The sequence below is a fragment of the Pseudorasbora parva genome, chromosome 23 (assembly GCF_024679245.1).
Source record: "Pseudorasbora parva isolate DD20220531a chromosome 23, ASM2467924v1, whole genome shotgun sequence".
In the NCBI taxonomy this organism is placed as follows: Eukaryota; Metazoa; Chordata; class Actinopteri; order Cypriniformes; family Gobionidae; genus Pseudorasbora; species Pseudorasbora parva.
In genome coordinates this window covers 10,248,659-10,320,491 of record NC_090194.1, presented here as the reverse complement: position 1 = coordinate 10,320,491, position 71,833 = coordinate 10,248,659, and the positions used below count along the sequence as shown (strand labels likewise).

General features: G+C 37.6%; 5 protein-coding genes across 11 annotated transcripts in view; 2 read left to right on the top strand and 3 right to left on the bottom strand.

The window, feature by feature from the left end:
• Nucleotides 1–1,986, top strand: part of LOC137062324 (putative uncharacterized protein DDB_G0271606) — a 12,508-nt gene extending 10,522 nt beyond the window's left edge. For 4 of the 7 annotated variants that reach the window (XM_067433194.1, XM_067433198.1, XM_067433197.1 and 1 more), the window contains one exon: nt 929–1,985. In XM_067433194.1, coding sequence (XP_067289295.1) covers nt 929–1,463 — 535 coding nt within the window. In that variant the 3' untranslated portion in view covers nt 1,464–1,985. Of the gene's footprint in view, nt 1–928 lie in introns of all 7 variants that reach the window. The other 3 variants (XM_067433193.1, XM_067433196.1, XM_067433195.1) reach the window with 1 other exon arrangement.
• Nucleotides 1,987–28,414: 26,428 nt separating this feature from the next.
• hrh2b (histamine receptor H2b) lies at nt 28,415–30,026 on the top strand. Its single transcript, XM_067434058.1, has 2 exons — nt 28,415–29,035; nt 29,544–30,026. Exons 1-2 carry the CDS (start codon nt 28,415–28,417, stop codon nt 29,883–29,885), a joined length of 963 nt encoding a protein of 320 aa, XP_067290159.1. The 3' UTR covers nt 29,886–30,026.
• A 1,999-nt stretch (nt 30,027–32,025) lies between these two features.
• On the bottom strand, nt 32,026–42,696 carry LOC137063047 (protein mono-ADP-ribosyltransferase PARP14-like). Its single transcript, XM_067434056.1, has 17 exons — nt 42,480–42,696; nt 41,285–41,403; nt 41,025–41,055; nt 39,457–39,660; nt 38,962–39,195; nt 36,449–38,853; nt 36,100–36,330; nt 35,733–35,942; nt 35,085–35,184; nt 34,716–34,865; nt 34,547–34,609; nt 34,264–34,446; nt 33,956–34,162; nt 33,254–33,865; nt 33,015–33,160; nt 32,737–32,911; nt 32,026–32,645 (listed from the first exon to the last, which is right to left on the bottom strand). The coding sequence occupies exons 1-17, from the start codon at nt 42,655–42,657 to the stop codon at nt 32,365–32,367; spliced, it is 5,529 nt and encodes a 1,842-aa protein (XP_067290157.1). The 5' UTR covers nt 42,658–42,696; the 3' UTR covers nt 32,026–32,364.
• Nucleotides 42,697–43,985: 1,289 nt separating this feature from the next.
• LOC137063048 (protein mono-ADP-ribosyltransferase PARP14-like) lies at nt 43,986–55,286 on the bottom strand. The gene is made up of 15 exons (XM_067434057.1): nt 55,077–55,286; nt 54,432–54,550; nt 53,903–53,933; nt 53,453–53,656; nt 52,227–52,460; nt 49,648–52,118; nt 48,953–49,183; nt 48,583–48,792; nt 48,356–48,458; nt 48,040–48,189; nt 47,862–47,924; nt 47,558–47,740; nt 45,576–45,779; nt 44,901–45,482; nt 43,986–44,817 (listed from the first exon to the last, which is right to left on the bottom strand). The coding sequence occupies exons 1-14, from the start codon at nt 55,249–55,251 to the stop codon at nt 44,902–44,904; spliced, it is 4,959 nt and encodes a 1,652-aa protein (XP_067290158.1). The 5' UTR covers nt 55,252–55,286; the 3' UTR covers nt 43,986–44,817; nt 44,901.
• Nucleotides 55,287–59,184: 3,898 nt separating this feature from the next.
• On the bottom strand, nt 59,185–70,802 carry parp14rs4 (poly(ADP-ribose) polymerase family member 14-related sequence 4). Its single transcript, XM_067433688.1, has 17 exons — nt 70,615–70,802; nt 70,316–70,434; nt 69,798–69,828; nt 69,415–69,618; nt 66,471–66,704; nt 63,903–66,346; nt 63,078–63,305; nt 62,706–62,915; nt 62,366–62,468; nt 62,050–62,199; nt 61,876–61,938; nt 61,612–61,794; nt 61,281–61,487; nt 60,588–61,190; nt 60,351–60,502; nt 60,082–60,256; nt 59,185–59,999 (listed from the first exon to the last, which is right to left on the bottom strand). Exons 1-17 carry the CDS (start codon nt 70,784–70,786, stop codon nt 59,719–59,721), a joined length of 5,559 nt encoding a protein of 1,852 aa, XP_067289789.1. The 5' UTR covers nt 70,787–70,802; the 3' UTR covers nt 59,185–59,718.
• Between the last annotated feature and the right edge of the window lie 1,031 nt (nt 70,803–71,833).

Genomic DNA, 71,833 nt, shown 5'->3' with positions numbered 1-71,833 from the left:
GGTGTTTTTGCACACAAAAACTATTCTCGTTGCTTTATAAAATGATTGCAGAACCACTGTAGTGAGATGACTTTGTAGCAACGTCTTTAGTGTCTTTTATGGGTCTTGAGAGAGGAAATGTCACTGCGGCCAATGGAGGCCTTTCTGAGCCATTGGATTTCAAAAAAAATATCTTAATTTGTGTTCCAAAGATGAACAAAGGTATTATGGAACGACATGAGGGTGAGTAATTAATGACAGAATTTTCATTTTTGGGTGAACTAACCCTTGAAGCATGAACTTTTGATTGTCTTCTAGTTCAATTCAATTAACATTATATTTCTTCCCATAGATACCATTTTGTTAACACTATATTCTACAGTGTTCTTGTTACATTTGTTAAATGTTTTGCCGTCCTTCGGATGAGATGTTAAACTGAGGTCCTGATACTCTGTGGTCTTTAAAAAAATCTAAATAAAAAAATCTAAATAAAAATTATATATATATATATATATAGATATTATATATATATAATATCATTATTTATAATTTTATTATTTTTATTATGTTATATTAAATGTCAGTTTCCTCAAAAAGAATGAGGCAGCGCAACTTTTATCATTGATAATAATATGAAATTTTACCTGAGCACCATATCTGACGACTGGAGTAATGATGCTGAAAATTCGGCTTTGCTATTATAGGAATAAATTACATTTTGAAGAAAACCGATTTTAAATATCATTTCACAATATTACTGTTTTTACTTGATTTTTGATCAAAATAATTCGATACTTCTGTCAAAAACATCATACTTATTAACAAACTTTTGAACAGAAGTGTGAATTTATCTGATTCTGAGGGAAACAATAAATACGAACCATGAACTATTTCTGTTGCCCTACCTTTTCTCTTCTCTCTTTCCCACTGTTTTTACTCTTTGGGCTAGTGTGGAGTATGACTTCCGGCAACAGGAGAGAAGATTCAAGGAGCTCTTCCAGAGTCTGTGTCCACCAACACCAGAGAAGAGAGAAGGATATGAAGAATCTCTTTCTTTACTCGCCTTACTCATTCAGAATCACAAATTACACCAGCTAAATGCTAACATTATGTCCCAAAATCAGTCTGAGAGTCAAAATCAAAGTCAGCCTCAGATTATTTCTCAGATTCAGTGCCAAATCCAGGCTCAGTCTCAAATTCAAACTCATTCGCAGTCAGAGATTCAGTCACAGCCTCAGGCTCAGCCACAGATTATAACTCAAATTCAGCCTCCCTCACAGATTCGGTTTCAGCCTCAGATTCGGCCTCAGATTCGATCTCAGAATCCGATTATATCTCAGATTCAATCTCAGACTGAGATTATGCCTCCGATTCAGTCTCAGGCTCACCCCGAGAATCAGTGCCTGTTCAAGGCCAAAATCAAAAGGAAGAAATTATGCAGGAAGCTGTTTGGCTGGCTGCCACACAAAGTCCAAAGGAAATGATTACATCATGCCAAGTATCTGACTTTCATGCATGACTCTCAACCCTCTGGTATGCGGAGTCACAACTCCTTTTGTTCGTAATGCATTCTGAAGTCTGGCATATTCTGTGGAATGGAGCAATATTACATGGCATTCTGTGAACTACCAAGGACTTTAAATTATGAAACTAGTTTTCCTTGTCAAATGCAATTGTACAAGATTTACTTTAAAAATTCATTCTAAATTTCCTACAGTTGCAATGAACATTATGCTTGCCTTGACTTGATATGAAGGGTTTTGCACTTAAGATGCTTTTTTAGGACATGACATGATGAGGATGCACATCACTTCCTTTTTGATCTTCCAGATGGATATCATCTGTTAAAGCCAGAGGACTGTGATGGGACTGACATATGGAGTTTCAATGGCTGAATTTTAGCTAAATAAACCACAGAATCAAGGTTATGCAACAAAGATGAGTGTTTTGTCTCTTTTCTTGTAAATCAAGCCTCTCTTCCTACCCGCACATGCTCAAGCATACATAGGTGACTTTCACATGAAAGAACACAGTTGTTAACAGTGTTAATTGACTGTTTTTGTTTTAGCAAGAGTGTTTGCGGTAGCATGAATTTCCAGAAACTTATTTGAAGATACCCCACAAATCATTTATGATAATTTAGAGATTCATTTTTGAGTGGAATAAAAAACTTGATGTTTTTGTGCATGTCTCTTTAAATGCAAATTAGCTGCTGCTCTCCACCCAGTGGCTGCTCTTTGCGAAAGAGGGCGGATGCTTTAAATCTCATACCTCGGATACTCTGCCAAAGACGAACAAAAAATCGCTATACGCTCATGTCATTGCAGTTCTTTGTCATCATGAAAGAGTTTATTTGCATGTGTTTTAAAGCCATATCAGTCTAAACTTCTGATTTATGGTTTTCTGAGTGCACACATCCAAAGCTGGCTGTCATCTTAGCTCGTTCAGCTAAGCTAACAGGGCAGATTTGTGGCAGTTGTGGGCTGGGCCTGTCCAATGGACATCACATTGGAGCACATTCCTGAATGGCTCATTTTGAGACACTGTTTCAGATTTATGGGGAAAATGTTTTAGGATTTATGGATTTATTTATTTTTTCACAATAGGGTGGTTGTGTACACAGCAGACACATAAACACTGTATGTTCACAATATAAGCAAAATAAAACAGAATTTTGCATAATAGGTCCCTCTTAAAGTTTCGACATGTCATATTTTACTGGCATCTAATTTCAGTCTTATGACATATACAAAATTTAACCAAATCTTCAAACATTTTATAGATTAATTCAGACATAAATACAACTGTAATTTCATATGAGAAATTGTTTGAATAGAGAGTTACAGTCATTTTTTTAGCACTGATGCTGGTGGTCTAATATGATTCAATGATATATGCTAAGTTATGCTAAAAGTGCTGCCGCCAGGAACAGAGATTGGCTGAATGGATTAAAAAAACTTACAAAATTAAAAAAAAAAAAATTAACTCCAAGGGACTGAGAAAATGGGGAAAATGGGAAAATGAGCCTATTTTCAAAACAAAAAAAAAGTGGAGTGTGCCTTTAAGAATTCCTTTCACTGGAACTAAGGGCCCAAGCCCAACCCCTGGAAGACAACCCCCACACCATAATCCCCCTCCACCAAACTTTACACTTGGCACGATGGAAACAAGTACTGTTTTCCTGGCAACTGCCAAACCCAGACTCGTCCATCGGATTGCCAGATAGAGACGCGTTATTCATCACTCCAGTTTTGTGGAGTTTTTCTTCACTGCTCTAGAGTCCAGTGGCGGCGTGCTTTACACCACTCCATCTGACATTTTGCATTGCACTTGGTGATGTAAGGCTTGGTGATGTAACCCATTCCATGAAGCTCTCTATGCACTATTCTTAAACTAATCTGAAGGCCACACAAAGTTTGGAGGTCTACCAAATGGGAATGGGTTTCCCATTAGTATTACTTTTGGCATTATTTTGTGTGAGTGTGTATACAAGAATATATGAACAATAACATTGATGTAAACATAATAATATTGTTTTATAATCTATATTATACTAACAAAATATATATATAGTTTATGTTTTAGTTTTTCCTTGTCATTTAGTTTAATCATTCTTTTTAATATTATGCTATGCATATTACATTTTGTCTTTCTTTTCTTTGACTAAATAAAAACCTGTCATTAACAAATATATTGACTATATGTTTCAAATGAGAAAATGTTGTTAGCATACAGTGTTACAAATGTATATCCAATCGACTGTCCTGATACACAATGAGGGGAGACAGGCGGTTGGTCTGAAAGCAATCAGCTCCACTCCTGGCACTCCCAAAGGGAAGTGAACGCATGCTTCAGGTCTCCAAAGCCCAAAACAATCTGTGGCCTAACAGGCTTTCTTAAAAGACTTTGAATGTCAAACAATGTAGGAAGAGCGTGGCGAAGCATGAAGAACCTATGATGAATTAAAAGTTTGGCTGCCTGACACACTCATGGCTTTATATGTAGAAGCACACTCTTAAACACAAATCCACTCCAGAGCTATTCATGCCCTGGTAGCTTCCTTTGATTAATAAGCTGTTGCCAGGGGCTATGCTCTATTTTGGACTAGATTCTTCCTTAACTTAGTATCTAAAAAATTTGAATCTCTGCAGTGCGTGTAAAGTGACAGGAGCCCGAAATGTCAGCATCTCTCCACTGCACTGGAGGGGTTGGGTTCTCTCTCCATGCCAAAGAGCAAGTGGACCTCACAGCCAGCCCTCGTCCAAGAGAGTGAGCGCCATTGTGATACACTCCTACAGGCCAGTGGCTCTGGAACAAAACAAACAAAGAAAGGGCACCATTACTAAGCAATGTTGGGATCAGCATGTTTGTCAGCAAGATTAGGTCACTTTCATAATGCTGTATGATTCTAGTGAAGTTAAATCTATTCAATTTGCATGTATAATGTATCTTTTAGTTTAAAAAAAATAATGAATAATTTACTGTCTACTTTCACCCTGTGGTGTCATTAAAGGCCATAGCTGAGTGTGAATGCAAAACCTGACATATTTGAGACTAAAAAGTGTTTAAGTGAGATCATTCTAAATATAATTGCAAGGTAACTCTAAGGAAGGAATTCCTATAGGATTTTTAGTCTTCAAGGTATTCTACAGCATGGGTTCTCTGTTACGGAAGCTTGTTTCTACCACAAAAATGATAATTGCAGCTTTAATTCACAAAACTTCAGCTTGTGATTGTTATTAAGTGGGGGTCATTTTTTGGGATTTACCTAAAGCGGGGTACACGCGATTTATTATAGTCCTTTACAATAGTTTCTTGTCAGACTGTACGAACATGATCTTCTCTGTAAGCCATGTCACACTGTAAGATCTAAGCTGTGATTAATGTCAGACTGATAGTTGAGGCACGCTAAAATGGACACATGCAAGAAAACTTGTCCGGAGTTTTATATCATCAATGAATGACGTGTTCGGTGACACTGAACTGCATACGTGGGACTGAAATGTGGCTACAAAGAAATCTCTTAGCACCCATTTTGGTCATAGTTTGTCTTGAAAAACGAAGATAATTTGACGGTTGTCGTAGGAGAAGTCACACTGAAGGATTGTGATAGGTAAGTACAGGCTATTTTCTACACTGGTTTTGAGGCTGTCTTTGATGGGTGTGCCGCACTGGAGACTTGGAAGTAAACGCTCACGGTTAGGATTGGAGAATATTTGCATATTTAAAGAGCTTCTGCTCCCCTGTCAGTTCAGTTCACATGAAGGAGGGATTGTTTTGAAAGCAGCAACCTGAATGATTCTCTCGATCACAGGGCTCATAAACTAGCCTAGAAATCTAGACGCACCCTAGCGGCAGCAAATCTAATCTGCCCGCGAGTGTCGTCTAGGAACTCTCAATACCCTTCTGAGCTGTATTCCCCTAACTCTTGCCGGGCCAGTCACTTCATGTATAGAGTCGGCGGGCGGGGCCATAATGACGACGGCCGAGTTGGGTTTGCGTGCTTCTAGTAAACACAGAAACTGGCGAACGGCGGTCTTTCGAAAATCAGCTTTGACCGCGACTCTGGAAGACTAGGAGTTAAGCTTTTCTCTGAGAAAAGAACAAAGAACGGCACTGAAGTCATTCTTAAAAAGGGAAGATGTGTTCTGAGTTTTGCCGAACGGATACGGCAAATGTTTAATCTGTCAACAAGCTCTGTTTCACCTTCGTTGCTCTGGTTGGTTGTAGCGCTATCCTATCGCGTGCAGAGGAAGTTTGAAAGACAACCGTTTATCCCGCCCCTCAGATAAAGCCCTGTCTATGGTGAGTTTCCAGACCAAACATCTTGATGTGGGTCTGGCTTGTCAGGCTACTCATCGGTGGATATAAGCATGAACTGCGCACGCACACACACACACACACAGCCCTGTGAAGAAGGAATATTAAAATTCCAAAATATCAAGAAAGGAATATTATTTCACTATTTTAGATTCACTGGCCTGCCGACTGGCGTACGTTTTGGTAACGCATCTGAAAAACACATAGCCCTGGGATTACTATTACATATAAAAAAGACGTTTTACTCACATAAGTTTGTTGCACCATTCCTGTCAGATCCAAAATAGAACACGCGTACATGTCTTCCCCATGTGAGCTGGAACTTCATTAAAAATGAATGAAGTATCACACATTCCTAATATTAGGATCCGAAGGAAGCTTAGACAATATCTTGCTATCTTCTTCGGTGTGTTTATTGCTGCTGGCTAGCGTGATCCGAACAGATCGATGGGTCGGTGGGCAGGGCTACTGAATTAGACATGCTGTAGAGGCAGATTTCGTCGTGCGATGACGTAAAGATGCGCACACGATCGTTTTCTGGGCCTGCTGTCTATGAAAGATTTTCTTTGCCTAACAATGAAGTTTTCAGCTCTGAAACTTACAGGATAATCTTATATTACCATGACCTTAATATATTTTAAAAGCTCAAGGGAAAGTTGATTTCTCAATTCATCACCCCTTTAACTGCAATTTCTAGTATTGTATTAGTATTGTATCCTTTTCATGGGCATTTAATCATTTTTGACTTTTCAAGCCAAAATAAATCTCTTTTTTGGCTCATTTTATCTGTAAAAGAAAAACTAATAATTATTATTAATGCCTAATAATTCTGCACACCTGTGTTTTTCATTTCCAGCCTTCATGAGCAATTGTATATCACATATAAATGATTAAAAAATTAAATTAATAGTAGTTATTAAGAATAGATTAATGTAGTTTGGAATTGGTAAAATGTTCCTGAAAAATAATATGATCAGAAAATCAACGTGCCTAATTCAAAATATGTAAGGATGAATCATGGAAATTTTTCTGAAAAAGAACTCAACAACTCAGCATATAAATCATTATTATAGGCCTACCATATACATTACAACATAAAAATATTGTAACATTGCATTTTTGTAAAATATTGTACAGTACATGGAGAAAAAATATGAACATCAAGTCTGCCTTTCTTCAGTTTTACTGTCTTCTTCTTTCTCACCCCCTCTCCTTTGCTTTCTCTCTCTCTCTCTCTCTCTCTCTCTCTCTCTCTCTCTCTCTCTCTCTCTCTGCTAATCTCAAAAGTAGAACAGCCCCTTCCTATCATTTCTCCTAAAAAAGGAAGCAAACGAAAGAAGGCTGGAGAGACAATGTGTCACAGGCTGCGTTCTCTCTGACCCCTCCCAGGGGAGCTTGTGTTTTAGTTGGGTTGGGACATAAGGGTGCACTAACGCCCTCCATCCTTCTCCCGGTGGGGTTCTCCAGAGGCGGGGTGCAGATCAGAGCAGCATGTGTCTCAGGAGATATAAGGTCGGTGTTTCATGAGAATTTGATATGACAGATTGCATTGAAGGGCCACAGCACTTAGAGCTACATGCACAGATACTGACATGCTATAATGTGCGCACACACAAAAAATTATAAAACGCAATCACAAAAAAATAGTCATCTCGATAAAGGGGCTGACCTGGAATCAGTCGGCTCACTAATTTTGCTGCTCTAAATATCTTGACATATTCAAGGAGAGATCCTGACAGGCAGAGGGGATGATGATAGCTTAGTGCTCACGGCTCCAAGCTGTTTCCGGAGAGGTTGTACTTTTGGTGCCAAAGTTGCTAAGACGTAAGAATGAACCAACAGTTGAAGAGCCAATGAAATCACAGTCCTGCTGTATCACCGTTTTGCCCCTGAACAAGACATTTAACCTCATGCTGCTTCAGGGGAATGTGTCAGACCAGCATAGGTCGCTTTGGATAAAACCATCTGTTTAGATTCCAAAATGAATTTCCCTTGTTACTATTTTTAGGCTGAGTTGACATTTGATTCAGAAAGAAGGAAAAAAGTAATATCCATGATTCTAATTATTGAACTGGCCTTTTAATGTGGCCTTGTTTTTCAGATCTTGTAAGAAAATAGTAATTTAGCTCTTTTTTTGAAAGAAAGAAATTAATACTTTTATTTAGCAAGGTTGTATTAAATTGATCAAAAGGACAGTAAAGACATTTTTAATTTTAACAAAGATTTATATTTTAAATATAAGCTCACAAGCAAACTTAGGTTCTATTTTGGGGATTTCCACCTGGATTTGGTCTACACATACAGTGGTACAGTGCAAGCCCTAGAAGTTACATAAATCACTGCTAAAAGTAATAAACATGTTGTCTGATCTGTAATAACCCCCCGCTTTTTGATTTGGGGGTTATAAATAATTTTTTGAAAGTGTATAACTCAGGCCCTGTGTGCTCTAGCACCCTGCATTTTGTCTGTATCATGTTGTATGCAAGATTTATTCAAATGGATTTTATGTGATTTAAATGCAATATCCTAGTGTCATTAAATTCTTTTTTTTTTCCAGTGTTTGCTGACATATACTGGAAACAATCACAACTTTCTGCAGGCGGAAATTACATAAAAAGGTAATATTCCTCCATTCAGATTTATTTGAATAAATCTTGCATACATGCATACAAACATTTATTTATTTATTTTGGAATCTAATGGAAACATCCAAAACTGTCTGGAGGATGCTAGAGCACACAAGGCCCGAGTTATACACTTTTAACAATTAATTTGTAACTAAAAAATAAAAAAGTGCCTCTTTTTGGGGGGGAGGGGGTGTTACAGCTCAGTCACCATATGTTTAAATGTTTATCACTTTCAGCAGTGTTTTATGACATGAAAATGTTGTATTTAGACCACTGTATGTGGGTATAAGAAGCTTTTCAATTTGGGTAGGCCAAATCCAAGCAGAAATGGTGCCAGAGCAATTTAGTGTAAATAAGTTACTTTATTAGCCTGCCGTGGTCATATTCAATTCTAGTCAGAATATGAGTCATACGGCTCCATTGGGCTGTGATTATGGGGCGTGTTTCAACCGAACCAGGAAAGACATCAATTGGATAGACCAACAACCAATCAGAGCAATGAAGTGACGCATTACATTAGCTCCCCACTCCTCTATGGATCGAGTCCAGACCAAACCACCCAAGCTCAAATGTTGTGGGCGGGGCTGAGTTCGGCTGGCATCCAGGCTATGAGTTTGTGTAAAACAAATGCCAAAGTGATGCATATCTCCAGAAAGTAGAGAAGCTCTGAAACGGTACCACATATAAGTTCAGAGCTCCTCCACAGACATTTAAAATGTACTTGATGATGTCATTCTGGACCATGTGCAGGGTCTGCAGAGTTCAAGAGGTTAACAAAAATGGATACATCTCTTCAAAAATATGAAGCAATAGTAAATGTTTTGCTGAAAATTATCATCAACTTCCTCCAAAACATTTTTTTTTTTTTTTGTCTAACCTTGATGTTAAGCCTGTTAAATTTATAAGTGTTTATATTTTAGACCTAGAAGGGATGGCTTTCATGATAAATCGCGTACATATGTCATTTGCCGTGCGTGTCTCGTCATATCTGTAAATAGAGAAAAGCTGCTCTGGCTGCTTTGAGAGTGACTATGTGGTGGGCAATATACTTGTAGACACAATTAATCAGCATAAATTTGTCAACCAGTAGAGATTTTGGACGATCTTCTCTATCACAATTACGCTCGTCACGTTGCTGTGCTACGCAGTCACAAAAGCTTGTCATTTGTATGTGTTTTTAAGCTTTGCAGTTCAAAAACAGATTATTTTAACCAACTTTTTTATTATTTTTTTATTTTTTATTGAAAAAATGTATTAACTATTTTATAAAAGCAATGTTTTTTTTTTGGCAGACAGGAGAGTCTGCTGGCAGTAAAAGAATGCGGCAAAGCTTGAAATAAAACCAGAATCAACATTGGCTTGGATTTTATAAAAGTGATGCGAAGATATCATTTTTATTACTCAATAGGTGAGCAAAGTATTTTATGGAACAGATAAATTGACAAATGTAGCTCTCTAACAGTTCATTGTTAAAGCATTATCTATTGTGAAAGGTAATTTCATTATGGTTGTTGTAGCGCTGTGTTGGAATTTATTAATGAGTATAACTACAGTAACATCTTCAGATAGTCAACTTGAGATCTTTCCCATCCAAACTGATTATATATCTTAAGCCTAGTAGTGAATGTTATAAGCAGTAGGGCAACCATATTCATCCAGTTACACAGAGCCAAAGCACAACTGAAACAATGTTCTGCAAAATGCATGCAGTTTGTTTTTTGTTTTTTGTTTTTTTTTGCATGGGCCAAAAGTTAAACAGTGTATCTTTAACAGTTTTCAACAACTACAATAATGATACATGTTATTTGAGCAGCAAAAAAAGGCCTTCTTGAGCATAATATACTTGTTTCAAAAACATTTCTTAAAGAAAAGTCTTAAAGACCCTAAACTTTTGAATGACTTTTAGGGCTGTCAAAGTTAACATGTATTTATTAGATATTAAATATACAAAATTTAGTAATTTTCTACATGCACCTTTTACATGTAACTTATTTCCTTCTGCTTTCTGAAAACTAAAGCTTAATTGCAATTATTTTATTCTATAGCCTAAGTGTCTTACAGTACAGACATTTTCTCTGTAAAGTGTGTTATTTTTTTGCATTATTAGCGACATCAAACGGAATTTTTGATTGAAATTGAATCAAAAAGAGATTTTAGACTCTCTTCCACGTTTTTCAGACATTGTTTGGACAGCATTAGTTGAGAAATGTTGCTGTGTCGGGCCTGCACAAACAAGTGAGAAATGCAGAAAGAACCACAGAACCGCAGTTTTTACATTTTTTGAGGAAATCAACTTACAAACCGCTTACGTAAATTTGTCTCTGCGCATTAAGCCGGAATGGGAGAAACTATTTTAACTTCAAAAAAATTACATGCATCACCTCCAAGGAACAATTTCTTTGACAGAAGCTTTACAAAGAGAAACTTTGGTTCTCTTTAACAAGGCATCGGATAAAGAAGAATGGGTCTCGAGCTTTAATCAAGTTAAACAAGCGCCAAAGTCTCCAGATGCATAAGCCTGGAGAAAACCTCTCTCACTTTTGTTAAAAGCCTTTAATTTATTTACATGGAATATTCCATCATGATGGAACAACAAACAACAGCCAGGATAGACTTGCTATTGAGTCGACTACCTCGTTTCAATGTTTGCTCTCTGTCTTAATATCATCTTGATTCGGCTGTTCATCTTTGCAGTCCATTCTTTGAGCAGTACAAGGGGTCGTGGAGGTCTGGAGTTGCTAGGTGACTCTAGACAGGAAGATCAGTGAACAGACGTGACTGTAGACCCTTGACATCAAGCTTAGTGCTGAGACGTCACTGGTCGTGTTTGGGCTGGTTAATGACAAACAAAGAGTAGAGGCTCCTTCTGGCCTGTTTGCGCACACACACACGCACGCTCAGATGAGAATGATATACATAGACAGGGTCTAAGCACCAGAAGATATTTTGAATCCCTGTTAATTGGCCCAGAAGAGGCATGGAGCGAAAATAATCCTGCTGACAGGAAACGTCCTTCAAACAAACACAAACCCCTATGACATAGATGCTGAAATTCGAATCATTAGACACAAACACAGTAATTTGTAGAGTTTCATAGCTATTCAGATGGTGTACAAAGTTGTTTTTTGCACTCTCACATACTGTCAGGAAGTTGATTGAACGTCTTTTGCAACTTGATGAAAGTTGATGTGTTTTCTATAAATCTATAAGTACGAGTCAGCCTGACTGACAGTATCAAAAAGACATCAAAAATTCTTCCACTATTATTCATCCAAAGGATTTGGTATAATTCATTTTCCGCTGTGTCTCACGCACAGTTGCAAGCTTTTAAAGTATTCTCAATAAGGACATTTGCTCAGAAGGATAGAAGAAGAAAAGTAGCATATTCGCCATTGCATGCAAAGTTTAGAAGAAGAACCAAAACAAAAACGCTGGAGAATGATATGCTGCTTTGAAAAATTTGCATTCTTTGAATAGTGTGTTGTTTTGTATCGCACTTGTAGAATTTATTAAACGAGTGAGCACCTAGTGGACTTTGATTTCAGGTGTTCAAGTCACTTGCACATGCAGCATGTTTTAAGCATTGGGCTGCAGGCGGACCCTCCTGACGATGAAAATTATTTCACACACAGGCTGAAGTTTACTTTTGGTATTTACTTATTGTAAAGTTAATGAAAGTTATCATGGGCATTGAAATGTTAGAAGCGGATGTCATTGCAAATGTCAGTAGACCAGGAAGATTTTAAAACGATCAGTTCTTTATAAAACCGTAAGATCTTACCTTCATGCTGTGAAAATAAAAAACGGAAGACAGAACACAATGAACGCAGCACTGAAAAGGGGTGGGGCTACACAAGGTCTATATTTTAGGCTTTATATTATTATATTTATATTAAAATTACCCAAATTGATAATTAACACTGCAGATTAAGTTTGACACCTGTTAAAGTGTCACTTAGTGGTAAATTGTAGAAAAAAAAGCAAAATAATATATTATATATAATTATAAACACACACACACACACACACACACCAACACTACACAGATTAGGCATAACCTATGACCACTGACAGGTGAAGTGAATAACACTGGTTTTCTCTTGATCACGTCACCTGTTAGTGGGTGGGATATATTAGGCAGCAAGTGAAAATTGTCCTAAAATTTTGACAAGGGCCAAATTATGATGGCTAGACGTGTTCCCAGCCTGCAGTGATCAGTATCTATTAAAAGTGGTCCAAGGAAGGAACAGTTTTCAACCGGGCACAGGGTCATGGGTGGCCAAGGCTCATTGAGGCATGTTAGGAACGAAGGCTGGTCCTTGTGCCTAGTTAAAATTGCTCAAGAAGTTAATGCTTGTTCTGTTAGAAAAGAGGTCAGAATACACAGTGCATCACAGATTGTTGCGTATAGGGCTGCATAGTCGCTGACCAGTCAGGGTGACCATGCTGACCCTTGTCCACTGCTGAAACCGGCAACAGTGTGCATGTGAGCATCAGAACTGGACCACAGAGCAATGGAAGAAGGTGGCCTGGTCTGATTAATCACTTTTTCTTTTACACTCACCTAAAGGATTATTAGGAACACCTGATCAATTTCTCATTAATGCAATTATCTAATCTATCAATCACATGGCAGTTGCTTCAATGCATTTAGGGGTGTGGTCAAGACAATCTCCTGAACTCCAAACTGAATGTCAGAATGGGAAAGAAAGGGGATTTAAGCAATTTTGAGCGCGGCATGGTTGTTGGTGCCAGACGGGCCGGTCTGAGAATTTCACAATCTGCTCAGTTACTGGGATTTTCACACACAACCATTTCAAGGGTTTACAAAAAATGGTGGGAAAAGGGAAAAACATCCAGTATGCAGGAGTCCTGTGGGCGAAGATACCTTTTTGATGCTAGAGGTCAGAGAAGAATGGGACTTCTATGCAGAGGAGAAAAGCAACTTTGACTGAAATAACCACTCATTACAACCGAGGTATGCAGGAATGCATTTGTGAAGCCACAACACGCACAACCTTGAGGCGGATGGGCTACAACAGCAGAAGACCCCACCGGGTACCACTCATCTCCACTATAAATAGGAAAAAGAGGCTACAATTTGCATGAGCTCACCAAAATTGGACAGTTGAAGACTGGAAAAATGTTGCCTGGTCTGATGAGTCTCAATTTCTGCTGAGACATTCAGATGGTAGAGTCAGAATTTGGCATAAACAGAATGAGAACATGGATCCATCATGCCTTTTTACCACTGTGCAGACTGGTGGTGGTGGTGTAATGGTGTGGGGGATGTTTTCTTGGCACACTTGAGCATTGTTGAGCAACTACCTGAGCATTGTTTCTGACCATGTCCATCCCTTTATGACCACCATGTACCCATCCCCTGATGGCTACTTCCAGCAGGATAATGCACCATGTCACAAAGCTTGAATCATTTCAAATTGGTTTCTTAAACATGAAAATTAGTTCAGTGTACTAAAATGGCTCCCACAGTCCCCACAGTCACCAATAGAGCATCTTTGTGATGTGGTGGAACGGGAGCTTCGTGCCCTGGATGTGCATCTCACAAATCTCCATCAACTGCAAGATGCTATCCATTCAAAATGGGCCAACATTTCTAAAGAATGTTTTCAGCACCTTGTTGAATCAGTGCCACGTAGAATTAAGGCAGTTCTGAAGGCAAAAGGGGGTCAAACACAGTATTAGTATGGTGTTCCTAATAATCCTTTAGGTGAGTGTATATAAAGTGGATAGCTGGGTGTGTCACTTACATGGGGAACACATGGCACCAGGATGCACTATGGGAAGAAGGCAAGCCGGCGTAGGCAGTGTGATGCTTTGGGCAATGTTCTGCTGGGAAACCTTGGGTCCTGCCATCCATGTTGCAGACCATGTTCATGGAAAAGGTATTCCCTTCCAACAGGAAAATGCACCCTGCCTCAAATAATAATAACAATTTGTTACATTTATATAGCGTTTTCCTGGTCCTCATACATGGGAAGGATCTCCTCAACCACCACCAATGTGCAGCATCCACCTGGATAATGCAACGGCAGCCATATTGCGCCAGAACACCCACCACACACCAGCTGATTGGGAGTGTTGAAGCCAAAGTGACCAAAAAATGGTACAGGAAGGGTTTGAGGAGCACAACAACGAGTTTGAGTTGTGACTTGGCCTCCAAATTCCCCAGGATCTCAATCCAATCGAGCATCTGTGGGATGTCCTGAACAAACAATTCATGAAGACCCCACCACGCATCTTACAGGACATAAAGGATCTGCTAAAATGTAAAACTATTTGACATAATAGAGGAGGCTTGTGTGTGTGTGTGTGTGTGTGTGTGTGTGTGTGTGTGTGTGTGTGTGTGTGTGTGTGTGTGTGTGTGTGTGTGTGTGTGTGTGTGTGTGTGTGTGTGTGTGTGTGTGTGTGTTTAAAGTTTAAATGTGTGCAAATTCTTCAATACCGTTACTCCCGTTCTACTCACATCAGTAGATCTGACTTAATAAAGTGTCATGATAATAATCTCTCTCTAGTCAAGTGTCATCAACACCTGCTACACCTGTACTTTAGATTTCATCGTTTATTTAAGGCTGGAAAATTATCAGTGCATCCATGGTTTTAATAACGGACCACATATTGTATGTCCTTATCAGTCCACACTGCATGCTCCCTAATAAAACTAAAGCACACGGCAACAAATAACTTATCAGGCAGTTAATCAGTTAGGGTCATGTCAAACACCTTATCAACTAATAATTAATAAATTAGAATCTGTCCTGGAATCCTTATCACTTTGATTAAAAGTACACTATGTGCGTAAGCAGTGAGTAAGTGTAAACAGTGTAAATGCAACAGCAGGTCTAAATTGTGCTTTCACAACACCAATGTGAAATGCATAAAAGAGCTGCAGTTCTAGAAAACAAACACTGTAAACCCTAATTCTCAAAGTAGCTAATTGGTTTGAGTAGGACAAACGTAAATAAAACAAATTAGTTCAGTCAAATTAACTTTTTTATTTAGCACTTTCTTTTTCTTTCAAGTTCACAGAACTGATATATTTTAAGTAAACTAAACTTTTAGTTTACTTTTTTCATTGTTTTGAGTTTTAGATGAATAATTAGACGAACTTGAAGGGATTGTTTACAAAAAAATGAAAATTAGCCCGTGATTTACTCACACTAAAGTCATCTTAGGTTTTAATGACGTTCTTCTTTATGTAAAAAAAAAAAAAAAAACTCAGAAACTTCTGTTTTTGAGTCCATGAAAGTGCATCTATTTAAGAGCTCCACACGGCTCCAGTGGTTAATAAAGGCCTTCTGAAGCGAAGCGATGAGAAATATCCACAATTTACAAATCTCTAACTTTCCATTTTCTGTCTGTTCCAGCGTATGACGTAGGACTCTCCGTGAGAATGTCCTAGTTCTTGTGAGAACCAAGTTTTGTTTTGCTCTATCATCTGCACTTCCGCATTCGGCACCGAAGCTTACGCTATGCCTGCGTCCTACGTCATACGCTGCGGTTTTTCATAGGTTTTTCTTGTTTTGAGAGCAAGTTTGTTAAATGTTTTATATTGGTGCACTCATTTAGCAAGTGCTTACCATGCTACTGTTAACATGTTAGCCAATTAAAAAGTTAGCATTTTCTGAATTAGCTTGTTATGGTTAATACCTAATATAATAACAAAGTTTATACAAATAAAATGTTCACACTGAGGTTAAATGAAAATGTCAAGTTAAATGTATGTATTAGTGTACTAGTTCAAGTTAAAGGTGCACTATGTAGGATTTTTGAAGTAAAATATTCAAAAATCACCAGGACAGTGTAATATATTTTCCTCAGTTGAGTTCTTGTGTTTCCAAATATTTGTAAATTGTGAAAAAATTGCTATTTTAACCAAGGAGCCGGGATGTCTGAGGGAGTTGCCTGTCAATTGCGTCATACCTTCGTTACCCTCGGTTTCCGGGTTTTTTTTGGTAGAATAGCTTTACTCTTAGCAGTGTGCAACAATTGCCACAGCAGCCGCTGAGCGAGCGCAGATAATAACGCCATAACATCATTTTAAACACACTTACTGTAAATATATCTAATATGATAAACAGAGCTGAGTTACCTCATACTCATGACCGGAAAAGCGGAAAGGGTGCTGGCGACTGTGTCCCGTCATAATAAAAGTCCCTCTACTCGCCAGCCGTATGTTGCGCAACAATCGCTCCAGGTCCCAAGATTTTGAGCTAAAACGTGACATCATCAAACTACACCTTTGTTTTGAATAGGTGCCCTCAAGCGGACGGAAAAGTTACATAGTGTAGCTTTAAAAACAATTAAAATGTATAAGTACAAAATAAAAATCTGCCAGTTCTGTTTGAATTATTTAAAGGAATTATTTCCATAAAATGGACACAAATTACAAAATAGTTATTAGAGATTAATTTGAATTTACATGGGTGGCTTGTATGATCCTATATGCTTGTGGAACTTTCATCAAGCCTGACAGGTGACTTTTTTAAGTGGGTGAGTCGCAGCTCTCTGCATTAATCTACTACTTCACAAAATCCTATTGCTTTAGATACTGCAACTAAAAAACTTAGTTTGAGTATGAATTCTACAACCTTCATGCAGCCATTTAATGTTTTTGACTAGAACTCTATCAAAAGCATTTTAGTCTTAATCACAAAAAAGCTCCTCAAAATCAAGTGTTTTTGTTGTTGTTTCTGGATTTTGTGGCTCATGATTTATATGAGAAGTTCACATGTGTCACAAACTTCAGCTAATCTGTACAAATCAGATGCACACGAACCCAAGCAATGATCACTCTGTTAAATATTGCCTTTAAATCAGTTTGAAGATCAGTTGATTTATGTTAACAGAAGCAGAAAGATATTCTGTATTTATCCATGTTCATCCCAATGTCTCATTTCTGTCCAAAACAGTAGCATGATGTCCCGTGAGAAAAAGAGAACTAGGCGAGTGTGTACAGTGATAAGATAACAATGTTAATTTCATTACAGATTATAAATATTAAGACTGACAGAGGGAGTGGGAGGCACAGGGCGGGAAAATAGAGGTGTGAAACTAAAAGGAAAAAGAGCACAGAAGCACAGAAGCACAGAAAGGCAAACAAACGCAGACAGACAGCCATTATCTCGCTGTAACAGTGATGTGAACACAAGCTCATGCAGGAGCTTCCACTTCGTGACCGTGAGCCACCCGCAGAATGTGAGTTGCATTATTTCACTGCCTTTTTGTAATAATGTTAACTTTGGAGTGAAAATAGTTTAGTTAAAGATGAATTTTCAGCATCATTACTCCATCCTTCAGAAATCATTCTAATATGCTGATTTGCTGCTCAAATAAAATAACATTTCATATTATTATTATGAAAACCATTGTGCTGTTTAATATTTTAATGGAAACACTGATACACATTTTTTTTTTTTTTTGGAATTCTTTGATAAATCATTCTAAAGAACAGCATTTATTTGAAATATGAACCTTTTGTAACATTATAAGTGTTTAATGCCAATTTTGTTAAATTTAATGCATCCTTGCTGAATAAAAATAAAATAAATAAATTATTACAAATAATATAAAAAAATAATACTCTTACTGATCCCAAACTTAAAGCATGAGCTGACTTGATTAAGTTTAAAGATGTGGCATTGTGCAAATCATTCATAAGCAACTACTTAAGCAGTTATGTTTGATATAAGCAAGATATACAATACAAAATGTTAGTGTTTGTCCTACATTTTGGAAAATCTGCAGACTGCCGTCTGGTCATTAATTTTTGGATTCCAAGCAAAGAAGCTAAACATTGAAGGAGGTAGCCAGGAAGAATTATTACTTTTCATCATTGTTTAAAGATGGATGAGTTAGCATCTTCTGTTCAGGCTATGTTTGTTTGAAATGAGACCACACACCTACAGTGCATCTGGAAAGTGTTCACGGCCCTTCACTTTTTCCACATTTTGTTATGTTACAGCCTTATTCCAAAAATGGATTAAGTTCATATTTTATTCCTCAATTCTACAAACAATACCCCATAATGACAATGTGAAGGAAGTTTGTTTAAAATACTTGCACATGTATTTTTTTTTTATCAAATACATAAGTATTCACAGCCTTTGCTCAGAGGCAGTACACTTTGTTGAAGCACCTTTGGAACCAATTACAGCCTCAAGTCTTTTTGGGTATGATGCTACAAACTTGGCACACCTATTTTGGGAAGTTTCTCCCATTCTTCTTTGCAAGCCTCTCAAGCTCCATCAGGTTGGATGGGGAGCATCAGTGCACAGCCATTTTCAGCTCTCTCCAGAGATGTTCAATCTGGTTCAAGTCAGGGCTCTGTCTGGGCCACTCAAAGACATTCACAGAGTTGACCCGAAGCCGCTCCTTTGTGATCTTGGCTGTGCGCTTAGGATCATTGTCCTGTTGAAAGAGAAACCTTTGTCCCAGTCTGAGGTCCAGAGAGCTCTGGAGCAGGTTTTCATCAAGGATGTCTCTGTACATTGTTGCATTCATCTTTTCGTCGATCCTGACTAGTTTCCCAGTTCCTGCTGAAAAACATCCCCACAGCATGATGCTGCCACCACCATGCTTCACTGTAGGGATGGTATTGGTCAGGTGATGAGTGGTGACTGGTTTCCTTCACATATGATGCTTGTCATTCAGGCCAAATAGTTAAATCTTTGTTTCATTAGACCAGATAATTTTGTTTCTTATGGTCTGAGAGTCCTTCAGGTCATGTGCCATTTACTGAGGAGGGGCTTCCGTCTGTCCACTCTACAGGCCTGATTAATGGAGTGCTGGAGAAATGGATGGTCTTCTGGAAGGTTCTCCTCTCTCCATAGAGAAACGCTGGAGATCTGTCAGAGTGACCATTGGATTCTTAGTCACCTCCCTGACTATGGCTCTTCTTCCCCGACCGCTCAGTTTGGCCTGGTGGCATGCTCTAGGAAGAGTCCTCGTGGTTCCAAACTCTTTCCATTTACGGATCCATTTCCAATGCTCATTGGGACCTTCAGTGCTGCAGAAATTTTTCTATACCCTTCCCCAAATCTGTGCCTCAGAGGTGCCTAAATACAATTCCTTGGACTTCATGGCTTTGTTTGTTCCTTGCCATGCACTGTTACCTGTGGGACCTTGTATAGACAGGTGTGTTTCTTAGAAAGCATGGCCAATCAACTGGATTGACCATAGGTGGATTCCAATCAAGTTGTAGAAACATCTTAAGGATAATTAATGGAAACAGGATGCACCTGAGCTCAATTTTGAGTGTCATGGCAAAGGCTGTCAATACATATGTACTTGTGTTGTGTTTTTTAGTTTTTTATTTGTAATAAATGTGCAAAGTTTTCAAACAAGCTTCTTTCACAATGTCACTATGGGGTATTGTTTGTAGAATTTTGAGGGAAAAAATACATTTAATCCATTTCGAAATAAGGCTTTACCATAACAAAATGTTGAAAAAGTGAAGCGCTGTGAATACTTTCTGGTTGGGCTGTAGAAACTGTCCACTGGTTTCAGGGCTATGATTCTTGATCACGCCTCAGCCAGTGCATTCAGTTTGTTAATATTTTTATTTAAGACATTCATTTGGTAGACCGTTTGTTAGTTATTTTGATGGCTGTCTAGATTGACAGCCAGGGAGTTCAGTCATTCTGCTGCTAATTAACACTCCAACTGTTTGATTCACTGTTAATTGAAGGGGCAATATTGTCATCAACCTCATACTTGCACGCTTAAACTATTCATTTATTTCAGCATGATTGAATGAGTGAATATCTAGTGCATGAGCACACATTTCTGTGCATGTGAAAGAGGCAGAGCATGTCATTCCCTCAGCAGAGGTGGAAAAACAGGAACTCATGCAATGCAATATATCCATCTGGCCAGTTAATCTTCATGCTGTTTAAAAAACAAAAGGTGTTTTATTAGGTCTAGAAGAACCCTGGGCAAGTGTTGTATAACTTGGTGAGCATGGAATTTTGTCATGGAAACATATTTAAGCTCATGTTTCTACATTGCAGAGAATGCTGAATGAAAGTGCTTTAATTGTGTCGTTGCTATCGACCGTCTCTCACCTGCATTTATATTTGAGCATTCCTTGGAATCTAACATTTTTCTGACCTCTGCTACTGGTAATGCTTGTTCTTGTGTAAATATCTTTATGTGCTAACGAACACACAAATGGTTAAAAGGGGTAGAGATATTACAATCTACAGGAAAATGGCAAATAAAATATACACAAAAGAAATGTCACAATACAAATTGACATTTACATGGCCACTTATTGCTTCAATTTGAATGAATTCATTCCAATTGATGAATCCGAACATAGTGTTTGCATGAACGCTAAATAAAGTGAACGCACATTTTTCCCTTCCACGTACACCCGAATATACAATTTTATTTTTTTACTTTGTTTAACCTCGTTGTACTTTGACATTTGCCTCTTAAAAATAATAATAATAATAATTGTTGTGACATTTCTGACTTTATACTTGATGGAGTGAAAATATCAAGTGTTTTGGATCAGATCTTACAGTCTTATCGGTATTTTATTATGTTTACACTCAAGGGCTTTTCACATTACGCTTAACTCTTGTTCTAAACACCATGTAAAGGAACATCTCACACTTGTTATTTAGAAACGAGGTTATGAAAATAGCACCTCTTTTGAGCTGCTTTCAGCACAATTTGAACTCTTAAATAATGTAGCTGATGTGTCCACTCTACAAAACTTTCAGTAATAAAAGGCTAATAAAGGCCATAATCCAATCTTTATCCCATGTGGTATGTTTTGACATCAATCCAAAGTTTATACATGCTCAAGCTAAAAATGCCCCTAATTATGTTTATGAACCTATAAATAATATTGAATAAATGTTTGTTGTGTATCAAAAATAGATCATCTAATTGTTTTAATGATCTTTTTTATAGTACATCCAGGTACAAATGTGAAATAACAAATGATGATGTAAAAACTTGTAGTTTAGACATACAAAGGGTTAGTTCACCCAAAAATTGTCTTCAATTTCTCACCCTCATGTTGTTGCCAACCCTGAAGACTTTCGTTCATCTTCGAAACACAAATAAAGATATTTTCTAGATTTCTGTCCCTCCATTAACAGCTACGCAACTACTTTGTCGCTTCAAAAAGTTCATAAAAAGATCTTAAAACGAATCCATATGAATCGAGTGGTTAAGTCCAAATAATATCTTATTTATAAACTGTAAAATATAACAGTGAATCTAACTTACACTTTTTAGTTAACTTTACTTACACTGTAAAAAAGTCAGTAAAAATAGGGCACAATGTACCATATAAATATGAAGGAATTTTCCGTAAATAGTTTTTTGCAGGTGTTTTACCTGTATTTTGAATTACACATTTCATTAGTTTGTGTTTTAAGAGTTAACAGAAATTTCCGTAAAATTGCTGGATAATGTACTGGCAGAAAATTACCACATTTTCCGTTATTATTTTCTACAGTGTCTTAATTGTAAATTTTTAATTGTAAATCTATAGTAATCTGTACTATTCACATACTATTCCTTGTTTACTCAGAAAACCCAAGTTAAAGAGCTACTTCAGCACTGGGGAGATGAATCTGTATTTAAACTGGGTCATCAATAGCCTAAAATCTAGACGCACCCTAGCGGCAGTAAATTTAATCTACCCGCGAGATGTGGGTCTGGCTTGTCAGGCTAGGTCATTAATGTAGTAAAAATTATTTTTGAATTTGGTGCCTTTTAAACTGAGAAAAGACAGAAAATTTATTTTTGTCTCATGGGGATGAAAGACAACAATTCCCAGAATGCTTCACTGCCCTATGAGGCCATTCCCAAAGCCAACTACTGGATTACAGTGACTGAGAAGACACTACAATTAAAAACTGAAAGTGTCTGTTCAATATAATGAGTGAGTCACCGCACGAGTATTACAGCACTGAGCACTGACTACAGGAGTGAGATAAATGAGCTGAGCTCTGATGAGAGCTGAGGTAATCGCGACTACACTCGCGGCATACATTCACAATGCGAGGTCAGTCTAGCGAGTTTCAGTTCATGCCTTTGCAAGCTTGACTTTCATAGAAATTAATTTGAGAAGTTATAAGACTTACATTGCTCACCATAGCTCCGTTTAAATGAGTGCCTGTAGCTGCGAGCTGAGCTCTGAGTGTGATCTCCATCCCCCATGCACGGGTTCAAAACATGCGGAAATGGCTCCCTCTGCTGGCTGTAGTCTTTAGCCTTTGGCCAAACATTCCTCCTATGATGCAAATATCGTCAATTTGCATCATAGGAGGAATTTTTCCAGAAATAAAATGCATAAATCTCTTGTCTCAGGGGGATATGAGGGGGGAAAGCACATTTATTTGAATATACTCCAGGGTTTCTACTGATACAAAGCCATATGCTAATCGCTGAAGTAACCCTTTAAGATTAATTGATGGTTTGAGTGCCATTTTGTCAAGCAAAACCCCCCAAAAACTCACCATTATGGTGATCAGGGTTCCCTTTTTTTGGCAATTGGAACATTCATATTATAACTCTGTTCCTATTGTTGCAGCGATGCAACAATAAATCAGTTATTTTGTTTCAAAAGAAGAGAAGTAATAAATTGGTTGCTTTTAAAAGTTGGCCTAGCTTCTGACTGAATAATTACCTATAGTTAATGATTTAAGTCACCTTTTAAAATGAACCTGTGCAATATTTCCCTTTATGTCATATAATGATTGTTTACAATTTTATTAGCAACACTTAAGTCATAAACACCTGTGCGTTTATGCATGCAAAACAGTCAATAGTAAATCTAAAGTAAAAGATCAAGTTCTCTTTACATTTTATTTTTAGTTACTATAACTTGTGTTAGTTAACCTGACTAAGCATTTGTTAGCACAATACTATTCCTGTTTTACTTGTTTTGTTAAGGCAATCAGTTTGCACACTTTTTAGTAGATCGAACTAATTTGATTTTAGTGTTGATGTAGTAAATAAAATAAAAACAGAAATCTGAATTTTGGCGGGACAAATCTCGCTTAATGTCTAGTTGTTATGACTCTAAATCTGATTTACTCAAACTTAATCAGTAAACTGTATTAAAACACCTAGGTTTGATCTGAACAAATATATATATATTTTTTTAATTGTTTATGATAAAGGCACTAGACAACCTGGTCATCTTATACAGTATGGCGGAAAACAATTGAATTTATTTTATGAGGGTGTATAAAAGAACTCAAACTGACAAACATTGCAGAGTGCTTATGGATGTCAAAGGAATAAATTAGATTGCCTACCAAGTATGGTCTCTTTACTTTATATTCTGACTTGTGCAAACATGTCTGGTGCTGTAAAATCCACATGGAAACCAATTAATGACACAGTGATTATGTGCTTTCCTCCCTTTACAAGTGTCTGTTCAACCCACTGTCATCTTCTACTGTGATTTTATATCAACAGTGTTCATCGTCGGCAACTATTGTAGCTTTGAATGCAAAACGCACAAAAAAATAAATCAACATTCAAGCACCCATCCACTGTGATTTAAATAAATTTATATTAAAACCATACAAGAGAAAAAGAAATAAGCTACAATTGAAAGAGAGATCTTGTGTAACGCAGGCCTTTTTGTCCTTGCAGTAAACAGGGGCCGAAGTTTTGCATTCAATTTGCATTCAATTTAGATTCAGATTTGCATTACATTTTTTGGTGACCTTCCAGAAGACATAATACCACACCATATCAGACAAGCGCATTCATTAACATTTCTTTGTGCTAACACATAAGTTTCAGAATATGAATGGTAGAGAATAATCCGACCCAGGCTTACTAGGAAAGCACGCCTTTGGTCACATTTCTGCAAAATGAAGTGAAATCACATGACTTTGGCAGTTTGATACGTGATAATTCCCAAAAATTCCCAATTTTATTTAGCGCAAATTCTGCCCTGACAGTCATTTCTAAAGCCTATTCACACCACACCGACAACAGGCTGACTGGCTTCGGCTATGTTCACACTGCCAGTACAAAGCGGAATATTTGCGTATCAGATTGGAATCCGGTCGGCAAAACTCTGAACACATCTTCCCTTTTTAAGAATGACTTCAGTGGCGTTCTTTGTTCTTTTCTCAGAGAAAAGCTTAACTCCAAGTCTTCCAGAGTCGCGGTCAAAGCTGATTCGAAAGACCGCCGTTCGCCAGTTTCTGTGTTTACTAGAAGCACGCAAACGCAACTCGGCAGTCTTCATTATGGCCCCGCCCACCGACTCTATACACGATGTGATTGGCCTGGCAAGAGTTAGGGGAATACAGCTCAGAAGGGTATTGAGAGTTGCTAGACGACACTCGCGGGCAGATTAAATTTGCTGCCGCTAGGGTGCGTCTAGATTTCTAGGCTAGGACTAATGGGTTTTATGAGGCAAAGTCATAAATATAAGGCTGGTATGAGTGGCTTTATTCCGTGATGTCGTTTTTTTTTTTCCCATAGTGGCGCTTTTGAGGTGTTTGCACAGTTAATCTGAAGTGGATTAGATGCAATACTGTACATGTCAAATACACAGGACATTCAGATGTTCTCATGAAGGAACAGAAACACATTTTATTCAATACATGTACTTCCTAATACAGAGCCATATTTATAGAGTACATTTCATAATTCTATACCTATTTAAATACCAATAAATACCCATTTTATCAGTTTTATTTTGATAAACATGACAATATAACATTAAGGGGGTTATAAAGCTATTTCGTGTATTCTGACTTATTTACACAGTTAGAGTTGGATTCTCGTGCTAAAAAAAACAAACAAAAAAACGAGGATGACAAAGATTTTCTGTGTCAAATACACTTTTTTTTCGAGCAGGGCTCTGTATAGAGTCTTGTTTACTTGCTTGTATGGCCACTTCTCCCGTATGAGCGTGTGCACATGTCAACCCTAGTGAGAGCGAAAGCACTCCCATCAACGAGCTGAATCGAAAGTTATCCAGGGATAATGCAATGATATATTGTGCGCGCACTCATGACTCTTTAGCTCCGCCCATCGCAGGCCTGCACAAGCTCGGGTGTTTTCTGAAAGAATTGGCACAGCGAGTGTGTCTATTATAAATATGATAAAACTAAAGACTCTTCGGAGATATATGAAGGATGCAATACTACTCTATAGTTACTCAGGATTAACATGAGATTGGTAGATACTTTATGTGTTATGTACGCTTTAAGGTTACATGAAAAGTGAATTTGTGAGCATCAGATGAGCTGAATGTGTCAGAATAAACACTAAACACATGACATCCCAATTCAGAGGCTGCATCCTTTGTAGGACACAGACTTCAAAGGCCACACCTTCGAAGTCAGCAAAGGTCAGACCAAGTGTTGTTAAATGGGACGGTCTAGCCTAGAGAGGATTGCTCTTGTCGCCTAGCAACTGTGACAGCTGCTGATGAACTGCAGTAACCTTTGTCCTGGACTTTTTTTGAAAGTTAGATTCAACCGTCTGAAAACAAAACAGGGTTCACTACTAAATATGTTCACCATAGTCTATTTATATGTATATAATAAAGAGTATAAACTATATAAGATCACATCTTAGTAAGTTATGTCAACATTTAAACTGCTTTGCATCATTGACTATTCAACTACAAAACAAAATATTTTAATTTAAAAGTGTAATCTGGCAATTTCTCTCTCTCTCAAAAAAAAAAACCTGTCGTCACCAGCTTGCAATGAATTCTGAGGTAGGCTAGGCCACGAAGGAGCTGCATTTTGAGGCCGCATTTGAAAGCCTTCGAATTGGGACAGCCTTCCTTACTTCATTGTAACGCAACGGCCTTTGAATGCAGCCTTTAATGAAATTAAATTTGCTTCAGGGCTGGGTTTGCGCTGAACTTGTTTGAAATCCACTCCTAATGACTGGATGGAAACAAATGATTTTCAAAGATTCACAAAGCAGTGTTTCGAAACTGCCCATCACCAGATTGAGACATGAGCCTAGGTTGCAATGACCTGATGAAGGCCTGGTTTCACAGACAGGGCTTAAATTAAGCCAAGATTAGGCCTAAATTCAACTAGGACATTTAAGTAGCTTTTATAAAAATGTCTTTTAAAAAAGGGGTGTGCATTTTAAGACAAAACAAGGTAACTGACATATTTTAAAGGTTTACTTCAGCGATTAGCATATGGCTTTGTATAAGTAGAAACCCTGGAGTATATTCGAATGATTGTGACAAGAGATTGATGCATTTTATTTCTGGTAAAATTCCTCCCATGACGCAAATATCGTCAATTTGTGCCATCGGAGGAATTGTTGGCCAGAGGCTAAAGACTACAGCCAGCAGAGGGAGCCATTTCCGCATGTTTTCAACTCGCGCGTGGGGGATGGAGATTACACTCACAGCATTCATGTTTAAAAGGTGCAGCCAGCAGAGCAAAGTAAGTCTTTCAACTTCTCAAACTAATTCCTATGAAAGTTAAGCTTTCAAAAGCATGAACTGAAAACGCAGACTGAACAGATTCACATTCAACGCTGTGAATCTACGCCACGGGCATGTTTACCTCAGCTCTCATCACAAGCTCATCCATGACTGTCAATATATCTGACTCCTGCAGCAGTTTGGGCTGCCTGTGAGACTTCCTCAGCGGCTAAATCACATATTGAACAGACACGTTCAGTTTTTAATTGTAGTGTCTGTTCTCTAACTGAACTGATTTTATGAAAATGAACGCGGTCGCGGTGAGAAAGTGATCAGTGATTCAGTAATCTAGTAGCGGTGTCTTTGAGAGTGGCCTCATAGGGCAGTGAAGCTTTCTGGGAATTGTTTTCTTTCATCCCCATGATACAAAAATACGTTTTCTGTCTTTTCTCAGTCTAGAAAGCACTAAATAATATAAAAAAAATCACATTTCTACTACATTAATGACCCAGTTTGAAGTACTCCTTTAAAACTACACTATATAACTTATATAACTTTTCCGTCCGCTATAGGGCGCCTATTCAAAATTTGATGTTTGATGACACCAAGTTTGAGCTCAGAATCTTGGGATGTGTGGTCTTCACCTAACAGCCGGGGGAAAAGAATCGGGATAGGAATCGAGCAGAAATCATGTTCATGGATGTGATTATTAATGTTACTGTAGTATGAAGCAGAGCAGGACCAAATGTTGAGGGAGCTGAGCAAGGCCCGTGGAGCGATTGTTACGCAAACACACGGCTCGCGAGCAGCGGGACTTTTATTATGACGGGACACAGTCGCGGGTGCTATATTCGCTTTCCGGTCATGAGTATGAGGTAACACAGCTCTGTTTATCATATTAGATACATGTAAGTGTGTTTAAAATTATGTTAAGATGTTACTCTGTTCGCTCAGCAGCTGCTGTGACATGTAAAGTGTTTCTATAAAATAAAACCGGAAACTGAGGGTAACGCAGATATGACGTAAATGACAGGCGACTCCCTCAGATGTTCCGGCTATTCACTATTTACGGAAACATTTGTGATACTGTAAGAACTCAACTGAACAAAATATATAACACTGGCCTGGTGGTTTTTAGATATTGTACTGCTAAAAGCCTACATAGTGCACCTTTAATATATGTTAGTGCAATTTGCTTTCCGTTAAAACAGCTCAAACATGTAGTTTAGTCTGGGATAGTCTTGAACGTTAGAGTTATACCTTTCAAATTAACCTACAGCTGCATTTGCATTTTAAACTGGGATGGGATAAAGTACTGTAACATCTGAAGTATTATACATTTCACTTTTCTAAAGGTTCTAAATGTCTGCTTTTTTCTGTAATGTTCTTTTTCTTATAGGAATGAACCTGGACTGATATCTGAGCAGTGGCCATAGATGTTATGGGAGTTTTCTAGCACCTAATGTAAATGTTCGAGAAAAGCAGATGACACGTGGAGTCCTGAATAAACTAGTTTGGACATCACTCGGACACAAATCTCCAAGCTTTCCAGCTTCAGCTGCTAACAATGACGCTCACTGCCCTGCGATGGGTGGTACTGGTGGCCTTCATTGCTATGACTGTTTGTGGAAACGTGCTGGTTTGTCTGGCTGTGGCCACCAGTCGTCATCTGCACCAGATTAGTAGCTGTTTTATACTATCACTGGCCGTGACAGACTTGCTGCTGGGTTTGCTGGTACTGCCACTCTCTGCCATGCTGGAATTACGCAACGGGAGATGGCCTCTCGGTGGTGTTTTTTGCAACATCTACATCTCTCTGGATGTAATGCTCTGCAGTGCTTCAATCCTCACTCTACTGGCCATTAGTGTTGATCGTTATCTTGCGATTTCCAGGCCGCTCTGCTATCCCAGGAGGGTCACACCTAGGAGGGTCGCGATCACTCTGACTGCAATCTGGACATGCTCTCTGGCCGCGTCCTTTGTGTCTATTAACCTAGGCTGGAACACATCTGACTTTAGAGTGCAAAACCTGGACTGGGTCATGTGGGATGAAGGAGAGGAAGGCAGGACCTGCCGCTATGAATGGAATAATAAATATGTGCTGCTGAAAGCATTTGGAATCTTCTACCTCCCTCTACTGGTCATGTGTGGAATGTACCATCGTATATTCTGTGTTGCACGTGAGCAGGTACGTTTATGTCCCAATCTATTCCCTTCAAACATGCACTGACTTGAATACACCTCTTCTATGATGGACATGTTTTAATTTATGAATTCAAATTATTTCTGTATTTGTGGGGGGTATAAGATGGAAAATGGCAGGACGATACAACTACCTATATATCATAATGGGGGAATTTTTCTACAGTAAAAAAAAAAGATAATTTTATTAAGCAGTTAATCTTCTTAGAAGAATCTTAGAAGATCATGCCAAACCTTTTTACTTCAAGAAAAAGAAAAAGTTACATTTTAAAATGTTGGTCATAAAATACTATGACATAAATATAACTACAAAGAGTACATTCCTTCAAAAAAATCAATTTTTCTTGTTCCTTTTTTTAGTGTGGACACTCTTATTTGTCATTGACCCACCTCATAAGCATCATACCAAATATCTCATTGCACATCCCCCCAGAAAAAGTACACTGCAATTTATCTGTTCCCTTTCTCACTCTCTCTTCATGTCTCACTTTTAGGTGCGCCGTATACGGGCAACCACTCCATCCTTTGCGCAGGCTGCAAATGCAGTTGCCACTGCGCGGGAACACAAGGCCACAGTGACCCTGGCCGCAGTGCTTGGTGCTTTTGTCATTTGCTGGTTCCCCTATTTCACCTACTTCACATACATGGGAATGTTCGCAGAGACCCATCCGAACAAATTGACTCACTCTATCGTTCTTTGGTTGGGGTATCTCAACTCTGCACTGAACCCCATTCTCTACCCAGCCTTAAACCGGGATTTCCGTCGGGCATGCGTACAGCTGCTCTGCTGTAGACGCAGCAATCAGGGCGATTTGCATTTTGTTCGCCCCTTCTGAAAGAAACAGACTTATGGTTATACAGTAAAACCAATCAACAGCATCTCAAACAGCATCTCAAAATGAAAATAAGAATAGCCTGCAATGACTTTAATAATAATACCAGATTCAAAAATATACACGATTACATAAGCATTGCAAATGCACTAATATTTGATCACTATGTAGGATTTTTGCAGTGAAATATCCAAAAACCACCAGGCCAGTGTTATATACAGTATTTTGTTCAGTCGAGTTCTTACAATATACCAAATGTTTCCATCTATTTGTAAACTGAGAGAAAATTGCTATTTTAACAAAGGAGCAGGGACATCTGAGGGAGTCGCCTGTCATTTACGTCACATCTGCGTTACCCTCGGTTTCCGGTTTTATTTTGCAGAAACGCATTACGCTTAGCAGTGTGCAACAAATGTCACATAAGCTACTGAGCGATGGCGAGTAGAGCCATAACATCATTTTTACACACTTAAATGTATCTAATATGATAAACAGAGCTGAGTTACCTCATGACTGGAAAAGCGGAAATGGCGCTCGCGACTGTGTCCCGTCATAGTATAAGTCCCTCTACTCGCGAGCCATGTGTTTGCGTAAAACAATCACTCCAGCGGCCTTGCTCAGCTCCCTCAACACTCGGCCATGCTCTTCTTCATACTACAGTAACGTTAATAACCCCATCCATGAACATGATTTCTGCCCGAGTCCTATCCCGATTCTTTTCCATCACCTGTAAGGTGTAGACCCCATGTCACAAGACTCTGAGCTCAAACTTGGTGCCATCAAATGCCTATGAATAGGCACCCTCTAGTGGACGGAAAAGTTGCATAGTGTAGTTTTAAAGGGTTCTTATATTATTATTTAACTTTTTAAAACTTTAGTGTGTAATGCCTCTGGTTAAGACGCTAACTCCAGCTCTTGAAGCTCCGCCCTCTTCTAGAAAAGGGACCAGGAGCAGCAGCTCATTTGCATTTAAAGGTACACATAAAAACATTTTAACTTGCTATAAAAAAATATCTGTGGGGTATTTTGAGCTAAAACTTCACTCTGAGAACATCAGATACTTATTTCACATCTTGTAAAAAGAGGCAAAATAGGACCCCTTTAAATTGACATGTTTAGCCATAATATGGAAGGAATCAGAAGTAGAAGTCGTGTATGTCTACAGAAAAAAAAGGTACTTCCACATTGAAAAAGTTGGATTAAATCTGTGCATTGCATGCAAATATTTCAAGAATTCTGCTCGTTTTCACTATTGTGACTGGCAGCCTCCACTTTTTCACAACACTTTTCGAGGCCAATTCATTAATTACTTTCAGCCAATACCACAAAATTCCTTACACTTCTTAACACAGAGACTTTTCTTTTAACAATGCACAAATCAAAAAGTAAATATGAATGCTTTCTTTGCCAAATGGTCAAGACAGGTGTTTAGGTGGGATCATCCCACCCCTTCCCATTCTTAGATGGCCCCAGGTTTCAGGATGTGGATTAATGGAGACTCAATTTGTAGTAAACAAGTTTATTAAGGAAAACTCGAGACACAAACATGAACATTTAAAGTGGCAAGGTGACAGTTTAAAAAACGGTTTGGTGGCTCCTGTGTTCTCTGCACACAGGCTGGAGAGACCACTGAAGAAATCGAAAACAGGACGGCCCAAACAGATAACGAGCCCAGCAAGAGAATACAGCTTGCTATAAACTCCTCGTTATTTGGTCCTGAGCACAATAACAAACTGGTAAGCACAGACAAGAACCATCCAAGCCACATGAAACGATCAACTGACAAAAAGAAGAACTGGGAATATAAATGGTAGAGGGAACAAGCGGCAGGTGAGGGAGATCAGCTCGTGATTATGCTGATTGCTCAAATCACAGGCTGCAGGAAATGACAGGACAAACAAAGAACGAGAGACGAACCGGTGACACACCCTGACCTGTGACACTGGGCAAGTCGACTTTGGCAGTTAAATGTGACATTATACAGAGATGTAAGACTTGGATGGAAATGGAGACTTATTTGAAATGTTTCATATAATTTTTATTTGCTAACATTATTTCAGTCAAAACTTTTGTTACATTTACATAATATAATTTGAATCAATATGTTCTTTTATTTACTGTAAAATCGTAATGCTCAGGACAAATCCTTTTCCTTATTAGGATTTTTTTTCTTATATGTTAAATTAGCAGGATAAAAAGCAAATCTGTTACTGATTAATGCAAAGTCTAAATGAGAACCATGAAAATCAAGTAAAATCTGAAAAATGCTCATGAGGAATGTTCATAAATGTTCTAATGTTTGGACAAAACCTTTTCAGGGATTACATTTATGTCCTTTGATATTTTTCATTCTCATTGGCCACATTAAAAAAAGATTGCAAAATGGCTGTTATTCCTGCTTGTAAATATTTTACAGATTATATAACACTACCAGAAACCTACAATTCAACCTCATGAAAATAGCAACAAAAACAACAGTTCACTACTGGAAGGTGATTAGGTATTCTGGGTAAGCCTGTACATCATGGAAAATCACAAATATGCTTGGGTTGAGCATGTTGTCAACCACACTGTTATAAAGATCTGCACTATTGGAGCTCTTCGCAGGAGGAACAGGAAGCCCTGCTTTCCCTTGAGTGAAGTCACCGACAAGAACTCTGGCGAGGTACATGCGTTTATGTCCTTTGGCATCAGGTTTAGAGTAGCCGCGGGCAGAGTAACTTGGATCCACAGCAAAATATGAACCATTCCCATACATGGCTCCTAAAAACAGAACAAGAGCATTAGACTGTTGGTCCTTTTAAGTTGTTGCTTGATTGTTTATGTTCCCCTAAATTTTGTTACAGAATGATACCATGCATCCCAGCGTAGCTGCGATTGAAGCCGTTATTGTTGATCTGATCTGTCTTATCAGGGCCAGTGCCGTGGAAGAGAAGCATCTCATTTTTAGTATGCTGATTTTTGCCTTCCAGTTCCTCCTTTTTTATCATGTAGTTTCTCCAAAGTGTGCTGTTCTGGACTCTTTCAATCTAAAGACATGAATAAACATTCAGATTGATAAAACGTTGCTATTACACCATAGTGCTAAATTACAACACCAAAACCTTTCAAAACAAATGAGTCTAGTCTTACTTCAATGATGTTAGAGCCTAGACCGGTTCTTCTGAACTCTTTCTCCACTTCTGCATATTCAGTTAAACCTGCTGTGAGTGTTACGAGAACAACTGGCTTTCCTTTCATGTCATCCCAGTGTGACGGCAAAGAACTTTGAGCTACATCTATGGACAAAAATAGCAGAACACAGGAATAACTAAACTTTGTACATGATGGCCTTTTACGTCTTTAATGTCTGAATTATTCAATATTCTCACCTTGCAGATCTACTCTGTTTAGTTCAATACTTCTTGACATATTGGCCACTCTTGTGGCCGTTTTGCGAACTAAATCAGCCTCATATTCATCATGATTAATCTTGATTCTTACTGAAGGACGCTGGTGCAGAAAGGCCATTTCCAGGTCATAATTTGTCAGGGTGTCAAAGGTTATGGTGCTTCCATACTCCTGATATTCCCACTTAACCATACTGCCGATTATAAATGCCTCACGTCTTCGGTGTTCATTTCTTTCCACGTTGCGGATCATGTCCCGAATACGACTCTCTGCACTATGAACGTCTCTTGTCAGTCCCTCCAATGTGACGACAGAGTCTTGGCCTTTCTTCTCAAGTTGGACCCTGACTGTGAACTCCCTCTGCATGGCGTTCAGCATTTCTACATCCTGTCTGGTGAAATGAGCAATGGCTGGATCACGGATTGGGATGGTCATATGCTCCCGTACTATAAAGCTGTTGATCATGTCCTTGGCTTCCCTCAGGTCCTCTGGTGTCTTTCCACACAGTTGGAACACAGCTGGCTCAATTTCCTCAACCACCACCACAAACTCTTCATTTGTGGGAGATTCTGAATTTCCCCCTGTAAAAAAGTCTGCAGGTTTGATAGAAAAAAACATTTGATCAATTATCAATAACTTTTTCACATAAATAGATGGAAAAAACATTATTTTTGTTAACTGACCTTTAAATCTGGTAAGCAGACTTTTATCCTCCTCTACTTTCTCACCAGATCTTCTGACCATGCTTTGGTGGAAGTCTGCAACCATGCTCGTCTGGAATATAAGAAACTTCACAAACCTGACATGCACCGGTTTCTTTTTCTTCACAAAGTCAACAACGGCATCAACCATTGCATCTGCAACATCAGCTGGTTTTGCACCACCCTGACCTAAAGGGTTAGAGAAAATGTTTACCAAAAAAAGTAAATAAAGCAACAATATATTGCAATTACTGTATGTAGAAACACAAGACCACAGAAAAGAATTTTACCGGTGCCAAGAGCTGGAAAGGCAATGGAGGTAAACCGGCCTCTCTCGCATAACTTCAGAACAGAAAAAACAACATCCTTAATATCAGATGGATCATTGCGTCCAATAATATGGATGATGTTTCCACACGGCAGGTTCCCAGCTGAGGTCATAATCTCTGATTGCTGCATGTTTGATGATCTCACTGTTGAAAAAAAAAACTGTTTTACCAATAGTATCTAAAGTTTAATCTCTTGAAGTGTAAATTTAAAAGATAGAATATTAAAATGTGCGATAATACAGACCGATCTGTAAACATTCTTGTTCGACTTGTGATCCAGCTGCATCTAAAATAGCCTTGGATACTCCTGGATTACAAAGAGAAATAAACAGTTACATCATAATTCTTTTTGAATGTAAAAATAATTCTAAATGAAATCTAAATAATTAACAGTGTGTGAAGTTTGGATTAACCTGCTTTCAGAGAAAATGTCTGATTTGAGGAGTTGACGATGGCATCAGTTTTTTCTTTAGTTATGTCTCCTGATGAAACCTCCAGAGTCACTTGACCCATCTGCATAGTGTACACCTTAGGAGACGGAGAGGAGACTTTCCCAACAAGACCTAATTATAAAGAAAATAATAAAATACAAAGAGATGTATTGAAAGATTTCAAAGCTTACATTACACAATATGCCTATTTTCTATTTACTGATTAATGTATTTTTAGTTAGAAATATTATTATAAGTTCATATCATAGAAACATCAAAACGTAATCATAGTCTATCATGTATGTTCAGTAACAGAAAAATGGTCATGGACGTTAGATAAGAAAGTGTTACCAGAGGTGTGCGCTGACTTGTTTATTTTTGGCATGAAGTCTTGATGTTCTTCTTTTGTGATGGGACCCTGAATCCCTTGCCTAAAGATGCTGGAAAAGCACTAATCGATAAAGCACAGAAATATACAAGACAACATTAACATGAGCAATTATGGAAGATTAAATTGGAGAAAAATATAAAATTTGGTATACATTTATTGTTTATTTTGTTTTTTCTATTAAAATACTATGGGCCAGATTTACTAAACAGGGAATATTAGTGTGAGAGTACAAGTCCACAAAAGCGCAGATGTGAGTGTAAAGCTCTGTGTGTAAAGCTCTGTGTAAAGAGACGGGGATTTGGGGTGGTAAATGGTGAAAATACCAATAAACTGACGAGCGCAATTCTTAGTAAATCACCTTGCATGATTCATTTAAATACTCTCCTCCCATAAATTTTGCATCTGAAAGGGACACCCCTACAAATGCATATGCAAGGTCAGCCGCAAAAATAGCCTCGCTCATACCTTTCAGTGCTAATTTGTTTTGTCTTTAGTAAATCCTGACAGCATTTTTTTACGCCAAAAGAGGGTTTGCTTTGGCGTAAGCTGTTAGTAAATCTGGCCTTAAGTATTTTTATGGTTCTTAAATCAATTTTTCCTTCACTCACCCGAATGCTCTCCTTGTCAGAAGGGTGCACAATCACGGTTACCTCTCGAAGACTTGTAGAGTTAAATTCCTGGACTTCTGTCAGCATGATTCTAGCCACCAGATCTTTAGGAAAACCGAGATTCCCAGTGCCGATCGCTGGGAAGGCGACTGAAGCCATTCCCTGGGTATCTGCTTTTCTCAGGCAATCTCTAATGAGCTGAATGAGTACCTTTTTAAAATGTAAAGAATAAATATATCAATTATCTTTTAAAAAGTACCATCTAAATAAACTAACGGAACCTACATATGAGGCACATCATTTAATCAGCCAGCAGTAACACAGTTAATAACTATTTTGTTAATTTTCAATTAAAAGTTATTCTCACCCTATCTTCTGAGCCTTGTTTCCAAAATGGACAGACTACATGGAAGACTTTTTGACATTTCAGTCTATAACCATCTGTGATGACCATATCACCATAAGAGACATTGCGTGAGCGAGCAGCTGTGGTGATTTCTGACTGGAGCTGATGACCAGCAGTCTGAAGAATTGCTTTGGAGACGGCACCTTTACTAAGGTCCAAGTCCTCCGATATAGTGTTTACAATGACGTCAGCCTGCGGGAGAAACAAAGTAATTTGTGAAGGAGGAGAAACCGCTCTTGGGAATTTGCTCTGATTACTAAATGCAATTTTTCTGGTTTTAGATCTAACAAATCATCTCTGATTCACTTACAAATGCATCCTGGATGTTCCCTGTTCTCAGATTGACTTTTATTCTCTCTCTTGTAGTTTTGGTCTCACGATCACTCAACCATTCAAATTTATCTGATCTTCCACTGGAGCCTTCATGAGCTCGTCCTTCAAATTCTCTATTACCACGGCCTTTGGAACTGTCAAAATCTTGTTTTTTTTGGCCATAGTTTCCATGGCCACTTCCATGATAGCCTTGTCCATGTTCACTATACCCATGAGGTTTAGTTTGATTTGGTGTGGTCATTTTAGGGTTATAAGCAGCAAACTCCTTTCTGACAGCTTGAGCCATGGCATTCACAGAACTGACATTATTGTCAACTAACTGAATCTCAGTTAATGTGCTCCTGGAGTCTCTGAGGATATGATCTTCAATGTACTCACACACTTCCTTCGCGATTGATTCAGTGCAAAGATCAAGAGGACAACCAAATACCCCTGAACTAATGACTGGAATTGCAATGGAGGAGCACTTTTTGCTCGACGCCTGGTTCAAACTTTCCCTCACAGCACGTCTCAGGCATTGTTCGGTGGTTCGTCTGTCTGAATGACTGAAGCGAGGTCCAACAGCATGTACCACATATTTACAGGGAAGACGGCCAGCTTCAGTGATGACGGCATCTCCAGGTTTCAGAGGACCGTTTACTTTTGTGTGTTTGTCACAATATTGCTGTAGACATGGTCCAGCAGCTTGAAGAAGTGCGAAAGCTACACCACCAATGTGCTTCAGATCTTCATTAGCAGCATTGACCACAGCATCAACACTGAGCTTGCAAATGTCTGCCATCCTGACACTAACAGTTACTCCACCTGGTATACGAACTTCACAAAAGGCCTGGCCAAAATCTTTAAAACTGCGTTCAGGAAATTCATCCTCTTCCTGTTCCAGCATGTAATCTTCCTGGAGTACCACCACAAATCTTTTTTCCTTCAACAGCACTGAGAGCATCATTTTACCCTGTTCCATGAAGTACTTCTTTGCTCCTGCCTTTTTAATGATCAGTGTGTCAGTGTAGAGAGATTCTGTCAACCTTTTAAATAAATTCATAGCTGGCTGGACAAATATACGCTCTCCAGACAGTTTGATCCAGGGTCTCTTTGAATCAAACCTCACTTTCACCTCATCAGACTTCATTAAATGCTGCCAGTCTTGTAATTTTTTGTCTTTTATGAATTCAACTGATGCATGTGATTTCACACGAACTGTTTCTTCAATCCTAGTATGTTTCTCAATGAACCGTCCTAAGTTCGCACTGACCTCCATCACTGGTTCTCTGAATCCAGTCACTATTACTTTGTCTCTCTGTTTAGAAAAGTTTATAAACACAGATATCTTTTTGGAAGTATTGAACGATTCTTGCAATTGTTTCATGAGATCCTGCCACTCTGGCATTTGAAGGACAGCCTGATCTTCTATAATGAGGTCTTTGGATGTAAGAACTGTATTCACCCTCTTCTCTGCCTCAACAAGTGCTTTTTCTGTGCTCCCAATTACAGCAACATCTTCATTTTCGACCGTGTAGACAGCAGTTATTCCATGAGATATAAAGAGATCTGTGGACATTTCATCACAATCCACTGATCTCAGGAACTCCAGGACTGAATGGTCAATCTTTAAGGGCTTCTGCTTCATTTGTATTTTCTTTTCAAGGACCCAATTCTTGAACATGATTATTTCTGTATGAAGACCTGATAAAACTAAGCTGTTAATTTTTTTGTTGTAGTCAATGTGCAGGTGTGGAGAAGCGGCACTTTTCAGGCCATCTCTTTCAAATAGAGAGTACATGGCAGGAGACATCTCCATATGCTCTGTCACACTGTTCTTCTCTCTCTCTATTTGATTTGTTGCTCTCTCCAAAAGTTTCTCCATGATGGTTTTCAGTCCAGTTATCTCATGGGTCATCCCCGCCAGAGTCACGATCCCTTTAGAGGCATCCATATCAGTAAAAACCTGATCTTTCACCAGTTCCTTAACATCACTCTCCACTTTAGACCATAAGAGGTGTGACACCGGCCACTCAGACGTTGTGTAGTTTGAGAGTATATTCTTGAAGGCATCACAGGCATTCTTACTCCAGCCATCAATGTGTCTTCTGCTAACTCCTTTCTGTTTCAGTAATGCTGGATCAGGACTGAGCAAAGCTTCAGGTTTGTCCATGTTTATTTGACAGAAGTGTGAGCTCATCTGTTTTTTAATAGAAGAAATCTCCCCTTTCTTGAGGAGGAACTCTCTGATGGATGGATGTACACTGACTGTAAAGGGTTCAGGCAGCTTCAAATGTGGTCTGTTGCCACCATACAAGACCGTATCCAGTGATTTAAAGTAGGGATATATCTTCACTGGAACATTACAGATGTTATTCTCTTGCTTCAAAACTTTCTCTTTAGCTGTAAAGAATGAAAGTTGCAGATACCGAGAATTAATGCACTGATATTGACAAAATTAGGTAAATATGTGTTAGCAAAGATTACCAGAAACTGCACAAGCTTTTATACCTTCTTCCTCCTTAAAGGTAATAATGGCTGCATTTTCTGATGGAATTGTTTTAACTTCCTCTACTGGACCAGCATATTTCTCAAAATATAGTTCCAGCAGCATCTCGTTGTTGTTGGCCTCAGCTGGAAGATTCTCCACCCGCACACATGTGCTTCTCTCCAGTGCACTGGCCCTCAGATTCTTCTTCTTGAACTTTTCATGTGTCCTGCTCTTCTCAAGGAACTTTTCTGCATCTGTGAGAAACATTTTACAGAATTCCTCCAACTCATTTGATCAAGTCATAATAACATGATACAAATATATATACCAGTTAAATATGAACAAATATATATATATACCAGTTAAATATATATACCTTTTTCCAGTCCAAAAAAATACATAATGTAAAGCTGAAGCATTGTGTTATCAGGATTAAGTTAAATTAAGTTTTGGGTGCAAAAAGTTAAATTGCAAATAGGATTAAATTAACATGTATATTTTATAGGATAACTTACCACTGGGATTTTTAAACGTCACTACTGCTTTTCTTAATTCTGATATTAATTCTATGGTAAAGTCCTTTTCAGAAAGACTGCTGATGTTCTCCAACAAAAGAGTCAAAACATCTTGTGTGATATCATCTGGAAGGTTCTCCAGGACCACAGCACTTGACTCTTGAGGCTTCTTCACATCCAAATCAGTCTGTGGGGCACTTTCATCTTCAGGCAAAATAAAAGACACATTTATTAAATGTCACTGAAGGTTATTTGTTGTGAAGTCACAAGTAGTGTCAGCAACAGTTAACAAATAAAATAATATTTTGTATTATTCAGTAACCTAACTGATATCCTTACTTGGGGTGTCACGATATACCAGTATTGAAAACATAAAATATCGACATTGTGTTTATTAAAGGGGGGACAATATACTGGTAATATTTAGAATTAATAATACACAAAATAATCGACATCCCAGAGTACAATAGGTGGTGGTATTGCACCTTAACATTGCCATCTGTTATAAAGCAGAAGTATGGAAGCTTTTTTACCATCATTCTGTGTATTTTGCCACTATACAGAGACTAAATTGCAATTATTTTTGCTAGTCCTAGGGCAAATGTTACATTAATCTGTTAACTGCTGACACCTTTCTGTGTTTAATATTTGTATCCCTTATTATCCCTTTTAGTTCAAAAGTGTGCTCATCTGGATAAAAACGTATGGATTATATAGTTTACTTCAAATATCTTTAGAGAGGAATATTGTTTGTTCTGTCACCCAAAATAGGTCAACATGGGCATTTTGGGACGCTAAATGTAAAATTTGTCATAAAACACCAGAGGGCGCCCTTGCATAAAAAGTCCACAAGTGAGACACAGAAGTATTAAACTTCTGAAGTTCCAAGAAATCCCAAATAGGCTATGGATTGCTTTAGCTGAATAAAAAGCAGATAGAGACATTTTGACTGATTAAACATGAAGAGAATTAACAAACCATTGTAACAGTATATGGTTTATCTGTCTTCTTCAAGCCATCTTGGTTATTTTCTTAAGGGTAGGCTAATGTAGGCCTGTTTATAATGCAATGTCAATCAACATAGCCTTTTTCACTGTATATAACACTATAAAATAATATTTCTGCCTCATTCTGTGATAAGAAGCCACATCAGTTCACAGAAGGATCATGTTTTTGGAGTAAAATATGCCGTTATTCTCATAAATTGTATTATGACGCTGCGCTAAGCTAAAAACAGTTAGCATTTTAGTCTCTAAATGAAATGGCATGAAAAATCACATAGCATGGTCTTAAAAATGTTACATAAATCTCAGAATTTTATTATTGATTTATGATATGACAACAAAGCAGCCGAATGTTTTCTTTCAAATGAGTCTACAATGTTTAATGTCCAAAGGCTTCACGAATTATGCATTTTAATTTGGGTATTCAGTTTCTTGGATTTGGGTTCCAAATGCAGTGTCAAATAAGCCAGAGTCTCAATTGTTGTATCTTGTAACAGTAAGATCACCTAACCAAAAAGGCTTGCTCGTAAGCATTCAGAGACCAAAGTTCAGATGACTACTTACTTGGTTCTTGGTATCCATATGCCTGGTCCACCTGAAACACAAACATAAAGCATTTACAATTATGTAAACGGAGATCACTGCTAAACAAGTAGAGTTACTCTCTCTACTCCAGCCTTCTTCAACAATATAGATAGAGAATAGTTATCTACATCTCAACCATAAAATTGAATTTCATATTTTAAGACCATTCTGTTCATACATAGTGCTGCAATAAAGCCACTCATCCAATGAATTCTGCATTTTGTAATAAGTTTACTCACTCTTTGTCCAGTGCTGACTGCCTGTTCCTCTACATCGCTGGGTTTGTAAACTTTCAGCTCGATTTTCTGACTGTCAATAATAATAATGTGTTTCTTCTGGGAGAGCACAGCATCTCGGACTTTAACACAAACAATCAGACTTCGTCAGATACAACACGTTAAAACAAAGAACATACCACAAAACAACACATTTAGTTATATAGTCCCATCATCTTTCATGTGATATTGTTAAGTGAATGTGACCATTTAGATGAAATGCCTGGGATATGAATGACAGGATTTTATTGTATTAATTTCTTGAAAAATCTGCATGGCAGGTCTGGTATGTTAGTCAGTCACCTCTTTACTTTTCTTTAAACAAGTGGGGCACGTTGATCTAATTTAAATATCCTAGAAAAACTATGTTGTCAATACAATACAATTATTAAATTCTTTCATACAAAATAATGGCATTTTATTTTAATAATTAAAAATAAACTAATTTTTGAGCATAACAACAAACACCGCAAGACACAGCTATACATATAGTTATTCAAAACATAACAATAGTTCATAATTTCTGAACATTGACTCACAGTTTTTATTCACCGCTTTCTCGTGGTTTCTCAATAGAATTCATAAAAGTATAGTGTAGAATACCATAGTTTTAATAGGGGCTCATTGTAATGCAGTATTATTGACATCTGGGATTTAAACCGCTAGTGTCTTCTGATCAGCATTAAAGAACGATCTCAACTGTAAAAAAATAAATTAATAAAAATAAAAAACCGAATTAAGATTAAAATAATATCAGATTTGTCTAATTTTAAATAAACACAAAACAAAGATGAAACGTTAAAATAAGTAACTTTAGCTAAAGCTTAAGTTACTTTTGCTATATTCAAATAAATGTTCAGTGATATCTTTCAAAGATATTTAAATTTTGCCCTTTTTTTTCCTTTATATATAGTATTCGTCATGCTGTCATGTGTGGAAAGTTTTAAACCGTGTTAGGCTAAAACTATCCCTTTGTTACTTTGAGCCCCGTGCTTCCCTATGCTAGCCTACTTCGTGAGTTTATCGCACTTTTTTTAGGAAAAGACACTTTTTTTAACCTAAAGTTACCGTAAGTGTCTCGATAGCTTGATTACATTACTGAACAACACGAAACGTGTTATTTTGTTAACGTCATGCAAATGCTGTGTTTAGCACTTACTGTCAGGTGATTTGAACAGAATCGTAGCAGAGTTGTTCTTGTCATATTGCACGACGCAGTCTCCTCCCTGAGATTTCTTCTTGCTCTGAAAGTGGATCTGAAGTTTATTTTTCACACTTTTAGCGTTTTCAGCCCCCCAGTCTCCCTCGACAACGATGGGATAATATTCTTCGTCCATCGTGATCCTTCTAATCAAAGGAAATGGCTCGTGTGAGTGTATATCTAGTTGATCACGCCCTCCTGGTTATTTTCACTTTCGTTTCTACGTCAGTTTACTGTGAAACCGAGAGTGTGGCGAAACTTAATGTAGGCTATTTTTATTTACTTGTTGCCGTATCAACACTATATAGAGAAAAAAATGTGCCAAAACTAAAAAAATCTTTGGAAGATCACTGTTATTAGCAAAAATAGTCTACGTCTCTTACTTAAGTCACAATTCAATTTAACACACTTTAAAATAATTGTATTTTAGCATATTTTCTAAAATTAATTTTAGAAAATTATACTTAAAAGGAAAGTTCAGTGTACTTTTTTAAAAGTGTACTTATTTGAACATTACTTTAACATATATTTTAGTATATTTTAAACTGTACTCAGTTGTGATTGTAACAACGCACCGAAAGTATATTTTTAAAACACATTATTTAATATCCTGAAGTTGTAGTATATTTAAAGTTAAATTTGAGTATATTTTTTGTTTATTTATACATGCTTTAAATTCACTTCATTACTTCACTGTATATTACTTTTACAAGGTGTTAAAATGTGTTATTTCACATAGGCCTACATAAGAAGCTGCCTCCAACTTTTCTTTTGCAGCACACTGTTGTCACCCTGAATTACACATTTTTCAAAAAATTAAAACAGTAGTAGCATTATAGTAATAGTTAAAAATAGTTTAAAAACACTTAAATAGAATAACAGTGACATCACTATCATAATCTCTATTTTTTTACCCCAGATGGTTCCACAATAATATTAACTGCATCCTTTCCTTATTTGATGACTCAGCAAATGTTTCGAATTTATGACTTAAATTGACTTTACAATTTTCCAATTCCTCCAAGAGTTTAGATATGGTTAAAACACCCTCACCTGGGTTAATTCACCTTAATATCACTCCATATATAATCCAATGTGCACAGTTACAATACAATCTGCTTTACTCTTGGAAGGAGAAAATGTTACAAAAGGAATATATGCCAATTTTTTCAATTTAAAATTTCCCCATGAGGAAAGTTCTATTGGAGGTCATTGTAGAAGATTTGTAAAGGGCCTGTTTTTTAACCTGGAAAGTACTGCATTTCCAATATGTACATAAAATATACCTTTTACTACATTCTAAAATTTCTAAATATGTGGACATTGATAGTTCATGCTCGTTTTATAAACAAGCAGAGGACATCTTTTTTTTCAGTTGCCCAATATCCAATCAATTTTGTGCTGTCCGGTTCTCACATATTTGATTCTGCCAGTGTTACACTATAATAATAATAAAACAGTAGAGTATATTGATTTTTTATTTATTACATTTTTCATTGGAATCCTTCATTCATATGCAAACAGTGTACAAACAGTATTCCATCCTATCCTCGTTTTAAAATAGAATTGAAATCACTTCTTAAATCACTTTATTTTACAAAGAATTAAAAAAACTAATATTTCTCAAATATTATGAAGAAATATTTACAGTAATAAAATCCATGTATTTAGAAGCTTTCCCAGTGTATCAATGTCTGTATGAAGAGTTAAGATGCAAAAGCCTCTAAAAGCCACTTCGGTCTAAAATGAGATAGCAATACTTGAGTGAATGCTCTCCACATATAGTATACATTCATAAAACACTTTCACTTCAAACCAACTAGATTTCAACCTAAGCCTATTCAGAAGTACCGGTACTTAGAAACCTATACATGGAAGGCTGACAAATACACTTATTTTAAAGAAGAACATCAGACGGATTTAGAGGCATCTGAAGTCTTCGTATGTCATTGTATTAATACAACTGTAGTGTCACCTATGTCATTGTGCAACTTGTGTTTTGGCTATGTTTTTAATAAAACTTGTAGATTTTTCCCCTATATTTATTTTTCTAACATGCAAGCTTTAAACATGTGTAAATGGGCTGACGAAATCCAAATTTTGCAGTGTTTACTGTACCAGCATATTTTTATGAACCCTCAAATTTCCTCTTTTTTTTGTATGGACTAATAGATCTTATGGTCCTAGGTGCGGACTCAGACTTCTTGGTCAGTTTGAATGAGTCATATATGTCTGATTCGCTCTCAGGTCCTGCAATGTCTTCCCAGCCTGAAACGGTTTTGAGCTGCAGCAGCAACTATGGACAAGAACAAAAATATTAATAACTCATCTTTGTATATGATAGCCTTTTAATCATTGTCTAAAATATTACAGTCTCACCTTACAGATCTACTCTAATCAGTGTAATACTCATTGCCCCTCTTGTGGCCTTATAGTTCACTAAATCAGCATCATATTCATCATTGTTTATCATGATTCTCACTGAAGGCTGTCTCTTCTGCAAGGCTTGTTCCAGCATTAAATTTGTCAGCACATCAAAGTGTTTGACGCTGCGTCCATCCTCCTGATATTTCCACTTAACTATAGTGCTGACCATAAATGCCATATTTCTTTCTTCTTCATTTCTTTCCACCTTACGGATCGTGTCCCGAATACGACTCTCTGCACTGTAAACGTCCCTTGTCAGTCCCTCCAATGTGACGACAGAGTCTTGGCCTTTCTTCTCAAGTTGGACACTGACTGTGAACTCCCTCTGCATGGCGTTCAGCATTTCTACATCCTCTCTGGTGAAATGAGCAATGGCTGGATCACGGATTGGCATGGTCCTAAGCTCCCGTACAATTAAGCTGTTGAGCATGTTGCTGGCTTCCCTCAGGTCCTCTGGTGTCTCTCCACACAGTTGGAACACAGCTGGCTCAATTTCCTCAACCACCATCACAGACTTTTCATTTGTGGGAGATTCTGATAGAAAGACAACAGGGATCAATTACAGTTTATTAAACTTATTCACACAAATAGGAGGAAAAAGCATTATTTTTATTATTGTTTACTGACCTTTAATTTTGGTACGCATACTTTTATCCTCTTCTTTCTCACCAGATCTTCTGACCATGCTTTGGTGGAAGTCTGCAACCATGCTCGTCTGGAAAATAAGAAACTTCACAAACCTGACATGCACCGGTTTCTTTTTCTTCACAAAGTCAACAACTGCATCAACCATTGCATCTGCAACGTCAGCTGGTTTTGCACCACCTAGACCTAAAGGGTTAGAGACAAAGCAGTGAAAAGAACAGAAAATAACTCACACAAAGTGTCAAAACTGTTTTATTAACCCTAATTATATAATCATAACACATACCTCTTCTTTAGGTCTTTAGTGATCCGACTACCCTACTCCTCCATTTTTTAAAGTTAGACATCAACAATTTCAGAATTCCTGAATCAATTCATTATAAACTATTTAACATGAAAAAAATAATAATAATAACAATAATTGTTTTCCAAATCACATACAATTGTACAGGGTCGCTAACAACCCGAGGTGTGTAATAGTATACGTTTTTTTTTTTTTTCTGCACAACAATAATTAAATCTTTGATGACCGAATAAGTGTGATTCATTTTTATTCCACAAGGTGGCAATGTCTGATACACAGTGATGAAAGAGGTAGTTGATTGTCCCTTTTTACAAGATGTAAAATAAGTCTCTGATATCCACAGTGTCTATGTGAAGTTTTAGCTCAAAATACCCCACAGATCACTTTTTATTGCATGTTAAAATTGCCGTTTTGGAGGCTTGTGGGGCAGAGCTTCAGTTAGGCAATGAAACTGTTCAGCCTTTTATGTTCAAACCAGTGTCAGACAATGATGGAGAGTCTCAAGAAGAGGTGACATGTAGAATACAGGTCTTTCTGAAGCCTTTCTCAGCCATCAGCTTTCAACAAAAATATCTTCATTTGTGTTCCGAAGATGAACGAAGGTGTAACGGGTGTCCAACCACATGAGAGTGAGTAATTAATGAAATAATTTTCATTTTTGGGTGAACTAACCCTTTAAGCGTTGTAACTTTGCAGATGTTGTTTATGCTCAAAGAGCAGCATTACACACTAACTAAAGTTAGAAAAGTGAAATCATAATCAACCACCCCTTGAAGTCACGCTTCAATTGCGCAGGAAGAAAACAGAAGAATAGAAAGTATCATCAGCAAAACTTACACAGGCGCAGCGATTTACTGCTAAGCAAGTGCTGAACGCAATCAAATAATAGTGTCACTGTCAGTTGATGGTGGATTTGATAAAGCTCTCAGCGATCATTGAAAATGATAGTTTTAAGAATATGTTTGAGATTGTGAATATGAGCCAGATGCTGGGAAACAAGCTCTGATGAGGACAGTGATGATGTTATAAAACATCTGCTTGAACTGAACCCTTTCAAGCTCCAAAAGGTAACAAAATGTGCTTTTATTTTATTCTTCTGTATATCAAGAGAGTTTTATATTATCATGTCAGGTAGAGATCCATCTTTGTCACTGTGCTTTCAGACCACCGCCGGCGAGAGCGTCAAAATTCGCTTTGGCTACCCTGCCAAGGTACGCTGTTGAAAGATTTGTGTGGACGCTCTGACGTAGATCAAATGCTTGGTCTTGTAAACTTTATTTAAAGGGGCCGCAAAGCAAACAAGTTGGTTTGCAGCATCAGTAAATAGCCATATCATATAGTTGCCCATTTAATTATGTTGAGGCAAACACTGATGTTTTAGCTGAAGTTAGTATGACACTTTGGTCCACGCATAGTTTTTCTTATTTATGTACCTGTATGCAAACAGGGACCTCGCATATTATTGGGAAACCCGTCACTTAAACGCGCCGTGTCTTAACACACAGTTAGATATAGATCAAGGTTGCTAAAGACCCAAATATGTAATAATGATTTTTGAAGCATTGATGAATTTTTAGGGTTTAATTAACAAAAAGTGAAGAAGAAAATGCCATTATGTAAAAAAAAAAAATAATAAAAATAAGATCACAAAGTGTCTTACCGGTGCCAAGAGCTGGAAAAGCAACAGAAGTAATCTGGCGTAACTCGCATAACTTCAGAACAGACGAAACAGTATCCTTTATTTCAGATGGATCATTGCGTCCAATAATATGGATGATCTTTCCACACGGCAGGTTCCCAGCTGAGGTCATAATCTCTGACTGCTGCATCTTTGATGATCCCACTGTCGGAAAAAAATGGGTCTATCAATCACATCTAAAGTTCACTGACATCTCTCTAAAGTATTCAAAAAGGTAATGTCCATGAAAAATAAATGCACAATTTAAAAAAACACTTTTACAAACCAATCTTTGAACATTCCTGTTCCACTTGTAATCCAGCAGCATCTAAAATGGCCTTTGACACTCCTGCAGCACAATAAAAAATTGACAGTTAAATTACAATTCTCTTCAAGTGTGAAATAAATTGTAATGAAATGGAGATGCATTCAAATAAACAATGTGTGTGTGAAGTTGGATTAACCTGCTTTCAGAGAAAATGTCGGATTTGAGGAGTTGACGATGGCATCAGTTTTTTCTTTAGTTATGTCTCCTGATGAAACCTCCAGAGTCACTCGACCCATCTGCATAATGTGCACCCCGAGAGAGGGAGAGGAGACTTTGCCAGCCAGCCCTAATGAAAAACAAAGATGTATAATATATAGAAAATATCTAAGTTTTATTGTCACTATCATAAACATATCCTGTAACATTTGGATATACTTTTTTATCAGAATACATTTTTTGATTAAATGTACTCAACAAACAAGTGTGATGGACATCAGATAAGAAAGTGTTACCAGAGGTCTGAGCTGACTTGTCAGAAACTTTTGGCATTGAATGTTGATGTGCTCCTTTTGTGATGGGACCCTGAATCCCATGTCTAAAGATGCTGGTAAAGCACTAACAGATAAAACACAAAAATATATAAGATAACATTAACATGAGAAACTATGGTAAATGATTTAGCTATTATTTAGATGCTGTGTCTTTTTATGGTTCTCAAATCAATTTTTCCTTAACTCACCCGAATGCTCTCCTTGTCAGAAGGGTGCACAATCACGGTTACCTCTCGAAGACTTGTAGAGTTAAATTCCTGGACTTCTGTCAGCATGATTCTAGCCACCAGATCTTTAGGAAAACCGAGATTCCCAGTGCCGATCGCTGGGAAGGCGACTGAAGCCATTCCCTGGGTATCTGCTTTTCTCAGGCAATCTCTAATGATCTGAATGAGTACCTTTTCAAATGTAAAGAATAAATATATCTATTATCTTTAAAAAAGTACCATCTAAATAAACTAACAGAACCTATATATGAGGCACATCATTTAATCAGCCAGCAGTAACTTCTAAAATTAGCCAGCAGTGCTAATTTTCAATGGCAAAATTGTTACTCACCCTATCTTCTGAGCCTTGTTTCCAAAATGGACAGACTACATGGAAGACTTTTTGACATTTCAGTCTATAACCATCTGTGATGACCATATCACCATAAGAGACATTGCGTGAGCGAGCAGCTGTGGTGATTTCTGACTGGAGCTGATGACCAGCAGTCTGAAGAAGTGCTTTGGAGACGGCACCTTTACTGAGGTCCAAGTCCTCCGATATAGTGTTTACAATGATATCAGCCTGCGGGTGTTATTACATTAGTGTTATTAAATAAAACAAAGTTCAATGCAAATCATCTTATTCAAAGTCTTGTCTAATCTTGTAGTTAAAAAAACAATATAAAGAAGAAAAATGACTTGAAAAGCAACACTTCATAACATGTTAAGCCTTTTTCCAGAAAGTGTATATTTAAAGGGATAGTTCAGCAAGTATACAATTCTGTTTTGGAATGACATAAATGAGTAAATGATGTCAGGCTTTTGCTTTTTGGATGAACTATCCTTTTCAATATACTTTTATAACAGTCACTTTTTAAAGTATAATTCTAAAGTATATCCTTATGCAGTGCTGTTGTTGTTTTTATTATTGTAAAATATATATTTTATAAAACAAATAAAATATTTTAGCTGGAAAGCAAGTGAAAAAAATGTTTTTGCTATGTTTTGTCAGTAATTTTTTTTCCGAAGTAACTATGATTCACTTACACGTGCATCCTGGATGTTCCCTTTGTTCAGAATGATTTTTAGTCCTTCTTTTGTAGTTTTGGTCTCAAGAACACTCAACCCTTCAGATTTATCTGATCTGCCACCAGAACTTGAATGTTCCTGTCCTTCAAAGTCTCTGTTACCAGGGCCTTTGGGATTTTCAAATGCTTGGTTTCTTTGGCCATCATTTCCACGACCGCGATAGGCGTTTCCATGTCCATATCCATGTTCATGTCCACGACCACGACCATGACCACGACCACGACCGCGGGCACGATTGCCTTGTCCATATTTACTAGACTCATGTGGTTTAGTTTGATGAGGTAAAGTCATTTTAGGGTTATAAGCAGCAAACTCCTTTCTGACAGCCTGAGCCATGGCATTCACAGAACTGACATTATTGTCAACTAACTGAATCTCAGTTAATGTGCTCCTGGAGTCTCTGAGGATATGATCTTCGATGTACTCACACACTTCCTTCGCGATTGATTCAGTGCAAAGATCAAGAGGACAACCAAATATCCCTGAACTAATGACTGGAATTGCAATGGAGGAGCACTTTTTGCTCGACGCCTGGTTCAAACTTTCCCTCACAGCACGTCTCAGGCTTTGTTCGGTGGTTCGTCTGTCTGAATCACTGAAGCGAGGTCCAACAGCATGCACCACATATTTACAGGGAAGACGGCCAGCTTCAGTGATGACAGCATCTCCAGGTTTCAGAGGACCGTTTACTTTTGTGTGTTTGTCACAATATTGCTGTAGACATGGTCCAGCAGCTTGAAGAAGTGCGAAAGCTACACCACCAATGTGCTTCAGATCTTCATTAGCAGCATTGACCACAGCATCAACACTGAGCTTGCAAATGTCTGCCATCCTGACAGTAACAGTTACTCCACCTGGTATACGAACTTCACAAAAGGCCTGGCCAAAATCTTTAAAACTGCGTTCAGGAAATTCATCCTCCTCCTGTTCCAGCATGTAATCTTCCTGGAGCACCACCACAAATCTTTTTTCCTTCAACATCATTGAGAACATAATTTTACCCTGTTCCATGAAGTACTTCTTGGCTCCTGCCTTTTTAATGATCAGTGTGTCAGTGTAGAGAGATTCTGTCAACATTTTAAATAAATTCATAGCTGGCTGGACAAATATACGCTCTCCAGACAGTTTGATCCAGGGTCTCTTTGAATCAAAAATCACTTTCACCTCATCAGACTTCATTAAATGCTGCCAGTCTTGTGATTTTTTGTCTTTTATGAATTCAACTGCCGCATGTGATTTGACACGAACTGTTTCTTCAATTCTAGTGTGCTCTTCAATGAACCGTCCTAAGTTCGCACTGACCTCCATCACTGGTTCTCTGAATCCAGTCACTATTACTTTGCCCCTTTGTGAAAGATTTACAGACACAGATCTCTTTTTGGAAGTATTGAATGAATTTTCCAGTCGTTTTTTGAGATCTTGCCACTCTGGCCTTTGAAGGACACCCTGATCTCTTACAAGGAGGTCTTTGGATGCAAGAACCTTTTTCATCCTTTTCTCCGCCTGATCAAGTGCTTTTTCTGTGCTCCCAGTCACAACAACCTCTCCATTTTCGACCGTGTAGACAGCAGTTATTCCATGAGATATAAAGAGATCTGTGGACATTTCATCAGAATCCACTGATCTCAGGAACAACATGATTGAATAGTACATCTTTAAGGGCTTCTGCTTCATATTTATTTTCTTCTCAAGAACCCAATTCTTGAAGGCAAGTGCTTCTGTATGAAGACCTGATACAATTAGTATGTTAATTTTTTTGTTGTAGTCAATGTGCAGGTGTGGAGAAGCGACACTTTTCAGGCCATCTCTTTCAAGCAGAAAGTACATGACAGGAGATATCTCTATATGCTCTGTCACACTGTTTTTATGTGTCTCCATTTGATTTTTTGCACTCTCTAAAATTTTCTCCATGATGGTTTTCAGTCCAGTTATCTCATGGGTCATCCCCGCCAGTGTCAGGATCCCTTTAGAGGCATCCATATCAGTAAAAACCTGATCTTTCACCAGTTCCTTAACACCACTCTCCACTTTAGACCATAAGAGGTGTGACACCGGCCACTCAGACGTTGTGTAGTTTGAGAGTATATTCTTGAAGGCATCACAGGCATTCTTACTCCAGCCATCAATGTGTCTTCTGCTAACTCCTTTCTGTTTCAGTAATACTGGATCAGGACTGAGCAAAGCTTCAGGTTTGTCCATGTTTATTTGACAGAAGTGTGAGCTCATCTGGTCTTTAATAGAAGAAATCTCTCCTTTCTTGAGGAGGAACTCTCTGATGGATGGATGTACACTGACTGTAAAGGGTTCAGGCAGCTTCAAATGTGGTCTGTTGCCACCATACAAGACCATATCCAGTGATTTAAAGTAGGGATATATCTTCACTGGAACATTAAAGATGTTATTCTCTCGCTTCAAAACTTTCTCTTTAGCTGTAAAGAATGAAAGTTGCAGATACCGAGAATTAATGCACTGATATTGACAAAATTAGGTAAATATGTGTTAGCAAAGATTACCAGAAACTGCACAAGTTTTTATACCTTCTTCCTCCTTAAAGGTAATAATGGCTGCATTTTCTGATGGAATTGTTTTAACTTCCTCTACTGGACCAGCATATTTCTCAAAATATAGTTCCAGCAACATCTCGTTGTTGTTGGCCTCAGCTGGAAGATTCTCCACCCGCACACATGTGCTTCTCTCCAGTGCACTGGCCCTCAGATTCTTCTTTTTGAACTTTTCATGCGTCCTGCAGTCATCAAGGAACTTTCCTGCCTCTGTCAGAAATTATAGTTTACAGAATGTGCTAGACGCATATGATCAAGCCATAATGACATACAATTATAAACACAACAGAAAAATATAAAATGTGTTAATTTATTAAATATCTAAATTTCTAAACTTTTCTACACTTTACAAATTTTCTTCAGGCCAAAAAGACCATCATGTAATGAAGATTAACTTAATTTAAGTTTTAGAAGCAAAACAAGTTTGACTAAAGCCCTATTGTGATTGTTATTGTTTCTCAAAAAAATGTTTCTAGTAAAGTATTTTCAACATTTATAGGGGCTAGTCAGTTTTTTATTGCCATCTGAACCCACATATCTGAGTTTTTTTAATAGGAGTTTACTTCAAAATTCACTGTTTATATCCTATTTGACCACTGCTGAGCACTATACGGTTGCTAATTTGGATGCATTTTAAAGATCTAGCCTACACTTTTATTACTGAAATGCTGTAAAGTAGTTATAAGAAAAAATATTTAATCACTGCTCAAGAGAAAGAGAAGAAAAGCAAGTAAACATTTGAAATGGGCCATTATTACGCAATTATATACATTAAAATATACAAGCAGCATTATGTTTACCTCATGTAAATAAGAGGCTGTATTAACTTATTTCTGCTCATTTCCACATTTATAAAATGACATCCATCATTTTGCGATAAAATACAAGACAGAAAACCCTTTGAACGCATTTACAGCTACCTATTTCCTAAAAAGGAGATTTCAATAATTAAATAATAATTTGGATATTATTTTCCTATTATTAAATAAAATATGAATTTATTCTAATTATTCCAAGAATATGACATTTTATTTACAGCACATTCATGCGAATCACTGCGAATGTGGAAAGCGAAATTTTTTTTACAGACGTCCACATGAGAAACAATTACCATCCGAATAGGGCTGAAGTGAAATACCCTTACATTATGATAAAAGTATGTATGCTGTATATATGTATATATGTTTTATAGTAGAACTTACTGCTAGGAACTTTAAAAGTCACAACTGCTTTACTTAATTCTGGTATTAATTCCAAGGTAAAGTCCTTTTCAGAAAGACTTGTAATGTTCTCCACCAAAAGTGCCAAAACATCTTGTTTAATATCCTTTGGAAGGTTCTCCAGGACCACAGCACTTGACTCGTGAGGCTTCTTCACATCCAAATCAGTTTGAGGAACACTCTGAACTTCAGGCAAAATAAAAGGGTTATATATTAATAAAATGTCATTGCAGGATATTTTTTTTGTAAAGTCAGTTACCAGTATCAACTACTGTTAACAAACAAAATAATGTTTTGTATCATTTAGTAACCTAACTGATATCTTTAACATTGAAAACAAATGTGTTAATAAGTACATTCACAATTACAGCATGATAACTTAACTAATAAACGAACACATGCAGTCAGAGACCAAAGTCCAGATTTACTCACTTGGTTCCTGATATCCACATGCCTGGTCCACCTAAAATCACAACATTTACAATCAGTGTTGGGGAAAGTAACTTTTAAAAGTAATGCATTACAATGTTACTCCCTGAAAAACTAACTAATTGTGTCAAATGAGATTAAATACAAAATATATTTGTGTAATTTAACATTTAATTATTGCAGGTTTGCATAATAGGTTTGCACCTCACTCCCGATTTCTCTCAACATGGGGATAAGAGAGGAGTCAGTCAATAAATGGGAAAACAAACTTATTTGAAAAGGTAACTTATATGTAGTTGTAAATTTAAAAAGAATGCCATAAATTACTAGTAACTTGAAAAAGTAATCTGATTACTTGTGTTACATGTAATGCTAGGCTATTTGTTCTCTCTACTCTAACAATAACAGTATACAGAAAAGAAAACTATCTTTATATAGAAACTCTAAAATGCATCTACATCTCCCACAACCGAATTCATATTTTATGATATATCATTTTGTCTTAATTCTGCATTTTGTAATGTCTACTCACTGTTTGTCCAGTGCTGGCTGCTTGTTCCTCTACACCGCTGGGTTTGTACACTTTCAGCTTGATTTGGTGTCCATCAATAGTAATATTGTGTTCTTCCTGGGAGAGTACGGCATCTCGGACTTAAAAACATGCAGGCTTAGTCAGATAGGCTCGAATCGATTACAACACTTTAAATCTTTACAACTTCACGACAAGTTTAACAATGATGTGACATCCATGCCATTTAGCTAAAACAAAAATCTATAGGCCTATCCTAAAATAGAGGAGCCAACATCTTCCAAAATGCTTGGCAATGGGTAGGCCTATTATTATTAGGATATTATTATTATTATTATTATTATTATTATTATTATTAATTACTTGCAAAGCATGTATACATAGCCTATATGTCAGATTTTGCCTGCTTTGTCTATTCACTTCTTTACTTTTTTAAAAAAATGAGTGACAGCGGTTGCTAGAGTAATAGAAGTGATTTGATTCAGATTATAGCAAAGGCTACAATAAGCTACTTCGTGAGAGTTTGTCACTTTGTATTTGAACCTGAAATGACCTTATACGTGTCTCGACAGCTTGATTACATCACTAAATAACACAAAACTTGTTATTTTGTGAATATTTTACGCATGTTATGTGTTTAGCACTTACTGTCAGGTGATTTGAACAGAATCGTAGCAGAGTTGTTCTTGTCATATTGCACGACGCAGTCTCCTCCCTGAGATTTCTTCTTGCTCTGGAAGTGGATATGAAGTTTATTTTTCACACTTTTAGAGTGTTCAGGCCCCAAGTCTCCCTCGACAACGATGGGATAATGTTCGTCCATCGTGATCCTTCTGATCAACGAGGAAATGGCTCGTGTCAGTGTATCTGTTGATCACGCCCATTTATTTTCACTTTCGTTTCTACGTCAGTTTACTGTGAAACGAGAATGGCCTTTTTAAAACACGCCACTTTGTCATATTGACACGTTTCTTAAATAATTTAAATGTATGTATATCATCTTTATTTTGTTCTGCAAGACGAGGGAAAATTTGTATTTTTGTTTATAAATAATATTTTGAGTTCGTTCTGTGCATGACGTCATCGGCAATGAGACTAGTCGCCCTTGCGGTCTCTCAAAAGCCTCAAAAGCCTGTGACGTGGAGAGAGAGAGTCGGGCGTACCGTAGCTCCCTAGTTTTGCTGTTAGGGTACTGAGCCCATTGACTTATGTCCTGATCAGTGCCCTGACTAGTGATTGAGACGCAGGGATAGACATCTATGGTCGGGTATCAAACTGTGCTGACTGTGTTAAGTAGAGTTTAGAGTTGATAGCCTATAAACTATAGCCTAGAAGTGTTTTAAAACCGGAACATATTTATACGTTATTGTTCAACAGTTCGAACATGTATTTATAAACGAACCTTTTACGTTGACGACATTAAACCCCGCCCACCACTGTTCTCAAACCCCTCCCTCTTAAAATCTGAAGGACCACCCTCAAAAGTATTTCACAAAAGTACAAACATGTCGTCTCCACATATAAAGTACATTTAAAAGTGGGAATATCACCATTTATTCATGACAACAGTGAACTTAAACACATTTTATTTTATATGATTTGCGCATTAAGTTGTCACTTTGTCACTCTTTTTTTTTTAATGTCATTATTGACGGACCAGGATTATTTATTGTGTGTGTGTGTGTGTGTGTGTGTGTGTTATAAAAACAATAAATAGCATTATGATAATCTATTAATAAATTATCTATTTAACATGATCTTACAATATATTCTCTGTCTGCAATCTCTTGTAATTGTTATATTAAAAGATTGTCCTAAGTAAAAATCAATATCATACATAGCCTACCATATCGGCTTCAAGGGAGGTCAGTAATTGATCGATGTTACTCTGGTCTTTTGCCCTTCAGTCTCACAGACATGGCCATCTCCAGGAGGTGGCCGCTCATCATTAATTGTTGAACAGACCCTCAGATAACTTTTCCCCATTAACTAAAAATGCTATAAATATAAATACATGATATAAATAAAACAAGATTTTTATTTATATTATCTATTTCCAATAAACCAGTATCACAACGTTTACGTTTATGAATGTGTATGAAAAATTTAAAACAATGTTTAATAGCCATAAAAGCACAGCCCTGATGTCTAGGCTAAAACAAGGCAAAATTTGGGCTGTCAGTGGAAATGTAATATACGTCTAACCATAGCTCAAACATAGACTAGTCATCATGAACATGTCAAAATGAAACCAAACCACTCATAATCACTGTTGACTTTGCTTACATTATGAAATATCATACATCTCGCAAGTTATTTGGCAAAAATAACATGGAACTAAATTCAAGGTTATGTTTGGCTAGAAGTTAGTCATAGCGAGATTATATTGGGTCTATAGTTAACCAAGACTATATCAATCAATAGCCAAGGTGATATTATGGCTATTGATTGCTGGGTACCATGCAGTTATGGTGACAAACTTCAAAAAGAAAACTGAGACCAAAATAAATGTATTGTTTGTTTCTTCTTTTCAAAACCTCCTCCTTATATATTTTCTCCTGTCTCACATCAAGCCGTTCAACCGTGTGACGTCACACGGTCAGACACCCCTCCCACGATTATTGATTGACAATGTTAATCAACAATCGTGGGAGAGGTGTCTGACCAAGCAGCGTTTCAACACAGACCGGCCCTGATCAAGCTCTTCATAGTCCACCATTGTTGATACGCTGGAGCAGAATGGCGTCTGAGAGATTGTGGTGTTCTGTTCTTATGTGTAATAATGAACACAGTCATTCTGATATTCCTAAATCCGAACCGCTGAAGACGCAGTGGCTGATTTTTGTTTTTGTCAATGCTTTCATGTTTGCGCAAACCGCGAAGAATTTCTCACCAGACTGCTTTATAACCGAGGGTCAGTATAAAGCAGGTTTTGCTAAGAAGCTGCTCCTGAATAAAGATCTGTACAAATCATTCGTGTTCCTGCTGCACCTCCAGAAGAAGTGAGTGTAGTTTGAAACGCGTGCAAGCTTCACGATGAATGCGGCTAAATTGGCCAAGTTAAATTACGGCATGCTTTTCTATGTATTACGTTCTCAATATAATTAATAATACCACGTTTATAATGAACAACGCATTATGGATATTGTGTTATTACAAACTGGGTACGCCGGTTTTAAAGTTAACGTGGAGATGATTTTGACCAGGTAAAATGAGCGTTTTTTTACAATACTAATGAGAATTTTTGTTTAAAGGATATTGCAACGTTTTCATTTAGACACTAAAGAATCATATTAAATTGAACAAAAATGGCATTATATGACCCCTTTAAGAGTGGGTTTTAGGTGGGTTTTGGTATGCAGGTTCCAGATTAAAGGGTTTTTTAGGCAGTTTTGATTCCACAAATATTTTACAATGCTTCTTACATTCAAAGTCACGTGAAGAGCTGGCAAGCGAATTGCTAGGTGGTCAGCCCATCTGTTGTTCTATTCCTATGAGGTTACATTCCGAGACTGCAGACTGCCTCTCTCGACTCCCCTTACCTGAAACAAGTGACCCAATGGATCAACCAGAAATGGTCGCCACTGTTTCTCACTTTCTTGCCTTGTCAGCCTCTGAGTTCTCTTCTGTGTTCTTGAGAGCTGCCTCCAGTTAGCCCAACTTCGTGCACAGACCGAGAATGGCAGGCCTAAAAACAAGAAGTCAATGGAACAAGAACTAGAATGTTACTTTCACATCAGACATGAGCATTTCACATGGCAGAAGGGAAACCAAGATTACAGCCTCAAGCTCCTGTGAAGGAACAGCAAATAAGTCCTAGAAGAAGTAAGAGTTCCTAAACAACCAGATTGGTATAAGGGCTTTGCGAGTCAAAAATGAAAATAAAAATAGTCCCTGATTCAAATAAAGCCAATTGTTACCTGGATAAGTTTCTTAAAGTAGGCCTAATTCTTTAATTCTGTATTACTTATATTGTTTGGAATAGAGTTCTGTATTATGTTATAATTTAGGGTAAGACAGTACCCTAACAAAATGCTTCAAAGACAAGAAGAAACGTTGTGTCTGCAGAGGTATTGTGTAGCCACTAGAGGGCAGTGGAACGAAGGCAGTGTTGTACTTGCTAATCGTTGCCATTTATACAACAGTTTGACAGCACAAGTGTGTAAATAAGAAACATCAACAGACTCTTTAAAACCCCTCTTTTGTGCAGTACTAATGCCTTACCACGGATTTAAATCTCAAATTGACAACTAAACATCTCTTTAGATCAAGCGATGAAGGGGGGGGGGGGGGGGGGGGATCACAGGCTCACAAGTTTACTTATTATTACGTACCCTACTATCCTCGATAAGTCAAGACGTTCTCTTTTTGATATACAAACCACCCATGTGACATTACCTTGTTCTTACCTTGATTTAATTTAAAGCTGCGGTCCCTTACTTTTTTTTGTTCAAGATTTACAAAAAATATATAATGAGAATGTACAACACAAATTGATTTTCCGAACTGTGTTTTTTTTCTTAGCCTGAATCATTATGGTGTTTATATTGGGACTATTTCAGACCGGTCTGGTAGGAACCGCCGCGGAGGAGCACAGTCCCTGCGTGACTCGCCATAGACATAAACAGAGAGAAGTAGCTCCGGCTGCAATGTTCTTCTGCAAGACGCATATATTTCTGTTTATTAAGCGCTAGAGTGCAAAAAGTTACAGATTGCAGCTTTACACTTATTTGAAGGTCATAATTAATTTTATTGTAAATAAATTCATGCAATAATGCACAGAAAAATATAAAAACATCCAGAAAATCTTTTTACATTTATTTGTAATGTTTAAAGGATGTAGTACACATTTTGAACAGATTTTTCACCAATCATAATTTAAGTCTTGTTATATTTATTGTTACATGATGATGAAGGTTTAATTTTAATTAATGTGCCCCTTCAATCCACATAAACATAATCCCTAAATATATATGTTCAGAAACAAATTGTTTTCTTTGTTAGGCAATACTTCTATATATGACCACAAATAACTGCTGATTAGAGTAATTAAAGATTAGAAGGAAGCTAAGTTTCATAAAACTAGTTCAAGCTAAAATGAACAATCTAAAAGTTTGGGGGTTTGGACGAAGACTTTCACAGGATATGTCACTGTTCTCTCAGTTTTTGTCAATTATATGAGCATGATGCCACAGTCTACATTGCCAGTAAAAATTACACATCCCAGTGTGTTCAGCTATACCAAATCAACATAAAACTGCAGCAAAAACAGAAACTAAGATCTCAATCCTCACTGGAAGGTGATTATGTATTCTGGGTAAGCCTGTACATCATTAAAGATCACAAACATGCTTGGGTTGTTGATCTGGTCAACCACACTGTTATAAAGATCTGCACTATTGGAGCTCTTCGCAGGAGGAACAGGAAGACCTGCTTTTCCTTGAGTGAAGTCACCGACAAGTACCCTGGCGAGGTACATGCGTTTATGTCCTTTGGCATCAGGTTTAGAGTAGCCTTGGGCTGAGTAGCTCGGGTCCACCGCAAAATATGTACCATTCCCATACATGGCTCCTAAAAACAGAGCAAGAGCATTAGACTGCTGACAAGAATGGATGCAAGAGCAAAGAAAATGAATGCTGAATTTGACTGATACCATTCATCCCAGCAAAGCTGCGATTGAAGCCGTTATTGTTGATCTGATCTGTGCAATCAGGGCCAGTGCCGTGGAAGAGACGCTTTTCATTGTTTTTGTGTTTGTTTTTTTCTTCCAGTTCCTCATTTTTGATCATGTAGTTTTTCCAAAGTGTGCTATTCTGGACTCTTTCAATCTAAAGACAAAAAGAAACAGTATTACTCTAGTACTAAAATGCCAGAACCTCAAAACTAATAAACAGGAGATTTTTCATTTTCATCTAGTCTTACTTCAATGATGTTGTAGGTTAGACCGGTTCTTCTGAACTCTTTCTCGACTTCTTTATATTCCTTTGAGCCTGCTTTGAGTTTTACAAGAACAACTTGCTTTCCTTTCATGTCATCCCAGTGTGACGGCAAAGAACTTTGAGCTGCAGGTGCATCTATTAACAAGAATAAAAACACGATTAACAAATCTGTGTACATGATTGCCTTATGATCATTGTCTAAATTATAAAATATTCTCACCTTGCAGATCTACTCTGTTTAGTTCAATATTTATTCTCCCTCTTGTGGCCTTATTGCTAACTAAATCAGCCATATATTCATCATTGTTAATCTTGATTCTTACAGAAGGACGCTGGCTCTGATAGGCCTTCTCCAGCTCATAATTGGTCATCATATCAAAGGTTTTTCTGAGTCCATTCTCTTGATATTGCCACTTGACATTACTGATGATTAAAAATGCCTCACGTCTTTCGTTTTCATTTCTTTCCACCTTACGGATCGTGTCCCGAATACGACTCTCTGCACAGTGAACGTCTCTTGTCAGTCCCTCCAATGTGACGACAGAGTCTTGGCCTTTCTTCTCAAGTTGGACCCTGACTGTGAACTCCCTCTGCATGGCGTTCAGCATTTCTACATCCTCTCTGGTGAAATGAGCAATGGCTGGATCACGGATTGGGATGGTCATCTGCTCCCGTACTATAAAGCTGTTGGTTGTGTCCTTGGCTTCCCTCAGGTCCTCTGGTGTCTCTCCACACAGTTGGAACACAGCTGGCTCAATTTCCTCAACCACCATCACAAACTCTTCATTTGTCGGAGATTCTGAATTTCCCCATTTAAAAAAGTCTGCAGGTTTGATAGAAAAAAATGATCACTTATTAATAACTTTTGCACAAAAATAGATGGAAAAAGCATTATTTTTTATTGTTTACTGACCTTTAACTCTGGTAAATAGACTTTTATCCTCCTCTACTTTCTCACCAGATCTTCTGACCATGCTTTGGTGGAAGTCTGCCACCATGCTCGTCTGGAATATAAGAAACTTCACAAACCTGACATGCACCGGTTTCTTTTTCTTCACAAAGTCAACAACAGCATCAACCATTGCATCTGCAACGTCAGCTGGTTTTGCACCACCCTGACCTAAAGGGTTAGAGACAAATAACACATTTAAGAAATAAATTAAGAAATATAGTTTTCAATAAATGTAAAAAAGTAAATAGGAAAAACTCTTATTGTATCATTTATACCACACAAAGTGTATTACCGGTGCCAAGAGCTGGAAAGGCAACAGAAGTAATCTGGCGTGACTCGCATAACTTCAGAACAGACGAAACAGTATCCATAATATCAGATGGATCATTGCGACCAATGACATGGATGATGTTTCCACACGGCAGGTTCCCAGCTGAGGTCATAATCTCTGACTGCTGCATGTTTGATGATCTTACTATTGGGAAAAAATGGGTTTAAGTATTCAAAAAGGTAATATCCATCAACAAGAAATGATAATAGATAATAAAATACAAACCAATCTTTGAACATTCTTGTTCCACTTGTAATCCAGCAGCATCTAAAATGGCCTTTGACACTCCTGTATTACAATTAAAAATTGACAGTTACATTACAATTCTCTTCAAGTGTGAAATAACATAACTGAAACAGATTTATTCAAAAAAGCAAGAGTATGTGAAGTTGGATTAACCTGCTTTCAGAGAAAATGTCGGATTTGAGGAGTTGACGATGGCATCAGTTTTTTCTTTAGTTATGTCTCCTGATGAAACCTCCAGAGTAACTCGACCCATCTGCATAATGTGCACCCCGAGAGAGGGAGAGGAGACTTTGCCAGCCAGCCCTAATGAAAAACAAAGATGTATAATATATAGAAAATATCTAAGTTTTATTGTCACTATCATAAACATATCCTGTAACATTTGGATATACTTTTTTATCAGAATACATTTTTTGATAAAATGTACTCAACAAACAAGTGTGATGGACATCAGATAAGAAAGTGTTACCAGAGGTCTGAGCTGACTTGTCAGAAACTTTTGGCATTGAATGTTGATGTGCTCCTTTTGTGATGGGACCCTGAATCCCATGTCTAAAGATGCTGGTAAAGCACTAACAGATAAAACACAAAAAAATACAAGACAACAATAACATGAGCAACCTAGATTATCAAAATGTAAAAAATATTTTAAAAAATTGTTGTTGATAAAAAAAAAAAAAAATATATATATATATATATATATATATATATATATATATATATATATATATATATATATATATATATATATATATATATATATATTGGACTGTTTTTATGGTTTTTGAATCTATTTTTCCTTTTCTCACCTGAATGCTCTCCTTGTCAGAAGGGTGCACAATCACGGTTACCTCTCGAAGACTTGTAGAGTTAAATTCCTGGACTTCTGTCAGCATGATTCTAGCCACCAGATCTTTAGGAAAACCGAGATTCCCAGTGCCGATCGCTGGGAAGGCGACTGAAGCCATTCCCTGGGTATCTGCTTTTCTCAGGCAATCTCTAATGAGCTGTATGAGTACCTTTTTAAAATGTAAAGAATAAATATATCAATTATCTTTTAAAAAGTACCATCTAAATAAACTAACGGAACCTACATATGAGGCACATCATTTAATCAGCCAGCAGTAACACAGTTAATAACTATTTTGCTCATTTTTCAATTACAAAATTGTTATTCTCACCCTATCTTCTGAGCCTTGTTTCCAAAATGGACAGACTACATGGAAGACTTTTTGACATTTCAGTCTATAACCATCTGTGATGACCATATTGCGTGAGACATTGCGTGAGCGAGCAGCTGTGGTGATTTCTGACTGGAGCTGATGACCAGCAGTCTGAAGAATTGCTTTGGAGACGGCACCTTTACTGAGGTCCAAATCATTTGATATAGTGTTTACAATGACGTCAGCCTGCGGGAGAAACAAAGGAGAGACTTTTCTTTTGGAGGAATTGATCACCACTCATTAACATAATATAAAATACTTCACTTGTTTAACTGACCTGTATGCTGGTCCAGAAAATGTACATTAGTAAAAATGTTTAAAAATTGTCTAATTTTCCAGATTAAATATATATTTGTAAAACAATTTTTTTTAGAAGATTTTAAAGATTTCTAAAGATTTTTTGATATTTTTACTGAAAACAAGTGAACAAAGACTAATTAAAAAGTGTTTTTTTTAAATAAATAAACAAAAATAACCTGCTACCTGCAGCATCCTCACATGCAATATAGCCTACCCAGTGTTCCTTCTTTATGTAAACAGATGTGACGTAATGATGCAAAGACGAACGGCGCCATGCTCGAATTTCCCTCAGAAAGATACCAGCACAACTCAAATCCCACATTATTAGAAGCTTACCGTTGTGATTTGGGCTAAGGTAAGATAGTTTTGAACACTGGCTGGTTATGTACTTAAATTATTTTGGAGTTACGGACTGCAGCTTTAAGAAGTGATTTTTTTACTATGGTCTATCTGTCTGCTTTTATCTATGTAAGATTCACTTACACGTGCATCCTGGATGTTCCCTTTGCTCAGAATGATTTTTAGTCCTTCTTTTGTAGTTTTGGTCTCAAGAACACTCAACCATTCAGATTTATCTGATCTGCCACCAGAACTTGAATGTTCCTGTCCTTCAAAGTCTCTGTTACCACGGCTTTTGGGATTTTCAAATGCTTGGTTTCTTTGGCCATAATTTTCATGACCACGACCCCGAAAGCCATGTCCGTCTCCACGTCCATGAGCACTTTCACTTTCAGGATAGCCTTGTCCAGGTTCACTATACCCATGAGGTTTGGTTTGATTTGGTCTGGTCATTGTAGGCTTATAAGCAGCAAACTCCTTTCTGACAGCCTGAGCCATGGCATTCACAGAACTGACATTATTGTCAACTAACTGAATCTCAGTTAATGTGCTCCTGGAGTCTCTGAGGATATGATCTTCAATGTACTCACACACTTCCTTCGCGATTGATTCAGTGCAAAGATCAAGAGGACAACCAAATATCCCTGAACTAATGACTGGAATTGCAATGGAGGAGCACTTTTTGCTCGACGCCTGGTTCAAACTTTCCCTCACAGCACGTCTCAGGCGTTGTTCGGTGGTTCGTCTGTCTGATTTGCTGTAGCGAGGTCCAACAGCATGTACCACATATTTACAGGGAAGACGGCCAGCTTCAGTGATGACGGCATCTCCAGGTTTCAGACACCCATTTACTTTTGTGTGTTTGTCACAATATTGCTGTAGACATGGTCCAGCAGCTTGAAGAAGTGCGAAAGCTACACCACCAGTGTGCTTCAGATCTTCATTAGCAGCATTGACCACAGCATCAACACTGAGCTTGCAAATGTCTGCCATCCTGACACTAACAGTTACTCCACCTGGTATACTAACTTCACAAAAGGCCTGGCCAAAATCTTTAAAACTGCGTTCAGGAAATTCATCCTCTTCTTGTTCCAGCATGTAATCTTCCTGGAGCACCACCACAAATCTTTTTTCCTTCAACAGCACTGAGAGCATCATTTTACCCTGTTCCATGAAGTACTTCTTGGCTCCTGCCTTTTTAATGATCAGTGTGTCAGTGTAAAGAGATTCTGTCAACATTTTAAATAAATTCATAGCTGGCTGGACAAATATACGCTCTCCAGACAGTTTGATCCAGGGTCTCTTTGAATCAAACCTCACTTTCACCTCATCAGACTTCATTAAATGCAGCCAGTCTTGTGATTTTTTGTCTTTTATGAATTCAACTGCTGCATGTGATTTGACACGAACTGTTTCTTCAATTCTAGTGTGCTCTTCAATGAACCGTCCTAAGTTCGCACTGACCTCCATCACTGGTTCTCTGAATCCAGTCACTATTACTTTGTCTCTCTGTGAAATATTTATAAACACATATTTATTGGAAGTATTGAACGATTCTTGCGATTGTTTTTTGAGGACCTGCCACTCTGGCATTTGAAGGACAGCCTGATCTTCTATAATGAGGTCTTTGGATGTAAGAACTGTATTCACCCTCTTCTCTGCCTCAACAAGTGCTTTTTCTGTGCTCCCAGTCACAACAACATCCCCTTTTTCAATTGTGTAGACAGCAGTTATTCCATGAGATATAAAGAGATCTGTGGACATTTTATCAGAATCCACTGATCTCAGGAACTCCAGGGTTGAACGGTCAATCTTTAAGGGCTTCTGCTTCATTTGTATTTTCTTCTCAAGGACCCAATTCTTGAAGGCAAGAATATCTGTATAAATACCTGATAAATTTAGAGTGTTCACTTTTTTGTTGTATTTAATGTGCATTTGTGGAGATATAGCACTTTTCAAGCCATCTTGTAAAAGCAGAGAGTATGTGGCAGAAGACATCTCAATATCCTCTGTAATGCTTTTCTTCTCTCTCTCTATTTGATTTGTTGCTCTCTCCAAAAGTTTCTCCATGATGGTTTTCAGTCCAGTTATCTCATGGGTCATCCCCGCCAGTGTCAGGATCCCTTTAGAGGCATCCATATCAGTAAAAACCTGATCTTTCACCAGTTCCTTAACACCACTCTCCACTTTAGACCATAAGAGGTGTGACACCGGCCACTCAGACGTTGTGTAGTTTGAGAGTATATTCTTGAAGGCATCACAGGCATTCTTACTCCAGCCATCAATGTGTCTTCTGCTAACTCCTTTCTGTTTCAGTAATGCTGGATCAGGACTGAGCAAAGCTTCAGGTTTGTCCATGTTTATTTGACAGAAGTGTGAGCTCATCTGTTTTTTAATAGAAGAAATCTCTCCTTTCTTGAGGAGGAACTCTCTGATGGAAGGATGTACACTGACTGTAAAGGGTTCAGGCAGCTTCAAATGTGGTCTGTTGCCACCATACAAGACCGTATCCAGTGATTTAAAGTAGGGATATATCTTCACTGGAACATTACAGATGTTATTCTCTTGCTTCAAAACTTTCTCTTTAGCTGTAAAGAATGAAAGTACCAGGTATAATGAATAAATGTATTGACATTGATAAAATGAGGTAAAGCGTTATTATAAAATGGAACTGTACCAATACAGACTACCAGCAACTACACATGTTTATACCTTCTTCCTCCTTAAATGTAATAATGGCTGCTTGTTCTGATGGAATTGTGATAACTTCCTTTACTAAACCACCCTGTTTCTCAAAATACAGTTCCAGAAGCATCTCGTTGTTGTTGGCCTCAGCTGGAAGATTCTCCACCCGCACACATGTGCTTCTCTCCAGTGCACTGGCCCTCAGATTATTCTTCTTGAACTTTTCATGCGTCCTGCAGTCATCAAGGAACTTTCCTGCATCTGTCAGAAATGATATTTTAAATAATGTGCCAGACTTGCAAGGTGTCTGCATAAGACCTTTAAATACCATTATTAAATTTAAGACCTAAATCACACTTTATTTACACAATTATTTTCAAAAAATCAGTAAACTTGACCCTCCCTATAGCTAGCTATATATAGGTTTTTTTTAAATAAAAAAATCAAATGATTTTGCAGTGGTAATTTCCAGAAATGTGCGCAAAAATTCTGACGTCATCGCAACGCCAGTTATGCTTTTACGTAAGTTAAATATGGAAGGTGGTCCGCCGGAAGCTATGTGTTAAATATGGATATTTTTCTTACAAAAACCCATCGATTCGCTTCAGAAGGCCTTTATTAGGGCATTTGAATGTGGAGAAATAGTTAAATGATGCACTAAAACCATCAAAGCTGTATAGCCATTTGAACTCAAACCCCCCAGGATATGTTGGGGAGAAAAAACATGGGCTTCAGGCTCAACAAATAGTCATAACATTGTTATAAACTCAATAAAAAGTCAGACTGAAAGCTAGCTTTATGGTTGCTGCTTCTTCTGTTGCTCGTAGAAAGAAAGCCTTTACTATCGCTGAGGATCGTATTTTGCCAAGTGCTGTGGATATGTGTTGAGAGTTACTGGGTGAAGCAGCTGCAAACCAAACTTACACCGTGGCTAGACAATTGTTTGACATGAGCATGACATTGAATGTAAACTCGTGGAACAAATAAAGGCAAGCCATACAGCTGTATGAGTAGATGAACATAAGCAGCGCCGCGTTACTGTTAGTTTTTGTCCGATACTGCACGGACACTAAGCTTTGTGAAGATCTGCTATTTTGCAAAGAACTTCTAACAAGAACAGCAGCAGATAATGTCATGCACTGCCTTGATGAGTACTTCGCTGAAAAAGGTCTTGACTGGTAATACAGCTCAGGTATTTGCACAGCTTCTATGACAGGAATACTTTGCGGTGTTGTTAAACAAATCCTAGAGCGAGTGCCAGAAGCAAAGTGGATGCCCTGTTTCTTGCACAGGGAGAGTCTTGCAACAAAGCAGATGTCACCAGAACTGCATGAGGTCATGAACATTGCTGTGAAAACTGTTCTGAAAAATGCACTCAACTAAAGGTGTTTTGCAGCTCTGTGTGAACGACTTAATGCAGATCCTTTGAGGGTTTCAAAAGAAGTGAAAAGAAAAGAAAAGAAGTGCACACATTTCTTGCTGAGCATTACACTGATGATCAATTTTGTGCAAAACTGGCCTATATCTGTTATAATTGTTCAGCTAAATCAGTTGAATATATCCATGCAAGGCAGAAACAGCACAGTGTTTTTGGTTTCAGACAAAATTGTAGACTGAGTAAACCAGTGAAACATGGATCAATGCCCCTTGATCACGCCTCTTGTGGTCTGATTGGTTGAAGGATTATCCAATTGCGTACAAAGTTATTTGAATTATGCTCGTTGATCACGCCTCTTGTGCAGTAGAATACAGAGCAGACTCACCAGACCAATGTTCAATCTTAAAAGATTGAGCTTTGTCTGGTGTTAGCCAGACAAACAAAATTGAGGAATTCAAGAAAAAACTCATTCTTTAGAATAGAAGAGTCAAGGAGGGACAATTTGACAAGAGTGAAACTTTGGAAGACTCTTCTCATGTGAACATATCAAGTGTTATAATAACCCAGCACTTATCTCAGTTGTCTCAAAAGAAGTTTGCTAAATACTTGACCATGGAAACCTTTGGATTTTGGACCCATTCTCTGTGAATCCTGCTTCAGAAAACATGGCTCTGTCCACTATCTAGGAAAATGAACTAATGGAACTATCAGCTGACAGTAGCCTAAAACTTCAACTCACACAAGTTGACCTTCCTTCATTTTGAGGGTGAGTAAATCATGGGGTAATTAAAATTTCGGGGTGAACAATCCCTTTAAACTAGATTGAATATTCTAAACCTGCGTGTGAAAGGGTTCAAGGACCTGTATGTAAGAAATGCATTTTAATTAACAATAAAATGGCCCTGATATGTCACTAGACATTAACAAATCATGTTAATTTCAATTACTTCACTGACAACAGTAGTCCCGCCAGGATATTTTCATTTAAAAGTTGTTACAGCCCTCAACTGATGTTGACGTTGTCATGTTGTGTTTTCTACCTACCTATCAACCAATCACAAAGTCAGTAGTGTTTCAGCACCCGGGTTGCCAGCTCTGCTATAGTTATCACAGCTGCAGCTACAAACATTCCTGCTGGATCCTGCAGCCTATCTGGCAACCTCGAGTCAGGGGGAGGGGGAAAGGGGATACACCGCTCTACAGTCATTTGAAAGTGATTGCAGTACCAGTTTTGGCCACATCTCTTACATACACTTCCTTTAATGCAGTTTGAGGCCTTAAGAAAGGTTGTCAAAATGTACATCATTAGGCATCAGAGGATATACTTGCTCATTTCGATTCAAAATGACCGTGAGGAATGGTTCATTATTTGTGCACTAAATAGAACTGATTCAAAAGAATGATTTGTTCAATAAACTGGACATAACTATTTCAATTCTAATTCTTTTTTTTTCTTTTTTTTTATATTATGACATTTTATCCACATACATACATTAAAAAAGTTATAAAAACAAAATGATGATAATAATTATTATGTGAAAATGTAAATAATATGTAAATAATTCATGTAAATATATTTTTATCTGAACATACCACTGGGAACTTTAAAGGTCACGACTGCTTTTCTTAATTCCGGTATCATTTCCATGCCAAAGTCCTTCTCCGAAAGACTGCTGATGTTCTCCACCAAAAGCGTCAAAACATCTTGATTAAAATCCTCAGGAAGGTCCTCCAGCACCACAGCACTTGACTCTCGTGGTTTCTCCACATCCAACTTATTTTGCAGGACATTTTCATCTTCAGCAAAATGAAAAGTGACACTTGTTTAAGTCCCCCTACAATCAACCAAACCTAGATCATTTTATACTAATAAGGTAACTATCTAATTCATGTCTTTACAATTGAATTTAAAAATGTTTTATGTACATCAACTATAACAAAAGATCACATGTACATATTTTCAGATAATTTCTTACTTGGTTCCTGATATCCACTTGCCTGATCCAACTAAAAACACATAAATGTAAAACATTTAGAATATGTAAACGGGGAACACTACGAAACAAGTAGAGCAAGTTATTTGTTCTTCCATCTGCACCATTGAGACATGACAACCATAATGTTCTCATAGGCCAAATATAGCACTTACTTTGGTTTACACTAGCCACTTGTTTGGAAAAGCACCGTTGTTGAGCATTTAAAATAAGTCTACTCACTCCAGTGCTGTCTGCTTGATTCTCTGCACCACTGGATTTACTCTTTCAACATTTTAATTTAAAGCATTTATGACTACATAAATGGAGAATGCTACTAAACAAGTAGAGTAAGTTCTGTGGGGGGAAAAAACAACCATCTTCCTAATAAAACTGTAAAATGTGTCTGTACCATAAAATAAGGTTCAGAATTTCATGATAGGCCATATTGTTCGTTTAAATAGTATTGACGATGCAGTCTAAATGTAACTGCACATTTTGTAACGTTTAATTATACTCACCTTTTTTCTGGTGCTCTCTGCTTCTTTCTCTACATCGCTGGGTTTGTACACTTTCAGCTTGATTTGCTTACTCTCAATAGTAATGATGTGTTCTGCCTGAGAGAGTACGGCATCTCGGACTTAAGCACAAACAATCAGACTTAGTCAAATGCAAAGTGAGGTTTCTTAAATTTCTCTTTCTCTTTTAATTGACAGTGGCGGTTAATTAGAGAAGTTTTATATATATATAAATTATTTATATATATATAAATACCGGTATGTAAAAACGTGTTATTTTTGTTAACATCTTTAGCACTTACCATCAGATGATTTGAACAGAATCGTGGCAGAGTTCTTGTCACATTGCACGACGCAGTCTCCTCCCTGAGATTTCTTCTTGCTCTGAAAGTGAATCTGAAGTTTATTTTTCACACTTTTTGCCTCTTCAGGCCCCCAGTCTCCCTCGACAGTGATGGGATAGTTGTCCATCATGAACCCTCTGGTTTATGAGGAAATGACTTGAGAGTCAGTGTTTATAGTTGGAATCACGCCCTCCTGCTTATTTTCACTTTTGTTTCTGAGAATAGTTACTGTTCAACTTTTATATGACGCTGTGGATCTGTGTGAACGGGGATCGCTTTGATAACGCTGTCGTCTGTAGCTACACAGTGAAAAACACAAAGGAAAACTTTTACGGTTTTAATACATTGTTGTCATAGGTGTTAGGATAAAAGTATTTGCATCTCATTCCCGTTCCTATCTAATGTATTCACGCATGCTTCTGAGGCATGCAGAATCCAATTTCCTGTAATTTATATATTGAGGTGTTTTTCTTCCAATGTAGCTTGCTTTTTAGGATGCATCCCATATTGAGTTGTTTGTCGAGGTGTACCCTGAATGTGGCTTTTCTTTTTTTACTAAGGGAATACTACTATTTATGAGAATGTTTAAGCAATAATTGACTAATTGACGACGGGCTGGATGCAAGCAACAAGATGTAAGAATAATCCTTCAAGAACAGCTAAGATTTATTTAGAGTTAATCAGCCACTCTCGGCATAGCCCATAAATCAGGCATGGAGGGATCAGGATCAGAGCTGTCAGTGAGACGTTAGAGTCGATTCTTTCTTTTGGGAGACTTTACATCTTTGCAGAACATTTACATTCACAAACAGATTTAATTCCCATTGCATAAAAGGGAATATTCGAAAAACCATAATAGGTGCACTTCAACAGCACTATACAACCAATAGATGGCAGCATAACCTTATCCTGACTGTGATAACTAACTAATTCATGGACATCAACATTAAAACTGAGACATTGATCACAAGGCAAGCCAATTAGTTTATTTCTATAGAATGTTTTAGAACGAATGTGTGCATCAAAATGTAATATATAACATGGTTTAACTTTATATATTGACTTATGTCTTCTCTCTTCAGTCCTTTTAAAACTAAACATGTATGTATAAAAAGCTTTTCTTTTTTTTAAAGAAATGGTTTTTGAGTACCTCAGGGCTTTCCTCTCATGGTCAAAT

Coding starts and splice junctions, on each gene's coding strand:
- hrh2b (XM_067434058.1), top strand. CDS start 28,415: ATGACGCTCACTGCCCTGCGATGGGTGGTACTGGTGGCCTTCATTGCT. Junction 29,036..29,543: donor TCTGTGTTGCACGTGAGCAG/GTACGTTTATGT, acceptor TCTCACTTTTAG/GTGCGCCGTATACGGGCAAC.
- LOC137063047 (XM_067434056.1), bottom strand. CDS start 42,657: ATGGACGAAGAATATTATCCCATCGTTGTCGAGGGAGACTGGGGGGCT. Junction 39,196..39,456: donor GACGTTTAAAAATCCCAGTG/GTAAGTTATCCT, acceptor TGTTTCTCACAG/ATGCAGAAAAGTTCCTTGAG. Junction 33,161..33,253: donor AAACAGAGTAGATCTGCAAG/GTGAGAATATTG, acceptor TTTTGTCCATAG/ATGTAGCTCAAAGTTCTTTG.
- LOC137063048 (XM_067434057.1), bottom strand. CDS start 55,251: ATGGACGAACATTATCCCATCGTTGTCGAGGGAGACTTGGGGCCTGAA. Junction 47,741..47,861: donor ACAGGAATGTTCAAAGATTG/GTTTGTAAAAGT, acceptor TTTTTCCGACAG/TGGGATCATCAAAGATGCAG. Junction 45,483..45,575: donor TATGCGTACCAAAATTAAAG/GTCAGTAAACAA, acceptor TCTTTCTATCAG/AATCTCCCACAAATGAAAAG.
- parp14rs4 (XM_067433688.1), bottom strand. CDS start 70,786: ATGATGGACAACTATCCCATCACTGTCGAGGGAGACTGGGGGCCTGAA. Junction 62,916..63,077: donor AACAAGGCTCAGAAGATAGG/GTGAGAATAACA, acceptor CATTTTAAAAAG/GTACTCATACAGCTCATTAG. Junction 61,795..61,875: donor ACAAGAATGTTCAAAGATTG/GTTTGTATTTTA, acceptor TTTTCCCAATAG/TAAGATCATCAAACATGCAG.